This window comes from Hibiscus syriacus, unplaced genomic scaffold (genome assembly GCF_006381635.1).
Source record: "Hibiscus syriacus cultivar Baekdansim isolate YM2019G1 unplaced genomic scaffold, ASM638163v2 tig00000452_pilon, whole genome shotgun sequence".
Lineage (NCBI taxonomy): Eukaryota > Viridiplantae > Streptophyta > Magnoliopsida > Malvales > Malvaceae > Hibiscus > Hibiscus syriacus.
This window is the reverse complement of record NW_024061787.1, coordinates 172,326-233,273: the sequence shown is the minus strand read 5'-3', so window position 1 is coordinate 233,273 and position 60,948 is coordinate 172,326. Positions and strand designations below refer to the sequence as shown.

The following is a 60,948-nucleotide window of genomic DNA, read 5'->3' as shown; positions in this document are numbered from 1 at the left end:
TTATAATCATATTAAATCATTTTTTTCAATTGTTTTTTTATTTAGATATTGATTTCTTGAAAACAAGCATGATTTTGGTATTTTTTTGGGAATCCGGAAATTAGATTGAAAGAGGTTAATTTTGAGGCCTCTAGTTGGGATTAGTTGTTAATAATAGTTGTTTTGTATCAGTTTCTATCGAGGAAAAGTTGTGTCGATCGAATCGAAAGTGCTAAGGATTGTTTCGGTAGTTTTAATATTTCTACTATGTTTTAGAAATAGAAAATTTTCCTTTGTTTTGATTGAGTTCTTGATGTGTTATTTTTCTTTCCAAGATGTTTGTTGAGTTGCTTTTTGGAGAGAATTGTTGCATTATATTTTGATGGTCGTTTCCCAAGTGTTCAAAGTCATTTCCTAAGTGACTCTTATTCTTTGTGTATGAACTTGTTCAAAGGTAAAAGGATGTATAGTTTAGCGATTTCCATAGATTGAATTATGATTATAATATGTTCCATTGATGTACATAATAGTGTAAAGATATGATGCAAATTTTGGATATGCAATGTGATATGTGAATTGTGATGTGTTGCGGATGATGCATGGTATTTTAAAAAGTAAAATTGTATTTGGAAAATATATATGTATATATATATGTGTGTGTGTGTGTGAATTTGTGTGGACAAGTGCAGATATCTCACTGTTCTGATGTGTGGTTGATCATGACAACCAAAATTTACAATGTTTCAAAATGAATTTGAAAGTGTATATGTAAAATCGTGCATCATTAACAACCTTTCTTGTTGATTTGGATTAATTGGCTTGAGTTCTTAGTGGGACCTTTGGATATAAAAGGCATGCCTAGGAAAGAATACTCTATGTGTTTTGTTAAGTGTAAGTGTTATCGGGTTATACGGAGCAAGGAAGGTGGTTTGAGCGTTGCTCCGAAAAGTGTATGGGGTAAGGTAGGGCATTGAGCTTTGCTCTGTAAACACGTGGTTTTGGACGTAAGTGAGTTTACAAATAAAATTAGAGTTGTATGGAGTCCATTTAGGCAATGAGTGAGTTATGTTTGAGCAAAGGCCATTGATCATTGATTAGAAATAAAGTTCGAGAAATGTGTGTGACATTCTGAAGAGGTAATTGTGCATGAGTGTATGTGATTGCTTCAGATATTGTGATGGTAAATGGCATGTGAATATTTTAGTTTTTGTATATAATTATGCTGCATTATGGCATGTCATACAAATATGTGAATTGTGAACAAAGCATGTGAGGTATAATTGCACATAGGACTTACTTGTAGCTTTAAATTGTTCATTGCTTAATATCGGTTATTCATTGGGCTTTTCAACTCACACTCAAGGATTAGTTACTATTTAGAGGCAAGGAGCGACACTTGGTGTGATCAAGTAAGGCAATAATAAGAAATAAAGTGCAAGCGTGATTTTCTTAAAGTTGGCAATGTGGGATCCACTGGGGACTTAAACATTTGATTTGCATATGATGTAATAAGGAGACTTTGTGTTTGGAGTTTGATTTTTGGTGGTGATTGTTAAATGAATTGGATTTATGAATTTGTATAGTATTGTGTATGTTCTTGTTGCTTTGAATGTGGAAATTTGACAAATGTTGAAATATGCCTTGAGAAAGTGGTTGGTGTGTTTAAACAAGTGTCACTAAGTAAACTAAATATGTTAGTCTCATAGAATGCATGAAATGACCCAAAACTCATAATTGGATTAGGTGATTTGTGTTAAAAAAGAACTTTTGTGCAATGTCTGACTTTTGATGCCAAATTCTTGTATGTTGTGACTTAGGTTATAAAGCATGATACAAGTGTATTTTTACATGTATGATATGGTGTGTAAGTGTCCAAGCATGTATCTAGTTCCTATAATTGATTATGTGGAAGTTTAGTGACACAATTATGCATGTTCTTAAGGTTTCTGCACTTTTTCAGGAAAATGATCGATCCCTTCACAAAAGGATCGATCCTTTGGCTTAAAGAATCGATCCCCTGTGAAGAAAGATTGATCCCTTTAAAAATGGATCGATCCCTTTACTATTGAGCCCGATAGAAAAAGGTAGAATTGCTTTCATTAAAGGTCCAAAGTGTTCCTTAGTCCTAGCATGACCACAAAATGTTTATATGAGTTCAAATTGGTCTAGAATATGAAATGTTGATTAAGAATGAATTGTAACTTGAAATTTTATGAGACCTGTTTTGTCACCCTTAAATATATTTAATTCCATAACGGAATAGTCAATTGCATGTTTTTTGTTTGTACGCAGCTTTTGAATTGTTACGTTTTAGTCCCTAAAAATGTATGTTCGATTAGGTCCCAGTTGAATGTCCGATTAATCTGAAAATTTGCATGTCATTAATTCAACATTGTTAATATATAATAGTAAAATTAATTTGATAAATTGACTTGGAATTTCTAGATGTGTTAAATAACCACTATACCCTTACTTGACGGTTGGGATAATCTTGTATTTCTTTGATTTTTGAGAGATTTCAACTTATTGTTTGTTAATTGCTGCCACATGTTATGTGATGATTGAATTTTTAATTTGTATACTTCGGTATAGTGTGCATGTGTTAGGATTCTATTTGTCCGATAGGATCGAAACCTAATGTACACTTAGATATTCATATCTATCTCTTAGATTGGTATGGGGTGTTACAGTTGTTTGTATCAGAGCTAGGTTATGAAGGTTGATGGTGTTGTATGTATTGTGTGTGAGCTAGGAAATGGGGACCACATTACCACAAATGTTTTGAAAATTTTTGCAGGTCTTGCCTTGATCATCGGTGAGCTTCTTACCTTATTTCTTTAATTGTGAAGTGTTTAGCATAGTTGCAATGTTGTCACATTGAGCTATCATGGGTGCTTCCATAGGTAATTGTCCCACAGCCGGGGCTAATACAACTGAGATCAGAGGTGGAGCGAATAGACCCCCTACCAGTAGCTCCATAATCGAACCCTCATATCGACGTGTTGACTAATACGATAATCTTTGTGCTTTTCCAAGTCATCCTTAAGGTTGCACCTGCTCCAATGCTAGTGCCAGTGAGTAGAGGTTTATTGCTATAACGTTTGAGTGCTCTGGACACTAAGGGGTTTTATGGTGTTCGTTGGACTGAGCTGACAGTTGTTGAGGATTGGCTCGTGAGTGTTGTGTGGATTTTGGATCAGATGGGTTATTTTGATGGTGAGAAGTTGAAGTTTGTTGTATCCTTGCTGCAAGTTGATGCACATCGTTAATAAACGACGATATAAAGGAGTGTCACTGAGGATAGGTTAACTTTGTCATATTTCCTAGAGGTGTTTAAGCACAAGTTTTTGGGTGCGCATTATATCGATACAAGGAAAAAGGAATTTCTTAATTTGGTTCAGGGATGTTTGTCATTATTTGAGTATGAGGAAGAGTTTGTTCGTTTGAGCGACTATTCTAGGGAGATAATTTTGATAGAGCTGAAAAGGTATAAGTGATTCAAGGATGATCTAAAAAAGGAGATTTGTGCCTATTTTGTTACCAGTTCTGGTGAGTTATTCAATATTTTGGTGGATCAGGATAAAGACGTTGAGATTACTATGGGTGGTGGTTCGGTTCATGAGTTTTCTGGAAGGGACAAGGGCATGCAAGTTCTCAAATTTGTTAGGCAAAAAGGGGTCGAAGTTTTGATCTTCATGATTCTCATCATAGGCAGTCCAGTATGGGGACTACTTCAGTAGGTGGTTGGCAGCAGCATCCTCTATGCTCTGTTTGTAATAAGAGGTATCCGAGCGAGTATTGGTGTTCCACTGTGGTTGTTTCAAGTGTGTTGATTTGGGCTATCAGTTGTGAGATTGTCCGATGAGAGTTGAGGTGAGAGATAATGCTCATGTTTTGGCCAGAGAAGGTGGTCGAGCCGGTCTTAGAAGTAGAGGTCGTGGTCGTGCTATTGCAGTTGAGTCTGGTGGTCCTGGTAGAATGTACATGATTTGTGAGCCTCAAGATCATGTCCCAACTACTGTGATCACAAGTACCTTTATGTTAGAATCTTTTACATTGTTTTCCTTGATAGATTCTGGTTATATGCATTCTTATATCCTTACTCATTTGGTGAGTCGGTTAGTGTTCCTGTAAGTGTTAAGGATGTGGATTTGATAGTAACAGGTGCTTTGGGAGAGAGTGAACTTATAGATTGAGTGTACCATGGTTGTCCTTTAGTTATTCAAGTCGAGGTGTTTCTAGTGGCTCTAATAGAGTTGTCGTTCCATGGGTTCGATGTTATCTTGGTACGGATTGGGTTCATGAGCATCGTGTACATTTAGATTTTGATTTGTCTCGTGCGATATTGTAAACATTAGATGGAGTGGAGCTTGTGGTTTTCGATGAGAGGTCAAAGTTTCTTTCCAATGTGCTTTCGACTTTAGATGCTAGTAAGATGCTAGATCATGGTTGTGAGGCATTCTTGTCCTATGTTCTTAATTCGGGTGGTAAGGAGTTATGTGTGCAAGATATTCGAGTGGTTAAGGACTTTCCAGATGTATTTCCTAAAGAGCTTAATTTGCCACCAAATCATGAGATATTGTTTTTTATTGAAACTTACACTGATTTAGATTATATGTCTATTTCTCCCTATCTCATGCACCTAAGGAGTTAAAAGAGTTAAAGGTACAATTGCATGAGTTGTTGGATCAAGGGTTCATTTGTCCGAGTATCTCTCCATGGGGTGCTCTATTTTTTTTGTTAAGAAGAATGACAGTATAATGTGCATGTGTATCGATTACCGTTAGTTGAACAAGTTGACGATTAAGAATCAGTGCCCTTTACTGAGAATCGATGACTTGTTTGACCAATTTTAAGGTGCTAAGGTGTTCTCTAAGATTGACTTACGTTCAGGTTTTTATCAGTTGAAGGTTAGTAAACCGGATGATATGAAGACAACTTTCCGGATGCATTATGGCCATTATGAGTTCTTGGTGATGTCATTTGGGTTAACGAATATGCATGCTTCTTTTATGGATTTCATGAATCGTGTATTTCATCCATATCTCATTTTGTGGTGATTTTCATTGATGATATATTGGTACATTCATGTTCAGAAGAAGAGCATGATTCACATCTTAGGGTTATGTTGCAAGTGTTAAGAGAGAAGAAGTTGAATGGGAAGTTTTCCAGGTGCGAGTTTTGGTTAAGTGAAGTGACATTGTCATGTTTTTTCAATCAAGGGTATTCGAGTTGATCCGAATAAGATTAAGGCAATAGTTGAGTGGAAGCCGCCTAAGAGTGTTACTACGGTTCATAGTTTTCTTGGGTTAGCCGGATATTATCGTCGCTTAATGGAAGTTTTTTCGCTTATTGTAACTCCTCTGAAGAGGTTATTGCAAAAGAATGTTAAGTTTGTGTGGACAGAGGTGAGGCAGGATAGTTTTGAGAAGTTGAATTTGGTGTTAACAAAGGCTCTTGTTTTAATGCAGCCAGTGTTAGGAAAGGATTTTATGGTGTTTAGTGATGTGTCTATTATTGGTCTTGGGTGTGATTTTTTGGAAGACGGTAGGAGGTAGCTTATGCCTCGCGGCAGATAAAACCATATGAGCATAACTATCCTAGGCATGATTTAGAGCTAGCTGTGGTAGTGTTTGCGCTAAAGACTTGGCATCACTACGAGGTGTGCCATTTACACTAATAAAGAAAGTCTCAAGTACCTCCTTACTTAGAAGGAGTTGAATTTGAGGCAGAGGTGTTGGGTTGAGTTGTTAAAAGATTATGATTGTTTGATTGAGTATCATTCATGTAAAGCAAATGTAATTGTTGATGCTTTTAGTCGTAAGTCGATGAGTGAGCTGCGGACTTTGTTCGCAAGGCTGAGTTTTATCTGGGGATGGATCATTAATTGTTGAATTGCAAATTAGGTCTACATGGTCCCAATGTACTTGTGATTTGCAATCAAGTGACAAGAAGTTGTAAATGAAGTTGCAACTTATGAAGGATGGTTCGGGTGGTGATTTCTCATTGAATTCTGATGGTGTTTTATGTTTTCGAGGTAGGTTGTGTATGCCTAGAGATTCGAGTTTGATGAGTGATATTCTTACGGAGGCACATAGTGGGCCATTTGTGATGTACCCGAGCAGTACAAAGAGCATCAAGAATGACGAGAACTATGCTGGTGGTTGGAGTTGAATCGTGTAGTGGTTGAGTTTGTTGGTCAATGTTTGGTTTGTCATGGTGTAAAATTCGAACATCAGTGTCCTTCAGGTTTGCTTCAACAGATTAGTATTCTAGAGTGGAAGTGGAAGCATATTAAAATGGATTTTGTGATGAGTTTTCCATTGACACAGTCAAAGACGTCTCGGCGTGGTGATCACGAACGGTTCGAATTGTAACCCTCCACGAAAACACGTCTCGGCCTCTACTTAGTTCACCAGCAATTTTTTTTCCCCAAAATCGGTTTTCAGAAAAACAATTGAAGTAAAACGGCTGCTAGACCTTACCTCATTTAAATATATCAATTACCCTAACAACGTAGGGTTTTTAAAGTTATTTCAAATTAATAAATATAATATTATTTAATTAATTCAAATTAAATATACATTAAAGACTTATAATCTGAATTACAATCTTTAATGTTTATTTAAAAGCTTATTTAATTATTCCAAATTATATATCAATTAAAATAGTTGTAATCTAAATTACATTCTTTTAATCCTTACTTACTATATTCGTGATAATTAAAATCATATGTATATCAAATATATATATCTTAACTCTAGATATATTTTAGTAACATACAACAAATTGTACATCATTGCTCATTTCAATCCTAGGGTGTGACCTTGTATGTTTTTGTAACGTTAGTTGTAATTATTAGAATAATTCTAATATTACATATAATGAGTGACATCTAGCAATATATCATTTTCACTTAAGTTACAAGAAATTATGATTCGACATATCATCTTCGTGATTAAATCTTTTTTGTATTACCTCTTTGTCCTTTATATCTAGAATAGGCATAAGTCTTAGAATAGTCACACTTATATAGCGCATCTATTGTTTCTTGATATCTAGAGTAGACTATAATTAATGAATAATTTGTGATATCACATATCAACTTATTTGAGCATGGCTATGCATTTCTAGTCTCACTCAATCAAGTGGGCTATGATATATTTCCTATTATGTAAGAAGGACAAATCTTATCTTAACCATATACACCCCACTACATATATCGAGATATATTCAATAACAGTCTTTATAGTGCAACCAGTTACGGAGCAAGTTTAACTGTATCAAAACATACAACAATATATGTTTGGATGACATTGATCTCAAGTTCGAGGATCATACATATAGTCATCACCATGAGAAATGTTATGATCATTACATAATAATCCAAGGCATGCTCATGATGGGTCAATCCAATACATTGTTCTCTAACAATATAATCATGTATCAATTCTGACATCTCTATGTCCATGACAACTCCTTGTCATCAATCAATAACATGTTACTCTTAAACGTATTATTATTTTCCATGACCATAATAATACTTGATTATGGAGCTTTTAATAATGTTATTATATGAACTTTATTATCTTTCAGTTTATGTTAAACACATACATATAACTGAAAATAATATTGGCAATGCCTTTATTCAATGAAATCGGTAAATAAATGTATTATTACAATCATCATATGATTGGTCTTTAGGCATACTCTAACATGAGGTTCATGCTGATCTTTCTTATAAGGAAGAACCAGTTAATATCTTAGCTAGTAATAAGTTTGTTCTGTTAGTGAAGGTATTGTGGCGCAACCACAATACTGAGTAGGCGACGTGGGAGATAGAGGAGTCGTTGCGAACTCATTTCCCACAGTTGTTCGATTAAGGTAATTTCAAGGACAAAATTCTTTTCAGGGGAGAGAGTTGTAACATCCCAAAATTCATGTCAGTAGTTTCGGGTTGATAGTTGGGTCGATTTCCAGATTTTTGGTAAAATATTGATTTCGATATTTTTAGTAGATAAATTATTATTAAATCGGTTTAAATGATTTTTAATTAGGGATTTGTGTTTTTTTGGGAATTTATTATTTGATTTTGTAAGTGACCAAATTGAATGATTTTAAAATAGTGGTTTTAGTGACTAAATTGTAAGGATCACAAAATCGAAAATCTATGAAGCATCTTTCACCAAGGCTTGTAATAAGTTTTTTCTCTCCTAAATTAACCATATTTTAGTGTCTCTTTTTTTCCAAAATTCCATCTAGATTCATTTCCTAGCTAATCTCATGTTCATTTCTTAATTTTCAATTATCGTGTCTTTCTTTTTTCTAACCATTTTATAACTTCTCCCAAATTCTCTCAAATCCTCTCTAATGGTTGAACCTTACTCTTTCTTTTTCTTCTTTTTTGGTTTCTAAATATTGTCTCATTTAGGTTGGCTTAATCAAAATTGTTTTTCTTTTCATCTTCTTTTTCCATTTTCTTCTTGATCTTGATGGAGAGCCATTGATGATCATCTTCCTTTTTTTTATTCTTTTTCAGCAACGTAATGCTCATTCCATGGTTATTTTTGTGCTTTAATGATTAATGATCTAATGTGATTGATGTTTTTATTGAAAACAATTCTTTACGAGGCAGAAAAAGTTCTTGTTTTTGGAACCTAATTCTTTTTCATATTTTTTTATGTTTGGTATCTTATTTGGTTTGTGCTTTGTTGCTTTTCAGGGTGGTGCAAAGAACGTTATCATTTCTGCTCCCAGTAAGGATGCTCCCATGTTTGTTATTGGTGTCAATGAGAAGGAATATAAGCCTGACCTTAACATTGTTGACTAAAGCACCGAAAAGTGAATACAATTAATGCACCGAAAGGTGCACAGTGGGTTTTGTGGAAATTTGAAAAATGCTAAAATCATTTTTAGTCATTGTAATTTAGGTTATTTTAAAAATAGTCCTTAAGCTTCAACTATAAATACCCTAGCTCATTTAGCTTTAAAACCATCCCAAAGCATTCTAGCTTTCTTCCAATACTAGAGAATTTAGAGAGTTGCTTGAGAGTTGTTTTCTTCTTTTTATCAAGAGAGAATTATCATTGTTTTCTCCTTGGTAGATCGAGAGAATATGTAATTCCTATTTTCTCATAGTGAAATTCTTCTACTGTTGCCTGTGGTTATTACCCTATATTATTTAGGGGTTTTCCACGTAAATTTTGTGTCTCTTTTATCTTCATTTTTATTTTTCAAATTATCAGTTGTGATTTTGCTCTATCCGATAGCCGTCTTCCGCAACAATTGATATCCGAGCCAGATTTGAGTGTGTAATATTTGCTTATTGTCTTTGTGGTTGCCACCAAAAGGTGGATCCTCCAACATAAGAAAGTAAGAAGGTATTACCCATTCATTGAAGGTTCCAGATAACTACTCACGATAGTGAAATAGTGGAAGCTATCTGTAATAGAAGATATGACAATGAAGTTTGATATAGAAAAATTCAATGGGAGAAATTTCTCATTGTGGAAATTAAAGATGAAGGCCATCCTGAGGAAAGACGGTTGTCTAGCAGCTATTAGTGAAAGGCCGGTGGATTTCACAGATGACAACAAATGGATCGAAATAGACGGGAATGATATGGCAAACTTTCATCTAGCATTAGCAGATGAAGTATTGTCAAACATCGAGGAGAAGAAGACAGCTAAGGAGATATGAGATCATCTCACCAAATTGTACGAGGCCACATCGTTGCATAATAAAAATTTCCTTAATAGAAAATTGTACACTCTCTATATGCCAGAATATACTTCAGTGACGAAGCACTTAAATACACTGAACACTTTATTTTCTCAGCTTACATCCTTAAGCTGTAAAATAGGAGAACAAGAACGTGCTGAACTTCTACTTCAAAGTCTACCGGATTCATATAATCAACTCATCATCGACTTGACAAACAGTAATGTCACCAGTCTAGTCTTCGATGACGTTGCAGTTGATGTTCTACAAGAAGAAAATCGGCGTAAGAACAAGGAAGACAGATAAGTAAATCTGCAACAAGCAGAAGCATTGACAACGATGAGAGGGAGATCAACAGAACGTGGCCAAAGCAGTAGTCACAAACATGGTAGATCGAAGTCTAGAAGCAAAAAAAATTTAAAGTGCTACCACTGTGGAAAGAAGGGTCACTTGAAGAAGGATTGTTGGAGTCTAAATAAAAACTCCAATACACAAGGCAATACCGCAAACACTTCAGATGATGGAGATGCTCTATGCTGTGAAGCGTCAACCACCGTGGAAGGCAGAAAAAGATTTACATATATATGGCTCATTGATTCAGGAGCAACATATCACATGATCTCAAGAAGAGAATGGTTCCATCAGTATAAACATGTCTCAGGAGGATCTGTGTATAGTTGCAATGATCATGCCTTAGAGATCATTGGCGTGGGAACCATCAAATTGAAGATGTATGATGGAACAATTAAAATTGTTCGAGATATGCGGCACGTGAAAGGCCTGAAGAAAAATTTATTATCCTACGGATTGTTAGATAATAATGCAAGCAAGATTGAAACACGAAAGGAATCATGAAGGTGTTCCGTGGAGCGCTTGTGGTGCTGAAAGGTGAAAATATAGCAACAAACTTGTACATGCTGAAGGGAGAGACTTTGCTAGAAGCAGAAGCCTCTGTTGCCTTATGTAGTTCAGATTCTGCAATGCTATGGCATCAGAAACTTGTAAACATGTCAGAACAAGGAATGAAAGTCCTTGTAGAGCAAAAGCTACTTCCAGGCTTAACAAAGGTATCACTTACTTTGTGTGAGCACTACATAACAAGTAAGCAGCATCGGTTGAAATTCAAAACGTCAAATTCTAGAGGCAAAAGTTTTCTAGAATTAGTTCATTATGTCGTATGGCAAGCACCAGTTACATCCCTAGGCGGTGCAAAATATTTTTTTCTCATTTATTGATGTCTACTCCATGAGATGTTGGGTGTACCCTATTAAGAAGAAGTCACATGTGTTTTTCACTTTCAAAAACTTTAAAACACGGGTGGAACTTGATTATGGAAATAAGATCAAGTGTTTCAAAACAAATAATGGAGAATACACAAGTGAAGAATTTGATGACTTTTGCAGGAAGGGAGGCATCAAAAGGCAGTAGACATCCACAACAGAGGCATAATATGTAGTAGCTACACAAGCCAGTAAAGAAGCAATTTGGTTGAAGATGATATTGGAGGAGCTTGGGCACAATCAAGAGTATGTCTCTCTATTTTGTGACAGTCAAAACTCCTTGCATCTAACAAGGAATCCAGCATTTCATTCAAGGACAAAGCACATACGAGTTCAGTACCATTTCATTCGTGAAAAGGTGAAAGAAGGGATGGTAGATATGTAGAAGATCCATACCAAAGATAACATAGCAGATTTTATGACGAAGGCGATCAATGTTGATAAATTTACTTGGTGTCGATCCTCCTGTGGCCTATCAGAGACATAAGCAACATGAAGGTACAAGGTAGAAAGAATGGTATGAAGATATGATTATTCCACTCATGCTTTAAAGTTTTTGAAAGTGGAAAACACATGTGACTTATTCTTAATAGGGTACACCCAACATCTCCTGGAGTAGTCATCAATAAATGAGACAAAATATTTTGCTCTGCCTAGGGATGTAACTGGTGCTTGCCATACGTCAGAATGAACCAATTCTAGAACAATTTTGCTTCTAGAATTTGACGCGTTGAATTTCAACCGGTGCTGCTTACTTGTTATGCAGTGCGCATACAAAGTAAGTGATACCTTTGTTAAGTCTAGAAGTAGCTTTTGCTCCAGAAGGACTTTCATTCCTTGTTCTGACATGTGTCCAAGTTTCTGATGCCATAGCATTGCAGAATCTGAACTACATAACGCAACAGAGGCTTCTGCTTCTAGCAAAGTCTCTCCCTTCAGCATGTACAAGGTTGCTGCTATCTTTTTACCTTTCAGCACCACAAGCGCTCCACGGAACACTTTCATGATTCCTTTCTGTGTTTCAATCTTGCTTGCATTATTATCCAACAATCCGTAGGATAATAAATTTTTCTTCAGGCCTTTCACGTGCCGCATATCTCGAACAATTTTAATTGTTCCATTATACATCTTCAATTTGATGGTTCCCACGCTAATGATCTCTAAGGTATGATCATTGCAACTATACACAGATCCTCCTGAGACAGGTTCATATTGATGGAACCATTCTCTTCTTGAGGTCATGTGATATGTTTCTCCTGAATCAATGAGCCATATATATTCAAATCTTTTTCTGCCTTCCATGATGGTATTGCCTTGTGGATTGGAGTTTTTATTTAGACTCTAGCAATCCTTCTTCAAGTGACCCTTCTTTCCACAATGGTAGCACTTTAAATTCTTTTTGCTTCTAGACTTCGATCTACCATGTTTGTGACTACTGCTTTGACCACGCTCTGTTGATCTCCCTCTCATCGTTGTCAATGCTTCTGCTTGTTGTAGATTTACTTGTCTGTCTTCCTTGTTCTTGTGCCGATTTTCTTATTGTATAACAGCAGCTGCAACGTCATCGAAGATTAGACTGGTGACATTACTGTTTGTCAAGTTGATGATGAGTTGATCATACGAATCCGGTAGACTTTGAAGTAGAAGTTCAGCACGTTCTTGTTCTCCTATTTTACAGCATAAGGATGTAAGTTGAGAAAATAAAGTGTTCAGTGTATTTAAGTGCTCCGTCACTGAAGTATATTCTGGCATACGGAGAGTGTACAATTTTTTCTTAAGGAAAATTTTATTATGCAACGATGTGGCCTCATACAATTTGGTGAGATGATCCCATATCTCCTTAGCTATCTTCTTCTCCTCGATGCTTGACAATACTTCATCTGCTAATGCTAGATGAAAGTTTGCCATAGCATTCCCCTCCATTTCGATCAATTTGTTGTCATCTGTGAAATCCACCGGCCTTTCACTGATAGCTACTAGACAACCGTCTTTCCTCAGGATGGCTTTCATCTTTAATTTCCACAATGAGAAATTTCTCCCATTGAAATTTTCAATATCAAATTTCGTTGCCATAGCTTCTATTACAGATAGCTCTCACTATTTCACTATCGTGAATAGTTCTCTGGAACCTTCAAAGAATGTGTAATACCTTCTTACTTTATTATGTTGGAGGATCCACTTTTTGGTGGCAACCACAAAGACAATAAGCAGATATTACACACTCAAATCTGGCTCGGATACCAATTGTTGCGGAAGACGGCTATCGGATAGAGCAAAATCACAACTGATCATTTGAGAAAATAAAAATGAAGATAAAAGAGACATAAAATTTACGTGGAAAACCCCTAAATAATATAGGGTAAAAACCACAGGCAACGGTAGAAGAATTTCACTATGAGAAAATAGGAATTACAACTTCTCTCGATCTACCAAGGAGAAAAACAATGATAATTCTCTCTTGATAAAAAAGAGAAAACAACTCTCAAGAAACTCTCTAAATTCTCTAGTATTGGAAGAAAGCTAGAATGCTTTGGGATGGCTTTGAAGTATTTATAGTTGAAGCTTAAGGACTAATTTGTAAATACCCTAAATTACAATGACTAAAAATAATTTTACCATTTTCCAAATTTCCACAATACCCACTGTGCACCTTTCGGTGCATTAATTGTATGCACCTTTCGGTTCTTTAGTCAACAAACATTGTCTCAAATGCTAGCTGCACCACCAATTGTCTCGCCCCATTGGCTAAGGTAATAACGATTCCCTGTCTATGTGTTTTTGCATCTGGCTAATAGTTTTATCTTCTAGTTGATAACAGACTCCTAACATGGTGGCAGGTTATCCACAACAAATTTGGCATTGTTGAGGGTCTTATGACCACTGTCCATTCAATTACTGGTAAGTACTTGAGCTGTCATATTACTTGTTGTTGCAACCATGTGTATTGCCTGATGACATTTTTTTCTTCAGCTACACAAAAGACTGTTGATGGTCCGTCAATGAAGAACTGGAGAGGTGGTCAGCTGCATCCTTCAATATCATTCCTAGCAGCACTGGAGCTGCCAAGGTATGTGTTATATTAATCATTAGATTCTCAAATGTGTTGTTATATATTGTTAAGTTGATGCTGGAATCGAAGTTTGATGGTTGATTGTAATCATATAGGCTGTTGGCAAAGTTTTGCCACCATTGAATGGCAAGCTGACCGGAATGGCTTTCCGTGTTCCCACTGTTGATGTCTCTGTGGTTGACTTCATTGTGAGACTTGAGAAGAAGGCTACCTATGAAGATATTAAGGCTGCTATCATGTAAGGACTAGAATAGTTTTTAACATATGATGATTTCTTATATTGTCCATAAGATAACTCACTTTGAACTCTTTTATGGCCCCCTTTTCTGTGCATAGGTCGGAATCTGAAACCAACTTGAAAGGAATTCTTGGTTATGTGGATGAAGATTTGGTTTCAACCGACCTTGTTGGAGACAACAGGTATGCTGTTTGTTAAAGCCTTTTACAATGTTGATTTCCCATCCTGTCACACAATCTTACGTATGTCATATAAGAAAGTATGTTACAGGCTTTTCATTTATTTTAAAGTAGCTATTATCTGTAATTCTGAGTAACATAGCTAAGGGCAGGAATTGCACTGAATGACAACTTCGTTAAAGCCTTTTACAATGTAGATGAAATTGGAGCTTAAATGTTGTGTAATTTATTGTCAGGTCGAGCATTTTTTATGCCAAGGCTGGAATTGCTTTGAATGACAACTTCGTTAAGCTTGTTGCTTGGTATGACAACGAGTGGGGTTACAGGTAAAATATATACTTTGCCCTGATCTATGTTTTTCTGTAGCTCGGAAGTGCTATACTTTCAATTAGACTTGTGCATCATCCTTTATATGTGGGTTGTCTCTGATGGTGTTTTTTCTTGTGTTGCAGTTCCCGTGTTATTGACTTGATCCGACACATGGCTTCTGTTTAAGCCGAGTGAGCGGTCGGATTGTGATCCGACTTAGAAGGGAGGAGTGGTGATGAGAGAATAATCGAATTGTACGGAACGTATTTTTGTGCTAAGGGGTGTTTCAGTTTTTATTACCCCAAGTACTCTAAATGTTTTCATGTTTCACTGCAGTTGTTTTTCCCATAGTGGCACATAATATGTGGGTTGATGGGACTTCAAATTAGTTGTTTTCCCCCACAGTAGTTCATAATTTGTGGTTTATGGAACTTCTAATTACTGCCTATGGAATGGTAATGCATTCGTGTTTAATGTTTTCTTTTATTAAACTTGCTATAGATTTTTACAAAATATAAGGGTAAATTAAGCGTTTAGTACTTAAACTATTAGTCTTAGTTTGTTTTAGTACTTAAATTCTTTTTTAACAAATCATACTTAAAGTTCATTTTTTGTTTCATTTTAGTATCTTGTTTATAATTTAAAGTTAAGCTTTTAAATAAATTGAAAGTTTAGGTATTAAAACAAATTAAATTGATAATAGAAGTATTAAATGTATTAAGTTTTTAATGATAGTATAGGTATTAAATGTTTTAAGTTTTTAATGATAGTATAAATATTAAATGTATTAAGTTTTTTAATAGTGGGTATTAAAATGAAATAAAAATTAAATATAGGGCATGATTTTAAAAAAAATTGAAAGTTTAAATATTAAATGAATTAAAACTAATAATTTAGGTATTAAATGCATAATTTATCCTATAAATAAGGTAATATTGGTGAACTAAAAACTTGGTTAGTGCCTATAGATTTTGTGGTAAGTGCTATGTATAGTCTAGTCTAGGCTCCATGCCTAGGATGCCCTATAATCCGACTTCATGAAGTCACAAGTGATCAGACCGACTTTATCCTACACGGTTATGTACACGATGAAAGTTCTTTCTTTCCTTCGTATGGAATGTTTGGATCAAAGAATATGGGATTCTCATGGGAATAGAATCTACATTTCTATGCTTGGTTGGAATCCACATTCTCATGTTTGGTTGGTCAGAAATCTCATTCCCGGTAATGTTTTATTATCAATAGTTGATTTTTTAGGGTATATTATTAGGAATGTCATTATCTCCCTTTCTTTAGGTATTGTCGGATTACCAGCGCTTTGGACTAGAATGCCCTTAAATTTTTATTTTTTTCAAAAATATCATTCTTCTGTTATTGAATAATAAAAATTCTACGAAAGTTAAATTACAAATTTATCCTTAAACTATTTTATATTTACAAATTTACTCTTTCATTAAACCTTTTTATATTTTTAATTTTGTAATATATATATATATATATATATATATATATATATATAAATTTTATGAATTTAAATTTTTTAAAGAAAATATACAAATATTTTCCAACTTTTTAAAAAAACAAATATATAATAAGGACAATTTGGTCAAATATACATTCCAATAATCTTTTATTCCTTTAACCAAACACGGTAATCTTACATTCATGCTAAACCAACCAAACACAAAATACAACATTCCCAGTAATCTTATTCTCTGGTAATCTTATATTCCCACTGGTAATCTTACATTCCGTGAACAAAACACATTAGAGTAATCTTTTAAGTATACGAGATATTTATCACATCAGTCATTTATATAAGTGACGTGTTATATTTTCAGTTATATACAAGTGGTATATAATATATTATCACTTTGGACACATGACTTATCACATCAAGAGTGTAGACACCTATTTTCATCTGGGGTTTAGTTTTTGGAAAACGGTTTTTGAAAACATATAATATATGCTTTAAAATCGATTTTTGAAAATATATATTATATATAGTTTTAAAAACGGTTTTCTAAAAATATATTTATTATATATATTTGAAAAATTTTGAAAACATATATATAGTGCATAGTTTTTGAAAACATTTTTGAAAATATATATAATGTATAGCTTTTGAAAACATTTTGAAAAAATATATATAATATATAGTTTTTTAAAAATATTTTGAAAGTATATATAATATATAGTTTTGAAAATATTTTTAAAAAATATATATAATATATAGTTTTGAAAATATATATTATATAGTTTTAAAAAATAATTTTTGAAAATATATTATTATATGGTTTTGAAAACAATTTTCAAAAACGTATATAATAGTTTTAAAAATGATTTTTACTTTTATTATATATTATATTAATATTATTTATTTTTATTTATTATTTTATTAATATTTATTTTTCTTATTTTATTTTTTGGTCCAAAGTCCATTAAGTCCAACTCCAGGTCCAACAATGGTGTGGGCTGCCCAACCGAGTAGGCAGGCATGACCCAGCAAGCTCACCCGGATTAGAGTTTCAACATTTGTCAAAGCGTCGCAAGCATGGCAGCCGTTGGATCAGATCAATTGATCAAACGACCCATAATAGATAAGGAGATTAGGGTTTGCTAAATCCTAAGATATCACTTGCACAGCCAGATCTGGACCGTTGGATCTGACCCAATCCAACGGTCAGAAAACGATCTCAGCAGGAATAATGAGCTACCAACCGGTCGAGATCTCCGGAACTGAACCATCTCGGGGTGTTCGATCAACCCACGACCGCGAAACAGTCGACTAACATCCTGTAATAACCGGGAACGATCCCGAGATCACCGGAAACGAACCACCAGTGGTGGGGTATAAATACCCCACCAAGTCTGTCACGGAACACATCATCAAACCACAGAATCAACAGAACCATAACCAACAGATAACACAGCAAAAAAAGGGATCGAAATACAATAGAAAATATCAAAGCAAACACAAGAACAAATCATACAAAAATCATCCCAAATACTAGCAAAAACAGAAAAAGCCGAGGCCTTTTCTCATCAAAAGGAGCGAGGGTTGTGAAGGAACGGCATCAGAGGAAAAGCACCAGAAAACGAAACGTTTTCCTCAAAAAAAGGTGAAAACCCGAGACTTGCTTGTTAGATATACGTCGTGTAAGGTGTTTTTGGGGGTTTGAGGGTCGGTTTTGGGTTCACGGGGTTGAGAGGGACATTTGGGGAGAGTTTTGGTTTTTTAGCCACAGAGGCAGTGGTCGTAGCGGCGGTCGGCGCGATGTGTGGTCACAGGAGGCGGTGGCCGGATCTCTGTCGGTTAGGGGAGTTGAGAGGATTCGGAGAGGTTGGGGAGATGATATTTAAGGGAAATGTTTAAAATGAGTTGAAATGGGTATTTTGGGTATTTATATACCAGGGACCTCTATGTAATTAGAGGATTTTTAAATTCTTTCCGCCGTCCCCTAACTTTTGAAGTGTAATTCATTTCGGTCACTGTGTTCAATTTAGCCTCTAAATCTTCAATTTATTCAATTCAGTCCCTATTTATAATTTACATTTTTTGCAATTTAACCCCTCCAACTCTTTATTTTCTCTTGCAGCTCATTGTTTAGTACCTATTTGATCCATCAATTTCACTTTATTTCATTTTGGTCCTTTAAATTTTTAGTTATTCAATTTTTTCCTTTTTAATTTTAGCATTTTTTATTTTAGTTATTCATTTTTTTCTTTTTAATTTTAGTATGTTATTTATTTATTTATTTATTTATTTATTTGTTTTATTTTATTATTTTTTACTTCTTATTTTTATTTTGTTACTTTTAAAATTTAACATTTTTTATTTTTATTTTTTATTTTATTTTTCCCCTTTGATTTATTTAATATTTTTTCTTTTTCTTCCTTTGATTTATTTTTTTATTTTTTTATTTTATTTTATTTTTGATTTATTTAATATTTATTTATTATTTCTTATTTAACATTGTCGACTTTTTAGGGATACTTTCCACCGATCAAAGGTAAGGAATTTGAATCGGGTTTTTAAATTTAAATTTAATTTTTTTTTAATTTTCATACTTAAGACAATCGACAAATTAAAACGGTATCGAAAGGGCGGTTCAAGGGTACTAATCCTTCATTGACTGTAACCGACTCCCGAATCTGACATATTTCTAGTAAGACACAGATCATGTAAAATGGTGTCCGATCAACCTAAATAATATTTTTAAATGATCGGTGGCAGCTCTAATGTTTTATTCAAGTCGAAGCCCAATTCTGGGCCCACCCGATAGACGGCAGCGACAAGGGGAAAATATTGATCGTTAATCAACTAACAATTTTATCTAATCAAATATTATTTTATCCTAAAAATAAAAAGAATTAGAGGTCTCGTTAAAAATTTCTTTATATCTACCAGGTATATCAACAAGAAAAAAAGGAAAAAAGTACCTCATTTATTAATAATATTAGTCTCAAAATTATAAGAATTAGACAGTTGAACCTATCCATTACAACGTCACAAAATGCACAATAGGAAACAACCCAAACCAAAATATATTCAACCACTAGGAGCTTTGTCAATTCCTTGTTTTGCTAATTCGTCAGCCCTTGCATTGCTTCATCTATTTATGAATCATAAAATAACACCTCGATCTATCACTAATGACTTTGTTTTCCGAACAATTGGAATATAAATCGAGGGGCATAAAGAATTATCTGGGATCCAATCTAGTGCGACTTTGCAGTCGCATTCAACAATCAAATGATACTTTTCAAAACCTGTCATAGAGTAGAATAAGGATGGCCCGAATTTAATTGCAAGTAATTCCACTAAAATAGGAGTGCCTGAACCCGATTTTGCGATAAGTTGTTTGAAGTTTGTTCAACTAGGTTAATTAATGTTAACCATAAGGTTCGTGTTTTTATTTGGTGCGTTGGCAAATATAAAGGAATCAATATCTTTGCAACTGTTAAATGGTAGATTTGGATGGGTTGTAAGATTGGTTTGACTAAAGGAATCAGCATCTTTGGATAGACTTGGATGGGTTGCAATATTGGTTTGATTAAAGGGAAAACTCAGGTTGAATCTGCTGTGTGTTGTGTGGCATTTAATATACGGCTGAAAAATATGAAATCGTATCTATCGCATATCAATTATCAATTTAGAATGTTATATGTATCGGTGACCTTTTAGGTTATTGTAATCTTTCTGGTTTTCTATCATATAACATTTTAAGTTGTAAATGGAAATGTTATAAAAAATATAACATTTTAAGTTGGATCATTGGTTTGGTTATTAGGGTGGATGAAGAACAAGTTGAATTTTAATTATTTAAGATTGGATTTTGATTTAGTAGATGTTGTTGAGTTGTTTCCAAGCATGTATGATGAATAAAATCAATTGGAAATACATGTATAAGGTTTTGGCTAAGGCTAGGGTTTAACGGAAAGATTAATTTTGGATTGAATATGATATGGAAATAATTGAGATTGCATGGGAATGATGTTTAGAAGATGATTTCATGTTTGAATCAAGTTGAAAATCAAGCTAGATACACTTTATTATATTCGGTCATGAAGAAAAAATTAGAGAAAAATATTGACAAATTTCCCTAAGCTTAGAAATGGTATTAGAATAATTCTACATGTTTTGAAATGTTATCTAGAGAAAACTGGAAAATTGTGAAAATATAGGGACATACTCATATATTTTGGGAAACTTGATAATTAAAGTAAAATTGTTTAAATTGATGTACTAAGTTGGAATTGAATGTTAGAATGTTTAAGTTGGAATTGAATGTTAGAATGTTTATTTTGATGTTAGAAGGTTAATTTGGACCATTTTGAAAGTTGAAAAAGTTTGGGGACCAAATTACAAATATTAGAAAATTGAAGAATTATTTGGTAATTATGAAAATGTTGAGGTACTAGTTTGAATACATTGCTGGAATATTGAATTTGGTGATTAGTAATGAATTTAAAGTTAAATGGCAAAAGGGACCATTTTGAATAAATTGGAAAATTTAGGGTGAATTCTAAAATAATTAATTTTATTGATCAAGAATATGAGAATTAGTGTATGGATACGGATACGGATACTAGGAGGATTAAGTTTGTATTTTTAACTGTTAAAGTAAGTATGGAAATTGTGAAATAGAGTTTATATTGAATATGCATTAATTGCATAATTAGCAAGTTTTATGTTAATATATGCCTATTATGTTAGTGTAGATACTAACATATGCTTTGAATTTCACATGTTGGTAAATTATATTTGAGTAGATTGTAGTTGAGATTTTATATGAATAAGCTTAAAGTTAAGGTACGAGAATAAGACTTATACCGAAAATAGAGGTTCACTAGTGAGGCATTCCAGGTGAGTGCATTATTGTTTTTATACTATCGTGTATGATATGAGGACTGTTGGGATTTTCGGAAGCTCAATTCGACAACCGGAACGATTTGCAAAGAGGGGTCAGAACGGTTTTGTGTTTAGGGAGTAAGGAGATTGAAAGATAGAGAATTGCACAATGATTTATAGTGGTTCGACTTTCTCAACCAAAGTCTACGTCCACTACCTTAGCTCCTCACCAAGGTTTCCAACAAATTCACTAATTTATTCTTTCTTTTGAGGATAAAGAGTAACCTTACAAACTCCCTAGTTTTTCCGGGCTAAACTAGAACCTTTCCCTAGCTTTTACATGGGATTAGCTAAAACATTTCCCCTTTACAAAAGGATAAGAAATGTAAACAAGAAAACCTCTCTAAGGTAGGTGTTTACAAGAATTAAGCTCACAAGAACAAAATATTTACAAGAGAAAGATGAAATAAGAATGAAAAACTCTTCTCTTGCGTTGATTGCTTGGATGGTTGTTCTCTTACTTCTTCAAGTGTCCTTAGCTTGTATTTATAACTTGGAATGTGTTTGATGTCGTATATAACTGTTGGGGATGTTTTGGAGCCATTTGGGGATGATTTTTCTACTAAAAAAGGCTGCCCATAACATGGTGCATCGGTGCACTATCATGGTGCATCGATACCCCTTCCTTAAATTCAAATAAACTAGTTGTTACTAGCTGTTGCAGCCTTCGTGCATGGATGCATAGAAGGATGCATCGATGCACAACCTTAATGCATCGATGCACTAATTACATTCGGTGTTTGAGTGCATGGATGCACTGCATGGTGCATCGATGCACTAGTTCAGGTGCATGGATGCACTACAGGGATGCATGGATGCACTGCAGGGGTGCATGGATGCACTGCAGGGGTGCATGGATGCACTTTGACACCCTTTAGCATTTTGGCTCAAATCCAAATTTAATGGACTTTGAATTATTTTTGAAACCTTTTAAAACTTTGAATAAATTCAATTAAGTCCAAACACATTTTGTAAATTCAATTCAAGTCCAAAAACCATTTTGCCTTAAATTGTTATATCAAAACATAGTTCAACAATCTCCCCCTTTTTGATATAACAAAACATTTGAAAAATTATTTTTGGTAAAACTCTCCCTTAATAAATTGTTTAATGAAAAAGATATCAATTGTTAACAATTTTTGGAAAATATATGAAAATGTTAACCTCCCCCTTTTTCATTTAGAAATTGAATTTTTCAAACCAAACTTCTCCCCCCTTTTTGTTATATAAAAAATAATTCAATCTTTGAATTTCAAAATAACTTTGGAGAGTAAGTGGTAAATTTGACATTTAAAAATCATTTGAAAAATCAAAGCTCCCCCTCAATAAATGCATTCCAATCAAAATTTAACTTTAAGAACTTGACACTTAAAAAGAAATTGAATTTCTACAAAGAATAACAAATGTGTTAGTAGCACATGAAATTCAATATATCCAAGACTAAAATACTTTATTCAATACCAATTGTTGAAATTTGATATCAATACCATTTGTTAAAATTAAGTGCATATGCATAAAGTTTTCCAAAAATGTTACGCATTTCAAAAATTTTGATATCAATTGTTAGAGAGATATCATTTTTCATTTAAACCACATGCATAAACATTCAAGTTTAGGTAAAAAAATTTAAAATTTGTAAAATTAAAGTATTTAAAAATTTGATATCAATTGTTAGAGAGATATCATTTGCATTAAAACCAATTTTGACCAAAATTTTATTATGATGAACTAAAAATTCTTAAAAATTAATATAACTTTAAAATGTTCATCATAACCATCTTTTCAACATACATGAGATTAAAACAATGATGCATAATCATTTAAAACCAAAAAACATGCATGCTTAAAATCAAATGAGCAACCAAATAACCAAAATTAAAATCATTAAGCTTAGAGGTTACCCATTCCTTTTTCAAGCGTGGCTAGAGTATCTTGAATATCATCATTTGCATCACCATTGCTCCCACACACCTACAAGAGACATTTATTTTAATTTTGGTATCTAAATTTCTTTGGATCCTTGAACGTTAGTTTCAATGCCCCTTGTTCCTTTCGGATTCCATACTTGTCTAATTTTAAAACGTTTTCATTTCTTCAAAGGACAAGTATGTTTCTTATGACCATGATAATGACAATGTGAGCATATTGTCATTATTCAACTAAATGAATTATTTAAAATGATTTCTTTTTCTTTTATTAAGCATTCAAGCTTACCTTTTAAATCAAAATTTTCTTTTTCAAAACTTTCAATTTTTATTTTTGAAAGCTCTAAATCTTTTTTTAAAATTTCATTTTGGCTTTCAAAATATATTTTTGTTTTCAAAAGAAAATAGTTTTTAATTTTAAATTTTGAAATTATTTTCTTATATTTGGAGTTCATGGTCTCAAACTCTGAATATAACCTATTAAAAGCATCTTGTAACTCATCAAACGTATATGAATTAAATTTATTTGAGTTAGAAGATACCTCTGGCTCTTCACGAGCCATTAGAGACACCACCTTTGTTGGTTCTTCTTTCTTGTTTCCATGTATTTCCTCAAGCTTATTCCAAAGCTTCTTGGCACTTGAACATGAAGAAACTCCTTAATAGATTTCAGGACCAAATGCACACAATATCACGTGCATTGCCTTGGCATTAAGTTGAGCTTTCTTCCATTCTTTGTCACTCCATTTCTCCTTCTTTGGAGAAGAGTAGTCGTTCTCGATTATCTCTCATGCATCAAGATCATTGGATTGGATGAATACCTTCATTAATTTCTTCCAATGTGATAGTTGCCTCCATTGAAGTATGGAGGCTTGTCGTTTGGTAGGGAGTCTTCCATGTGGAACGAGCCGGAGGTGGAAGCCATCTTCTCGGTTGTGTCTGGAATTGGTAGAGCTTCTTCTAGGATCGTCTCAAGGTGGTTAAACCTTCTTAATGAGTAAGGCTCTGATGCCAATTGTTGGGATTTTCGGAAGCTCAAATCGACAACCTGAACGATTTGCAAAGAGGGGTCAAAACGGTTTTGTGTTTAGGGAGTAAAGAGATTGAAAGATAGAGAACTGCACAACGATTTATAGTGGTTCGAATTTCTCAACCAAAGTCTACGTCCATTACCTTAGCTCTTCACCAAGGATTTTCCAACAAATTCACTAATTTATTCTTTCTTTTGAGGATAAAGAGTAACCTTACAAACTCCCTAGTTTTTCCGGGCTAAACTAGAACCTTTATCTAGCTTTTACACGGGATTAGCTAGAACCTTTCCCCTTTACAAAAGGATAAGAAATGTAAACAAGAAAACCTCTCTAAGGTAGGTGTTTACAAGAATTAAGCTCACAAGAACAAAATATTTACAAGAGGAAGATGAAATAAGAATGAAAAACTCTTCTCTTGTGTTTGATTGCTTGGATAGTTGTTCTCTTACTTCTTCAAGTGTCCTTATCTTGTATTTATAGCTTGGAATTTGTTTGATGTCGTATATAACCATTGGGGATGTTTTGGAGCCGTTTGGGGATGATTTTTCTACTCAAAAAGTATGCCCATAACATGGTGCATCGGTGCACTATCATGGTGCATCGATACCCCTTCATTAAATCCAAATAAATTAGCCGTTACTAGCCGTTGCAGCCTTCGTTCATGGATGCACAGTATGATGCATCGATGCACAACCTTGATGGATCGATGCACTAATTGCATTCGGTGTTTGAGTGCATGGATGCACTGCATGGTGCATCGATGCACTAGTGCAGGTGCATGGATGCACTGCAGGGATGCATGGATGCACTATAGGGGTGCATTGATGCACTTTGACACCCTTTATCATTTTGGCTCATATCCGAATTTAATGGACTTTGAATTATTTTTGAAACCTTTTAAAACTTTGAATAAATTCAATTAAGTCCAAAAACATTTTGTAAATTCAATTCAAGTCCAAAAACCATTTTGCCTTAAATTGTTATATTAAAACATAATTGAACAATTTATAGTGGTTCGAAAGATAGAGAATTGCAAAATGATTTATAGTGGTTCGACTTTCTCAACCAAAGTCTACGTCCACTACCTTAGCTCCTCACCAAGGATTTTCCAACAAATTCACTAATTTGTTCTTTCTTTTGAGGATAAAGAGTAACCTTACAAACTCCCTAGTTTTTCCGGGCTAAACTAGAACATTTCCCTAGCTTTTACATAGGATTAGCTAGAACCTTTCCCCTTTACAAAAGGATAAGAAATGTAAACAAGAAAACCTCTCTAAGGTAGGTGTTTACAAGAATTAAGCTCACAAGAACAAAATATTTCCAAGAGAAAGATGAAATAAGAATGAAAAACTCTTCTCTTATGTTTGATTGCTTGGATGGTTGTTCTCTTACTTCTTCAAGTGTCCTTAGCTTGTATTTATAGCTTGAAATTTGTTTGATGTAGTATATAACCGTTGGGGATGTTTTGGAGCCGTTTGGGGATGAATTTTCTACTCAAAAAGTCTGCCCATAACATGGTGCATCGGTGCACTATCATGGTGCATCGATACCCCTTCATTAAATTCAAATAAACTAGTCGTTACTAGTTGTTGCAGCCTTCGTGCATGGATACACAACAGGATGCATCGATGCACAACCTTGATGCATCGATGCACTAATTGCATTCGGTGTTTGAGTGCATGGATGCACTGCATGGTGCATCGATGCACTAGTGCAGGTGCATTGATGCACTGCAGGGATGCATGGATGCACTGCAGGGATGCATGGATGCACTGCAGGGGTGCATTGATGCACTTTGACACCCTTTAGCATTTTGGCTCAAATCCGAATTTAATGGACTTTGAATTATTTTTGAAACCTTTTAAAACTTTAAATAAATTCAATTAAGTCCAAAAACATTTTGTAAATTCAATTCAAGTCCAAAAACCATTTTGCCTTAAATTGTTATATCAAAACATAGTTCAACAAAGACAACTTGTGATAAGTCAACCTCAAATGATTTGGAAATAAAAGTATTTAAATTATATTATGATTTATTTTTATATTGTTTACAAAACGATATTCAGATGATTTGAGTATGGATTACTCTATACATTTTTATATGATATTTTATTTAATAATATTTGAATAGTTTCTGAAATTGGTTTCGAAATGATTATATGGTATGAACTATTCAAAGTATTTTATATGATTTCTGATATATGGTTATAGACGATTCCGGGTATTATCTGCCCAACACACTTTTATATGATATTTGGACATGTTAGTATATATGAATATATTGGATATATGAATGAGATATGATTATGACGTAAAAGTCCATTGGATGTACATTGAAAGTCGTAGGTACAATTGGCATCCATGAGGTGGAGTGATTATTGATTACTGAACTGGGTACTAGAAGATATGAATTTTTGATTGATAATAGGTCAGAAAACTGGATAACAGATTCAGCTCAAAACAGATTTTGTAAGTTGGATTAGAAAATTAACCATAAATTTTACAAGTAGAATTAGAAAGATTGCTTTATATGTTAGATTCGTATTTGAGTCTAGTTTATAATGGTATAGACAGAATAAATTTTAAGTGTGTAATTTAATACATAATATTAATTCTTTATGGGTAGTGCTAACTGATAGAATATGAATCATGCATTTTATGTTATATGCTAATTTTAATGTTTGAACTAAGCTTATTCTATTATATTTCTATGATGATTATGATGCTAATCATATGATGGATATAATGCTTATACGTCGAAAATAAAAAAGATTAATGATGTTTTCATAATATATTCATGTTATGTGAAAATGAAATATTTCAATTATGAACTGCCTAATATATTGTTATATGATAATTGATATGTGTAATACCCCAAATTTTGATTAGTGACCAAAATGTATCTTTTGAAAGTTTGATGCTCAAAGTATAAACTTGGAAATTTAGAGAATTAAGTGATAAAGTTCCTAAAAAGAATTTTATTCCATAAATAGATAGTTTACTCTTGAGAGTGGGGTTTTATGGAAATCATATTTTTGGATTTGGAATTTTAGTAAAGAAAAATACGAAAGGGTTAAAGTTCGGTAAGAAATCGGTAATTCAGATTGAATTGGAATTTTACAAAAATTTTGAGGATGTTATAAAATGGTGGGAAATATTATTTTAATATTTTAGATAAGAGAAATTTGGTTTGGAATTGTGCAATTTTTCAGATTTAACTGAAACAGGGGAATTTAGTGACTAAAACATAATTTTTGAAAATTCATGGGAATTTTCGTAAATCAAAGTCAAAATAATTCATCTTTGACTTTGAAAGATGATAAGGATGAGTTGTCATGATTTTATGGTGAATAAGAAGATTCATTAAGGGTGTTTTGGTCTTATCCTAATTAAATGAATATTTTATTCATTTAAGTGGAATATAATGTAAACAAAGATGAAATGCACCCAACATTTCAACCAAATTGCTCATCTTCTTCATCCAAGTTGCGTGGGTTTTTTCCAAAGATGAGATAAAGCTTCAACTCAATTTTCAAGCAATTTCCTTAGGATTTTGAGTATGATGTAAATAGAAAATTGTTATATGAGAAAAACGCTATCATTTGGTACTAATACTGCATGATAATCTTGTTGGTGTGCAAAGATCCCAAATTCTATAGTTTGTGTTCATAAAAGGGATCATGAAATTGATGATGGATCTTGAAGTTTATGAGGTAGTAGATTCATATTCAAGCATGTATGATGATTAGAACATGTTTAATCTTTATAGAACTTGTTCTTTAAGTTTCAGCCATGGATGGTTTAAGTGAGAAAATTATGGAAAAAATATATATGGGTTGGAAATGATGAAGGAAGTATTCTACAAACCTTAGAAAATTTTAAGACCATTTTGAAAATTTTGAAAAGTTGGGGATCAATTTGGTAACTTTGGAAAATTGATGGGTTGTTGTGTAAGTCTTATATAATTGATGTATTATGCTGGAAATTGTTTGGGGGAATTGAAATGAGTGTTTAGATGTGAAATATGACTATTTTGGATGTTTGAAAATATTAGTGATTTAAGTACAATATTTGCATAGTTGGGGTACTTAAATGTAATTATGCTTTTGTGAAAGTATTTGAATGGTAATAATTTTAATGCTGGAATTTTTGGTATTAAGAATCTAAGTGATAAAATGGTGAAGGACCATTTTGTGTAAATTGGAAAAGTTGGTGCTCATGTTAAAAGGAATTATTAAGTGTTAAATATTTTGGTCGAAAATTAGTTTCAAGTATATTATGAAATGTGTTTATGTTAGTATAATACTAACATATATATCGTATGAATTTGTGATTTATTCAGATCGTGATTGATTTGTGATCGAAGCAAGTTAAATAGAAAAAGGGTTTATTGTGGACAATAGTGAGACACATATTTTGAAAGATATAAAGTGTCAAGGTGAGTGCAATACATGCATGACATTATACATGGATGATGTATACATCAGTAGGAAGACTTGCAATAAGTCGACCTTGTTTATATCAACATGATATTATGTCATTTTATTACTTTGACATGACATTGAAATGTCATGGTATGAAATTAAAATGCATTGATCATGAAAAATGTGATATTTTACTATGAATGTTTTTGGCTATGAATTTCCAATGTTAAATATTGATAATATACTTTGCCATGGATGGATCAAATAAAATAGACTATATGCCCAAGTAAGTCATTGAGGGACAGGGTGTAGCTGGCATGCCATAGAGTATGGTAGCTACATGTTTAAATTTTACTATAGTGTGTAAGGACACTAAGTGTATATGATGGACACGACCTTATGTGATACATTTTGGTGTATATGGTGGGAACGACCTTATGTGTGATACACTTCGGTGTATATGGTGGGCACGACTTTATGTGTAATACACTTCAGTGTATATGGTGGGCACGACCTTATGTGTAATACACTTCAGTGTATATGGTGGGTACGACCTTATGTGTAGCACTACGGCGCAAATATTACTCGAATACCCAGGGTCCTCAGGGTTATATATTGGGCTATTGTCTATGGTTTATAGATTTTGGGTTAATAAATGGTAAGCATGAAAATAAGCTTATGAGCTTATGGAATAAATGGCAAGTATATTGGTAAGAAATTTTATATTCAATTATATTATTTTGATCATGGTAAAATACTGGATAAGCTATTAACATGATTTTATGGCATTTGATTTAGACATTGTAATTCATGCATGAATTGTATTGCACTGTTTATTGTGTTAATTGCCTCACTAAGTTTATACTTAGCGTGTGATGATTTTCACGCGTAGGTAAAATGCCAGTAGTGGAATAAAGAGGTCAAAGTGACATCAAGCATCAAGAAGTATACTTCAATATTAGTAAGACATCCTATGATGTAATGTTGACTTTATTAGTGGCATGTATTTATTAATATTCTATTCGTTTTGTTGAACAAATTTGGAAACAAAATGGAAATTTTATAGTGATGATAGATTAAGCTTTTTTGAGTTTTATATTTGTATTTTGCTAAAATTACTGTAGCATTTACTGTATCAGTGAATAGTAACTATAGCATTTACTGTAGCAGTGAACAGTACCAACGTTTAAAAAATTTCCAAAATGCTTCAGGGGTACCGATACCCGTACCGATACCCACACTGTTCATTGTTCACTGTTCACTTTTCACGATACTATTCATAATTAAAAAAACTTTTGAATTAAATTTGTTAAAATGAAGCATAATTCATATGATATAATATTTTTATAATATCAGTTACCAATTTAAGAAAATAAATTTTAAATCACTTTTAAAATGATAAAATGGTTTTAGAAATTCGGGTTACATCTATAATCCGTGTACGGGTTATGGGTGTTACAATATGAGTATCCATGGATACTTAGGTTAATTGAATTATATATGATTTTTGATAAAAGTATCCATTGTATGTACATTGAGAGTGTTTGGTATAGTTGGCTGGCCATAGAGGTGGAGTATAGTAGGTGATTTTGTACGCAATTACATTTATTACATAGTCGTCTGATTTTGGGCTATTGTACTTCTGAGAATGGGATACATGATGTGTTTGATTTTGACATTATGGTATTCTTGATTTGTGGTACAATGATATTGTGTTTTATAGTATGTGTACATGTTTGTCTGTCACTAAATGTGCAATATGGATTACATGATGCGTATGACTTTGGCATTATGATAATCCTGATCTATGGTACAGTGATGTTGTGTTCTACAGTACTTGTACGTTTGTTTAGCAGTAAAAGTGCAATATGTTTATACTAGTTTACTCGCATACCATGTATTCTCATTCGATATACATTGGACATATGATTTAAATGAAATTGAAAAAAATGAAGATTTAAATGATTTAATTGACTCTGGTATGACATAAAGTGATTTATATCCGAACTATGATTTCCAGGTTATATTATGAGAATGTGAATTTCATAAGTCAGTTTATATTATTAACTGCAATTATATGATGTTTTCAGAACTTTAGTATATGTGATGCTTTATATGGTAATTCATGTGTACGTGTGATGATTTTCACGCGTAGAAAAAGAAGATCGAGTGAAGTAAGGAGTTTAGCTTGACATCATTTATCGAGGACTACCTATTGGCATGAGTAATGACATCCTACTATTATTTTGTTTTTCTAGTTGGCATGTATACGTGTAATAAGTGTTTGTAATATTTTAATATGGCTAGATTAAAATGGATTAGAAATGCTTTGATATGTCTATGAAGATTAAATGGTTTGTAATAATTTATATGTGTAGAATTCAGTAAGTAATATATGGTTATGAACATGGATTTTGGTTTTATATTTTGATAAAGTTATATTTTATTAGTATAAAGATGAATTTTTTATTTAGATGATTTTAGGCAGTTTCACTCCTTATGTGAAATAGTATTGAACTACCATGTTGCTGCCTGAAAACGAATATGAAAAATATTTTTAAATATTACTTTTCGGTTTTATGCGATTAAATCAATTTTTAGTTATTAATGTTAAATTGGATGATTTTTAAAGAAACAAAATTTTTACCGATTTTTGAATAAGGGGCTATTTTAAGAGTTCATGTGACATCTCTGACATGTATTCAGTAACGAATACGTGAAAGGGGTGCTACGAAGCTATACCTAGGTTAGAAACAATATATTCTCATGATCAGTGATTTTTTTAAAAAACTTTACGCCTAAAGATGGGTAAAGCCATATCTAAATTTATATTATATAATTACTTCCTTTTCAATTAGCAAGATCTTTATGGTTGTATAACTTAATTCAAGTGTCAATAGAATTTGAACAGTGTAAAGCTTACAACACCTTATAATGTTTAAAATGTGTAGAGGAGTTAGACTATCAACGAGTTTGTGATTGGATAAATAGACTAAAAACTTATTGAAAAGAATTGAGTGCAACTTTAATGTGTGATGGTTAGACCAATGGTCTAATCAAAAGCACATCATTAATTTTTAAATGTTAAGCGTGTATGGTTGAAAATATTATTTTTTATGAGCACGTATATACACATAATACTTTTTTTTTAGATGTAAAACAAGAATAAATCGAGGAGAATTTATCTTATCTTAGATGTTAAACAAGCCGAATTTTCTTGATTTTATTTTGTTCACATTAAATTTCAACCATTATTTTTATTATAAAAATAAATATATTCATGGAGAATCTTTTTGTTCTAGATGTTGGGTAATTTAGAATCTTTCGAATTATTTATTTTTGTTAGAAATTAATTATTATTTTAAAGAAAATTCGGGATATTCGAGGAGAGCCCTTCTTGCCCTGGATGTTGAATAAGTTGAAATCTTTCGAATTAGTCTTGTTTGATTTTTTTTCTTTAATTTATTCATTCGCTTTATCATTTTTATTTTGGACTTAGTTACAAAATTTAACACTCAACGTCAGGATTAGAGACTATTAGTTTTTTAGAATCTAGTATGGTTAGTGAATACTTTTTTGTGTTTACATTCTTCGTATCTAGATTACAGGAATATGCCATACATTTTCAATACTTTCTTCACATTATTTCAAACTGGGATGGCCTCAAATTAATTGAACGTTTGATATATTTTTAGATGTTAGAAGATTTCGAGGTTATTTAACGAGATAACATATCTTTAATTTTTATATAAAAATAATATCATAACCATGAGATTTTTTGAACTTTGGGAATATTTCTAAATTTTCTTAGACTTTAGAAAATTTCAATGTGTTCTAAAGAGTTGTAAATTCCGAGTTTTTAGCATGATTCATGAAAATTGGGGTGTCTTCTTGACTGAAATTAAAATTCAAATATTCCTCTAGACGTTGAGGAATGTCCGAGAAACATTTCGCCCTCGAAATTTTATACATATTAATTTATGAATTTTTGGGACTTTCGAGTATAATTTTTATTCTTTTATATGTTAAAAAATTCTAAATTATTCTTGAGAATTTAAAATTTCTTTCTTAATCTAAAAATACATTAATTGCATACATTAGTCATGATAAAAACATTTGTGGCCAAGTAAGCGTTGTTTTACGGGTGTTGTGAGGATGTTAACCCTTTCTCATTTGTAACCGTGCCCCCGAGCCTAATTTTGATTTTCGTAGACTTAAACATTTATATTGGTGACCCAATCACACGTAAACATATTAATAATTATGTTACATCAATCTTCATATTTTCAATCTTCACATGATTATCCACAACCATATTATTATTATACATCATTTTTTAATTATGGTGTGTTAATCAACTTCAAAAGTATACTCCGCCATCAATGTATCTCCTACCTACATCTCTTATATATTATCATCCTCAAATATATCCTTCATATCAATTATATGGATATATATATTTTTTGATATATTTTTGGATAAAGACCATGAAAACCAAGTCAAGAACGCTCTAAAAATGAAGGTGAACAATCTGAGTCTCCTCGTCATTCCACTAACTGGTGAAAAGTAAAATTTTTCTTCAACCACATTTTTTAAGGTATATTTTTTAAAATAACATTTTTGTTAATATTTTAAATTTTAATGATACAAAGTATTTATATTTTCTTTTTTAATTTTAATATTTGACTGAATATTATAATTGTTGGAGTGAATTGAATTTTTGCATTTGTTTTCAAATTATTATGTTCAGTGAGTATAAAGTCGAGTTGATTCTACGTATTTTATTGAGCTTATGTCACCTAACTTTTTAAATGCACCCAATTACATGTAAATAATTTTTTTTGTAGTTTTAAGATTTTAAAAAATAAATTTTTTAGTTACATCCAATTGTTATATTGAGAACTTTTTTCAACTTCCGCTTCATGTTAAACCCAGTTTTACAAATTATGTGTCTCAAACAACATTCAAATTGCTCACCTCATTTCTTTGACCCATGTTCAATCATTTTTCAACATAGAATGTTAAAACTGTTAAAAATATTGATGACCTTTCTTATGTATGGTTTTTAATTACTTTATTGATAGAAATTACAAACTTATTAAATACGATGAATGTTTAATATTTTTTATTGTTATGAGTTAATGTAATATTCTCAAGAAATTTGTAAATAAATACAAGAATAATTAATGATTGTAAAATTTGTGTTCTCATATTAATAAAAAGTTTATATGTGTTATAAAGCACTTTAAAAATCATTAAAAATATTTTTTATAATTATAATTATTATATTGTACAATAGGTTGTGTGGAATTTAAAAAAATTCATGTTCGTGATACCCACAAGGACTGTAATAACGCCATTTACATTTGTAATCGCGATAAATGTAATGCGATCAAAAAACACGACCGCGGTCGTAATTTGAATAACTGGTCGTGAGTACTCAACTCAAGATCATATCCTGTAAAGGCGTGTCCTCTTTGTGATATTGGATTACAAACAAAGTTGAGAAGAATGAAATCAAGGAATGAAAGATCGGACCCAACATTAAAGCCTAATTGGAAATTCAATTGAAATGCGGCCGTATAAAGAAAAAGAGGACATGCCGTATTAAAGGCGAGCCCTCTTACTGGTTTGACACTCCTTGTTAAGAAATTCTTGAAGGTGAAAAAAATAGAAATTGTCAATGCTGTTTTTACACTAGAATTGGAGGGAAAACACAATGAAATCGTATTTCATGTAGTTTCCCTTTTTGATAGAAAACTTATTAAATTTCATAAAGATATTTTATGGACAATATTGAACTTAGAAATTCAAGGAAGTATTCCATTAGTTTGTGCTAATATTTTTGTTGGTATAGAGGAATGTTGGATGGGTCTTATTTCCACTGATATTGGCATTGCTGTTGTTAATGTTGTTAAAGCCATGAGAACCAACATTGAAGCTGTCATGTTTAAAGCAATGTTTCTTGATTGCTTCAGTTCGATTATTCAAACGACTCTAGAGGCAAGAAATGAGGTTAGAAAGGCCCTTATTAATGCATTTAGATTTAGTTATGTCGCACAAACCAAGCGATCTCGGTTGTAAATAAATTAATGTTTTTTCTTGAGGTTCCGGATTTAAGCACCAGGAATCTCAAGAGTGTGAGCTTTCAATGTCAAATAGTTGAAAGTTATATTTAAACAAATAATGTCTTACACTTAGTATAGATTAATAAAAAATTAATTATTCCTTTTTTTCAAAAAAAAAAATTAACTATGTCCGGAGATTTTCCTTGTGGTCAATAGCTAACTAATATTTTATGTTGCCATGTGCTCTACTATGACAAAGATGGGGAAACGTTTTGAGAATATATTCATTGTTTTTATTATTGGGTTGTCAAAATCGAATGGAAAAGAGGTTATCATAGTTAGAGTGTTACAAAGGAGAGATGAATTGTTAAAGGAATTAAAGAAGATTGAGTCTCAAGTGCAAATGAAGAACCAAACAAATAAAAAGAGAAGGGAATTAGCATTGGAAGAAGATAGATGGACTTTTTTACATCCACAAAAGTTGTCTCAAATGAGTGTAACAGATTTGGGGATTCTAATTTTCTTAATCAGAATATTTCTCTTCTCTTCTTATTCTTTTCTCTCTTTATTTCTTCTTCAATTCTCTTAGTTAATTTGTGCAGGAAAGTTCATGACAATTTCCTTCCATAGGTCTTAAATTACTCTTTTCGCCGCTACTAAACTCTTCAAGATCCTGTGTTGTTTAATATTTTGACTTTGCTTTTTTATTAAATCAATTTGTAAGCATGAATTGTGTAAAAGTGAAAAGAAATGTGTAATATATTAAAAAAAAATGCAATCACAAATTGTTTTTTTTTTGTTAAAAATAAATATGTAATGCAGTGGAATACGCTGATGGCCTTCCTTTAGAAGTCGGAGTTGTTGGTTGTTTTCTTTCTTGGCATATCTAATGCAGCTCAATGGTGGTATAGAAATACTTAAAATGGAATTATTATCCAATCCATGGAGGTAAGTGACGGAACTCAACATTATCTTATGAAGAGGCCATTTAAAAAAATTGTTTATATTAATTATTATATTTTAATACTTTTTTCAATATAAATTATATATCAAAATATCACATTAATAAAAAAAATATAAATTCTTAAAATTCATATATTCACATAAAAAAATTAAAGAAATGTAATTCATCTATCTAGTCTTTTCTATGTACCCATAATTTTACACAACTTGCATATATATCAATTTAATTTTATAATAAATTTACATAACATACAAATTTAATCAATAAATTTTAAAATTATATCTCTAATTATATAATCAAGATATTTAGAGGCATTTTAAAATATTTTCACATATATAAAAATTTGTGTCTATATTTTTATTTTTAGAAATAAAAATTCATGAATCCGCATAATAAATATAAATATTTAAAATAAAATAATAAATATAAATTGAATTAAAAATACTTAAAAATTATTTTTTAACTAAAATAAAAAAAAATTTGATCAATTTGATTGAAGGCTCAACTTAAAGAGGATAAACAACTCAAAAAGAATGAACAATCAAACATGAAAAAATATAAAGAAATTGTCTTATATATTGGACTCATAAATAGCAACTGAAAATAAATTTAATTCGTTTAAAAACAAAACAATAATGCATAAAATGGATGTTAACTATTTTCAATAAGTGATATTTAAGTAATTTTTAAATTTTAAAATAATATACATAATTTTTAGAGCAACCAAATTTAATAATTCATTATAAATATTTTTTAAAGGATCAAATTTTATAATTTAATATATAAATAAATATGTATATAAAAGTATTTTCTATTATTTAATATTTTTTGGGTGGGGGGCCATTACCCCCTCTAGTCCTCAGGGCGTTCCGCCATTGATGGAGGCCCACGCTTAACATTGGCATTCTCTCGTCCTGTCCAGAGTGCCTTTCCTTGGAGATGGAGCTGGTTTAGCTTCGATGAACTGATAGGAAAATGAAACGAAATAGATAAGCTTCTTGTCTCTGCCTCTGCTCCACTGATTGCGACCGCTTGATATCCGATGGAGTCGGTCGAAACATACGACGACAGGCACCGCTTGGCATTAAGCATGAAAGCGTGGACAAATAACGAAAGGTGACTTCATGGAACATCTGTCGGCAGGGAGCAATAGAATTGCGTTGCCGGAAGGCAATAAAGGAGGCTGTGACGGGTTTTGGTTTTGGACGTTCCGCCAGATTCGTTTCCAACATGTTTAGGGCCACTTAAAAATAGGTCCGATAAAATAGAAGTATATTTTATTATTTTAAATAATTAATTTGATATTATTTTAATAAATTATAAAAAAATATTAAAATTTATCAAATGACTTATTTTTATTGTTTTGTTAAGAAAACATCTTAAATACAAGTAAGAAAATAAAAAAATTGAATGTGAGTATGATATGAAGTTTGATTTTGAATAATAAATAAAAAATGAAGAATAATATATTATTTTACAGTTAGATTAAGATTAGGAAAGACCAAGAAAAGGATATCTAATAAATTGAAGAATGAGATTTAAAAAAATAAAAAAAATAATTAAGTTTAATTCAAAGTTGGATGAATTAATTGAAGAAGAGATTTGAAAAATAAAAAAATAATTAAGTTTAATTCAAAGTTGAATGAACTAATGAGAGAGATAAAGAAAGGGATGAAAATTTAAGAATTTTATAGAATTGAAAAAATTAAGAGTCCTCCGTTGTAAAGGTAGAAAGTAGTGTCATTTTATAAAATTTAAAAAATGTAAGAAAGTGATGATTATTTTATAAAATAGAAAAAAGTAGAGACCTATAATAATTAAGGTACAAAATGGGGACAATTTTATAAAATTTAAAAATAATAGGGACTCTTAATAATAAGTTAATGAGTGAAGACAATTTTACAAAATTAAAAGAAAATATGGGCCTTTAAAGAAAGTGGAGCCCTGAGCTGTTGCTCAAGCTTCTCGCCGTATAACAAGCTCTGTGCATGGATGTGCTCCTCCGCTACATTGTTTGGGGTTTATCGCTACAGACACTATAGTTATTATTGTCATACGCACAAACAGTGGCGGATGTATATATATATATATATGCTTGAGGGTGGGCACTTAATTAAAATTCATTTATTACATATTCAATTTTTCTATTCAGACTCACCCTAAAATCTGTGTGTGTCCACCTGATTAATTTATACTCGCTTTAATTCTCGTTTGTGCCCACCCTAATTTATTTGTGCCCAAAAAAAAAACTTAAAACTAAAAACTATTCTTTATAAATAAACTTTTATTTTAGTCCAAAATTTTATTCATTAGGCCCAAACCAGTTAAACTTAAAATTCTTATTGAATCTAAAGGGTTTGCCCCATACTTACCTATCCTCGACCGATTAATCCAGAAAAACTCAAGCGGCAAAACTTATAGAGAAAGATTTAGATTAATTTTAAAATTATTATTGAATGTAAAAAAACTGGAAAAAATGACAGATTTGGATGAAAATAAAGCAAAAAAAACATAAAACAAAGCAAATTCAAACAACAACAACAACAAAACCCAATTCCCATATGCAATGGGGTAAGGGGGAGGTAGGGTAGTAGGCTGCCCCCAACGCCAGGTTGAGAGTAGCTTCCGTGGAAGACCTCCGGCAGTCAGAAAATCAAAAATATAGATAAAATGCAATGCATATATAAATAAATACATAAATACATAGTTGAACAGTAGTCATTAATATCCTATGCGCGTCTTTAATGGGAAGTAATCCCTGCAAATAAAACTCTGCGAAAAAATCTCTGCATATAGACAGTAACGTTAGACCCAGCTAAATTTAAAAGAGGAAACATGAAGAGAATGATACACAGAAGCCAACGATAGCAAGCCCAGTTCTAAGCCTTCATAAATACCAATAACAGAAACGTATAAAAAGTAGAAGTCATAGAAATTACTACAAAGGCATTAAAAGAAGACAGAGATGATACACCCTATAGATGTGACCCACACTACTCGACTACCCTAGTCTTAAGTCTCCATATTTTCCTATCAGATGTCATGTCCTTGGTAAGAGCTAAATCCATCAAATCATATCTCACGCAGTCTTCCCACATCCGCCTAGGTCGTCATCTCCTTCTGGCACCATCGACTGTAATCGACTCTACCCTCCTAACCGCATCCGACGGTAGTCGCCTAAGGACATGCCCAAACCACCGTAGTCTTCCCTCCCTCAATTTTTTGGAAACAGGCACCACCCCCAAGGACATCCTAATAGCAGAGTTTGTTGTCATATCCCACAGAGTCCTACCACATGTCCATCGAAGCATTCTCATTTCTGCGGCCTCTATCCTCCTTACGTGATCCTTCTTGATTGCCCAACATTCTGATCCATACAACAGCGCTGGTCTTATTGCCATTCTATGAAATTTTCCCTTGAGTTTTAGAGGCACCTTCTTGTCACACAAAACTCCAGTAGCGGCCCTCCACTTTAGCCATCCTGCCTTTATACGGTGTGTAATGTCATCTTCTACACCCCCATCTTTATGTATCATAGACCCTAGGTACTTGAAACAATCCTTTGAGGGGAGAACGTGTCCTTCTATGCATACTTCTACATCTTCATCGTTTTGGTTCCCACTGAAGTTTGAACATAAATACTCTGTCTTTTCAATATTGATCCTTAGACCTTTTTCTTCCAAAGTAGTCTTCCAGGTAGCCAGTCTACTATTCAACTCAGATTTTGTTTCAGCAACTAGGACAATGTCGTCAGCGAAAAGCATACACCATGGTACACCGGCTGGTGTCGCACAAACGATGTCGTCCATAGTCAAGGCGGAGATGTAAGGGCTAAGGGCCGACCCCTGGTGGAGTCCGATTTCCACCGGGAATGCCTCGGTGTCGCCAACTGTAGTCCTGACGAATGTAGTAGATCTACAGTACATATCACGAATCGTCCGGATATAAGCAGTTGGGATCAGTCTCGTTTCCAAAGTCTTCCAGATCGTATCGCGGGGAACACTATCATAAGCCTTCTCAAGGTCAATGAACGCCATGTGAAGATCTCTAGAATTTTCCCTATATTTCTCCATAAGCCGTCGAAGTAGATGAATCGCCTCCATGGTAGACCTGTCTGGCATAAAGCCAAATTGGTTTTTCGAAACCCTAGTAACTTGTCTCAACCTTGCCTCTATCACCCTTTCCCATAGCTTCATGGTATGGCTGAGTAGTTTAATACCTCTGTAGTTACCACAATGTTGGGGATCTTCTTTATTCTTATAGATTTGTATCACCGTAGACTCTCTCCACTCCTCTGGCATCTTAGAAGTCTCTAAAATAATATTAAAGATGTTGGTCAACCACTTAACTCCCTCTTCTCCAAGGGACAACCACACAGTAATAGGAATTTGATCAGGACCGACAGCTTTGTCCCTTCCCATCTTTCTAAGAGCCATTTTGACTTCCTTAAACCCAATCCTACTTGGAGGGCAGTCATTGGCCGTAGTATGATGGTCGGCTGACCCATCCACGGTACTATCTCTACAGGGAGAGGCACCGTCATTAAATAAGCCAAAGAAGTAACTACCCTAAACCCTCTTAATATCATGATCTTTCGCTAAAAGAACACCATTATTGTCCTTAATAAATCTAATGCTACCTAGATCCTTTTTCCTATTCTCCCTAGATTTTGTAAGCCTGAAGATGTCGTTTTGTCCTTCCTTGGTGTCTAATCTCTTGTACATTTCCTCGTATGCCTTATCCTTTGCTTTAGCCACCATTTTCTTGGCTTCCCGCTTTGCCTCCTTGTATCTTTGTTTAGCTGTCGACCTTTCAGCGTCCTCATTGCATTGTAGAAACTCCTTGAAGCAAGTTTGCTTTGTCTTTACCTTAGTTTGGACTTCGACGTTCCACCACCATGATTCTTTATGTTCCTTAGGCTTCCCTGTCGACAACCCCAGGGTGTTTTTGCCCACCTCTCTGATGGAATTTGCCATATTTTTCCATAACAAATCTGCATTATTTGAGTTTGTAGTTCCAAAACCTGTATTAGACAAAACCTTACTACTAAATTCATCAGCTGTCGCTTCATGTAAGTTCTTCCAAAGGATCCTAGGTTTACCAAGTTTAGCTCTCCTATGAGTGCTCCGCCCGTGGGGTACGCAGAACACCAAAACCAACAATTTGTGTTGTGATGCACATGCCTCTTCAGGGAACACCTTACAGTCAATGCAAGCCCATCGATCCCGATTTCGAACCAGGATGTAGTCGATTTGGGTACAATGTCCCCCGCTATGAAACATAATCAAGTTCGCATCTCTCTTATTAAAGAAGGAGTTAGTGACCACCAAATCGTGTGCAACAACAAATTTAAGCAACGTACGCCCTTCATCGTTCCTGCTACCATAACCGAAACCCCCATGAACACCGTCATACCCATCGATTGCACTACCTATATGGCCATTGAAGTCTCCCCCTATGAAAACTCTTTGGTCCTCCGGAATGCTCCTAAGTACATCATCTAACTGATCCCAGAAGCAACGTTTCTCCCCCTCCCCTAGGCCAACGTGTGGGGAGTACACTGAAAGGACATTCACCACTTCCGCTTCTATAATAACCTTAATCATCATGATCTTATCCCGGTATCTACAAACTTCAATTACATTTTCCTTGAGCCTAGAGGATACCAAGATACCCACCCCATTTCTAGCGTTATCTACGCCTGAATACCACAACTTGTACCCATTACACTCTCTGGCGCGAGCCCCTTTCCACCTAGTCTCCTGTATACACGCAAAATCTATTTTTCTATTATTAAGTACGTCAGTCAGCTCCAGCAGCCTAGTATTTAATGAGCCAACATTCAACGAGCAAACTCTAAGTCTAGTCTCATTGTCACCACTCTGTCGAGCCCTCCCCCTATATGCCCCATGTGATCTAAGAGAAGGACATGACCTCAAGTGATCATCTATAACCGAAGCTATTGGGAACTATGAAAAAGGAATCCAAAAAAGACTGAAGATGCACAAATAAAACGCTAGAGAATTGAGGAGTACTAAAAAGCCTATTTGGTTACTTAATAGGATTTTTAGACAAAATTAACACTATCTTACTTAAACTTTTGGCCAACAGCTAGAAATCAATTATTTGATTTAAATCTAACAGAAAATCTATCATACAAGAATTTAACTTTTAAGTAAATATTACTAGAAGAGAACATATCAGAAGTTCAAAAAGAGCTCAGGATTCAATTTCATATAAAATAAAAGTAATTTTCACACTCTTTTTCCAGTAATATTCGCAACTAAAACCAACTCAACTCAATTTAAGCAGAAAAATTTGTCGATTTTCACAAATTAACAGCTTCACAAAATCAAATATAGTTCAGATCGAACAAATATCCCTACAGAACTAGATCATAAAACTAAAAACAGGCCCTAAAATAAATACATTTAAAAAGAGACTAAGGAGAAGAGAAAGCTCTACTCCAAAAAAGAAGCTAAAATGGAAAATCTGAGTTTTGGAAATTGGGTTTCTTTAACACTATTTCTGCAAACAATAAGCTCGCCCAAAGAGAAACAGAAGCAAAAAATAGGAGGAGATGAGTAGCAAAATTCTTGTTTTCTGGGAACCGACAGTGGAGGGTTGTTTGTGAAGCTAAGGTTTCAAGCTAAAGCTTAAGTGAGATCAGCAGAACAAGGAGAAGATAAACTCCAAGGATAAACCAGACAAGAAAAACATAAAAGATTCGAATCAGAAAATTTGAACTGTTATTTCAACAATTTTCGAAAATTGATAACTAAAAATGAAACTGAAAAATCAGATGATAGAGAAAGAGAAAATTATGATCTACCAACCAACAGAAAATATAAAGAAAAGGAAAGGGTTTGTAAATAGATCTGAAACACACAAAAGATGAAATTTATAACAAAATCCCAAACACAGATTAGTACTTCCCAAAACAGAAAACCCAGTGAAAAGAATAATGAAACGAAGAAGCAGGCAGCGAATCAAGCAAACTATTAAAGGGAAAACAAATAAAGAGGAACGAAGAGATTAAACTTTTTAAAATTACACTAAAATCATATACATTTATCACTGTGATGGAGTGAATATAGTGTTCTCCTTAAAAGAAAAAATGGACGAAAGTTGTGAGTAACTTGCAAGAAGCAGGTGAGAGGAGAGAGAAAGCCTGAGGTGTGATTATACCACTAATTACAAAGAAAATTCAAACGAAAATACCAAACCCATTTTTGAGATTTCAGGCGAACGATACTTACCTCCATCAGACGCAGTGGGAAATGATATCCCGGGACCACCTCCGTCCTCCATCAGACGACCGACAGATCCCCGAGCTTCAGATCGATATTGACTAATGCCCACGAAATTTTAATTTAGATCAACACAATTCTAAATGGATTTTTTTTAAACTAACATCCAGTTAGAGTGCATCTTAAAAGAAAGTGTATAAAAGGGGTGCCTTTTTTATTTTCTGGCAGTCTCCAATCTAAAGGTTTGTGAATTGTGTGAATTGTAAATAATCCTATGATCTTATTTAAAATTAAAATATTAAAATTATAGGGATTAAATTATAAAATATCAAAATTAATGGTAAAAAATCAAAATATCATGAAATCTAGATATTAACAGTGTAATTTATCCTATTTACTATTCAGATTAAAATATAAATTATCAAAATCTAGAGGATTAAATCTTATATTTATCCTAAATATATATATGCATGATTAGGTGACTAAAACATAATAAAACAAAATCTGAAAACCAAATTAGAATGCATAGAAACATGATTTCAGTGACCAAATTATAACGAGTACAACATACAGAGACCACATATGTAATTTACCCATGCATAAATTATACACCGAAATGCCCCACTTTTATCCTAAAATTGAATCCGACCTTTATTCTTCCTAAAAACCCACAATACGCAGTAAATCTAGGCTTTTACCTTCGACGTTTCGACTTTCTGATAGCGCGTGGAGACTCCGACGGTTGTGGGTAAGTCTTCTCTCCATTCTTTTTACTTTCGGTTTCCTACTGGTTGGTGTGGATTGCTTTTTTTTTGTTAGCTTTCTATCTATTTTTGTATCTCTCTCTCTCTATGTCCTATGTTCGTTTGTGTCTCTCTCCATTTTTTTCTTGCAAGATCAGTGGCCTTTTATAGGCCTCGGTGTACAGTTCACAATGATGAACTCTCAGTGAGTCACCGGAGCTATGGTGGTGACTAACCCTAGGGTCGATGAAGTGTGTGGTGTTTTAGATGGGTGCATTAAATGTACCCAAACCTTCTGGATCTGGCTAGTGAGGTGGTGGTTGCTAGTTGGAGCACCTGGAGGCGGCGACGGCGAGCTCATTATTAAGCTAAGGTGGCGGTCGGAATAGCCCTAGGGTTGTAATGAAACCCTAGGGTTTCTGCTGGATGAAACTAGGCCCTTGGATCTCCATCTTGATCTGACGACTAAGACTATTGGCGGCTGGAGATGTGTGAGAAAACCTAGCAAAAAACCCTAAACAGGTCTTAGGCCTACTGGGTTATCTAGACCTGGATCGGTTCTAGGCCTGGCTCGGGTTGAACTTGTAAAACGGGATCCGGGTTTTGTTATTAATTGGGCCTCCAGACTTGTTGTATTATTTTTAATAATAATAATAATATTATTATTATAATATTATTATATATACGTAAACTCGAATGAAAATGACTGTCGTCAGCTGCCTCTTTTTGCTCTTTTTTATGTTAACAATAATAGAGAAAAGACAAAAAGAAAAGGAATTTTCGTCTATTTGACTTCATGCTTTGATGGAAAATATGCTCCTCTCTTCATTCAAGGGAGATTAGACTTGATTTTTGATAAGAGGGATTTGCTTCACTCTTCTTTCAGGGAGATAAAATCTAAAGGAAGATGTATCTGCTCCACTATTCTTTCAGGGGGATAAGACTCGAGAAATCTTTGTAAACAGATATGCTTTACGCTTCTTTCAGGGAGATAAATCCAAGGGAATACGAATATACTCCACTCTTCTTTCAGGGAGATAAGACTCTAGGTTGATTTGATTCGCTACTTTGTCAGGAAGACCAAATCTGGAATATTGACTTCTCTTCACGAGGAAGTCAAGAATTGACTATACTAGGGAGTCAAAAAAAAAGATGGGTTGACTTCTCTTCACGAGGAAGTCAAGAATTGACTATACTAGGGAGTCAAAAAAAAAGATGGGTTGACTTCTCTTCACGAGGAAGTCAAAGATTGACTCTGTTGGGGAGAGAGTCGGAAATAAAAAATGTTGATTTCTCTTCACGAGGAAGTCAAAGATCGACTCTGCTGGGGAGTCATGAATAATAATGGTTAACTTCTTTTCACAAGGAAGTCAAGGGTTAATCCAATTGGGGAATCAAAATATAAAAATGAATTTTCTTTACGATGATGTCAAAATTGACTCTAGGAAATAAAATTGAGTTTCCTAGAAAACAATTTCCATAAAGTTATGATCGAAGTTTCTAAGGAAATTATCTTAAGGGAAACACAATCTTAAAATAAGTTTTACATACATTAATATGAGAAAAATATCAAAATGAATGTATGAAATATTGTATGATGCAATGACATGTATCTATGTATCATGTATAAATGCATATTTTCTTAATTCGTGAAGGGATGAATGCAACAACAATCCTCATTCTTTCCCAACTTTTTGTTTTCATCAGCATGGACTCTTACAAGTCTCGAGATGTGACACTTTCTTCTTATCTCCAACAAATTCTTGCCCATGGTAAGATTGGTTGAACTTGTATAAAAAAAAACTCTTATCTTTGAAATGAAGATCTAACCTCGTGGGGAAAGCAACATCTTTTCTTATTTGACTCTTGAAACACATTTATGATAGAATCTATCCTAATTCCTTTGATGTCTCCATATCTAATCAGATCTCGAACAAGGTTATTTGTACCATATAATGTCAAAACATTTTATAACACATCATCATTCAATCTTTGTTTGTTCCACTAGTTTCTTGTTGTTAAAATTCCAACTCCCTTTCCATAGAAAGAAATCTTCATCATTTCTCACTTTTGTAAAAGACAGCTTTCATCTTGGGAAACAGATGAAAACACTATATGATCGCAACATTGGTTCAACACCCTAATCATTGGTTCATAAAACATTCAATAACATATTTATCCTTTCATGTGGCTTCTGCCTAGATTTTCAAGCAAAGAGACTCTTTGCATGATGTTTAGATCTTTTGTATGGTATTACAAGGACACCAAAGAACAAAGATTAGTGGGAATACAAGTGGGATGATTTGGTTTGCTAAAATCAAGTCACCAGAATAACATAAATGTATGATCGACAAAATAATTATGTATGGTCAGATCCTCTGTCACTATTTCACCATTTTCATTCTTCATACCTTTCTATCTCATTGGAATTATTTTCTCAAATCAATGATACTATATTCTCATATGATATGGGCCTTTAAAATGCTCCAACATTTTCTTAATCGAACGTTCAAAATACCCCAACATTATTTTTTGATGATATGAACTTTAAAAAATGCCCCAAATGGATGATATGAGTCTTCAAAAATACCCCCAACATTACAAGTTGTAAGGTTCACTCTCAATGTCCATTGGATTTGAATCTCATGATCCCCACGAGGTCTAACTTTGGTAATACCCCATTGTGGGTACTCATGTCTCTCTTCCAAGCTTATAAGATATCTTCATAACACATGTACTTTTCAAAACTCTTTGTACAATAATACACCATAGTTTTATGTACTTTAAGTTAAACTACATGTTTTTTAATTTTCCAAAGTAAGATGGTTGCAAAAGAGGATTTAACAAGAAAATATATCTTTTTATTGATATAAATATAAAGAGTTTTTAAATAACTACATGGCAAACTTTTACTGAAAAATGTAAAAGAAAAAAAGAAACATACATCTTCACATATCAATAGCACCAATGTTTTTGAACTGACGTGCCGCAAAGTGAAGTTTCTTCTTATACAATCCAAATATCTGGATATTGAGTACTATCAACCAGTATTGAGTCTCATATTTTCCCAAAAACATCTCTCTCAATGCAATGAATCTTGGATCTTTACCAAGTATAAGTCCTGAGTTGGAATGACACTCAAACCGCTCTTTAAGGGTTTTTACTTGAGATCCCTTTTTATTTTAGGAAAAATACCTTTTAATAGCATCAAATTTTACTGGGTAGGGTAATTCTGGCCTATCCATTTCAGCGAGGACTAAAGCTTCTCTAGAAAAGGCTTTCTTCACAACATAAGGTCATTCCCAGTTTGGCATCCATTTTCCTCGGAAATCCTTTTGAATAGGTAAAATCCTTCTTAGTACAAGATCTCTATCATGAAACTCTCAGAGACAAACTTTTTTGTCGTGTTCTCGTATCATACGCTTTTAGTACATATAACCATGAAAAATATCTTTCAATCTATTTTCTTCAATTAAATTTGATTGGTCATATCTGGATTGTACCCATTCTGTCTCATCTAGTTTTACCTCTGATAAAACTTGAAGTGAGGGAATTTCTACTTCAATGGGTAGAACAACTTCCATCCCATATGCTAAAGAAAATGGAGTTGCCCCAGTCGATGTCCGTACTGAAGTTCGATAAGCCAACAGAGTAAATGGTAATTTTTCATGCCAGTCCCTATAAGTTTCAATCATCTTTTCTACAAGTCTCTTGATGTTCTTATTGGCAGCCTCTACTGCCCCATTCATCTTCGGGCAATAAGTAGTGGAATTATGATGTTTTATCTTGAACTGCTCACAAACAGATTTCATCATCTTGTTGTTTAGATTTAAAGAATTTTCGGTAATAATCCTCTCTGATAGACCATATGGACAAATAATATCCTTTTTCAAGAATTTACACACTATGGACTGAGTGAAACTTGCATAAGAAGTTGCTTCTACCCATTTGGTAAAATAGTTTATTGCTACCAAAATGAAGTGGTGACCATTTGAAGCTTTGGGAAAAATTTGTCCAATAACATTTATGCCCCACAGAGAGAATGTCCAGAGAGCTGTCATCACGTGCAATGGATGAGGAGGTGTATGCATCCTGTCTCCATAAACCTGACACTTGTGACATTTTCGGGCATAATTAATACAATCAGTTTCAATAGTCGACCAATAGTATCCAAATCTCATAATTTGCCTAGCCATTGCATGCCCATTGGCATGAGTACCACATATTCCTTAATGTATTTCTTAAAGAATTGTTTTAGCCTTTTTAGTGTCCACACACCTTAATAGGACCTGATCCAAGCTTTTATTGTATAAGATTTCACCATCAAGTATATACCATAATACCATTCTTCTGATAGTTCTTTTGTCATTCTCGGTTGACTGTTAAGGATAACTCTGATATTCGATGTATTGCAAAATATCATAGTACTAGGGGTTTCCATCTTCTTCTTCCTCAATATTAAAAATGTGATAAGTATTCATAAGCTTGTATTTCGATGGGCATCATGTTCGAATGCTCATCGACCTTAAATGCAGCTCACAAAGTGGCCAAGGCATTTTCCATTTGGTTTCTTCTCTGGGGAAGTGATTGAAAGTTATCTCTTCAAATTATTTAATAAGTTCCAAAACCAATTTACGGTATTCTACAAGCTTGGGATCTTTTGTCTCTCATTCCCCTCTGAGTTGGTAAATTACTAGAGTTGAATCTTCATATACCTTGAGCATTTTTACCTTCCGTTCAATGGCAGCTCTAAGACCTAAAACACAAACCTCATATTCAACCATATTATTTGTGCAATCAATATTAAGTCTACTGGTAAAAGGATATTGATTTCCATTTGGTGAGAACAAAATTACCCCAATTCCACATCCTAAAGCATTTGAAGCACCATCAAAGTTCATCTTCCAATATTTATTTGTAGACTTAACTAATTCTTCCAATGAAATTTCCATTAAATCTTCATCTGGGAAATCAAAACTTAATGGCTCATATTCTTGAGAAGATCTACTTACAATAAATTCAGCTATAACACTTCCTTCAACCGCTTTCTGACTTATATACTGGATATCAAATTCTGATAACAGGATCTTCCAATGAGATAACCTTCAAGATAATGCACGTACATCCATCATATATTTCAAAGGATCAAGTCTGGATATAAACCAAGTGGTGTGATATAACATATACTGCCTAAGCCTTCGAGTAGTCTATACTAAAGCACATCAAAAATTTTCAATTAGTGAGTAACGGGATTCACATTCAGTAAATTTCTTACTAAGATAGTAAATAGCTCTTTCTTTTTTCTTAATTTGATCATGTTGTCCTAATACAGATTCGAATTTTCATACACCGATAAATAAAGAATTAAGGGCTTGCCTGGAATAGGTGGCACTAAGATTGGGGTATCTGATAAATATCGCTTTAATGTTTCAAAAGCTTCTTGGCAATCGTTATTCCATGTCCCAGAGTTGTTTTTACGGAGGAGGCAAAAAATAAGATCACATTTCTCAGTCAATTGTGAAATAAATCGAGCTATATAATTGAGTCTTCCTAAGAATCCTAGAATCTCTTTTTTTGTTATTGGAGATGGTAAATCTTGAATAGCTTTGACTTTATATGGATCTGTTTAAATTCTTTTTTACTCACAACAAACCCCAAGAGCTTTCCAGATGTTACCCCAAAGGTGCGCTTTTTGGGTTAAGCTTCAATTGGCATTTCCTTAATCTTTGAAAGAGTTTTCTCAAATTCTCAACATGTTCTTCCTTATTCTTTGGTTTTAACAACCATATCATCGATATAAACTTCTATTTCTTTATGAATCATGTCATGAAATAATGTTATCATAGCCACTTGATATTTTGCTCCAGCATTCTTTAGCCCAAATGACATTACTTTATAACAAAATGTTCCCCATATGGTTACAAACATTACTTTTTCCATATCATCAGGGTGCATTTTAATTTGATTGTAGCCAAAGAAACCATCCATGAATGAGAACAAAGAATTTTTAGTAGTGTTATCCACCAAGGTGTCTATATGTGGTAGAGGAAAATTATCCTTCAGACTAGCTCTATTGAGATCTCAGTAGTTAACACACTTATGAACTTTCCCATATTTCTTTGGTACTGGGACAATATTTTCTACCCATTTAGGATACTTGGCCACCTTGAGAAACCCGACATCAAATTGCTTTTTAACTTCTTCTTTGACTTTTAGCAGCATTTCGAGTTTCATTCTTCTTAACTTTTGTTGTACATGCTTACATTCAGGCTTTATCAGTAACTTGTGCACCAACAATTTCGTATCCAAACTTGGCATGTCTTCATATGACCAAGTAAATAAATCCTTGTATTCTTGAAGTAATTTGATCAAACTTCGTCGTCTTACCTCAGATAAAGTAATGTCAATTTTCACTTTTTTCTTATCCTCATCTGACCCCAAATTTAAGATCTCTGTATATTCCTCATAAGGCAGAATCTGCTTAACCTCTTTTTCCACCAGTTTTAACAACTCATAGGGTAAGCCATATCCCTCATCATTATCACAACCTTTGACTTCCCCTTGACATATAAGTTGTTTGAAATTAATTTCCGGGTCAGTGTCATCAACATTCATGTTATTGATATGTGAGGTCATGAAAAAGAAATAAACTAGAGTATACATACATATAATCATTTACATATAACAAAATGAAAAGAATGCATGGGAAAATGTTTGCAATTTAATTTGGAATGCATCTTTCATTATAAGTAAAAAAACACATAGTTTAACCCTTTACAAAAAAATTAATTATTTCCTCAGGGTATAACCAATAGGGAAAGTTCTAGCATATTACTCTTACAAAAGACCTGAAAACTATAGGTAATTCTTCCTCAGTCCAATTTTTCAACTTAAAGCTTGGTGGTGCGGGTATATGCCTTTAGTTTCCTTTTTTCAGATTCATCATCTGATATAACATTGATACTTAGCTAATTCAAGGTATTTACAATAATCAGCTCTTTGTCTTGCTGACTCTCTTGGAACATATGTCCTCCAGACAAAAAATTGTTACATTATGGCGGGAAAGTCATTCGGTCCCAAATGAGATATTTTTTAGCTAACCTTGCATTTCTTATCTCTTGGTTGTTTTTAATGCCTCTCTATTTCTCCCTTTCAGTCGGCTGATATCATAAAGCGAAACGCTCTTTCTTAGTGATAAGTAAAACTGGATTAACTTGTCCCTACAAGTAACTTCCTAACCCTTTTTCGGCTTTTGCTCCTTTCCTTAGAGTTAATTTGAGCTCCATCCTTGTACAATTTGAAAATCGAGGCTTGGGTATCTTTTTGCCTTCGGTAACAAATGTGGCATTAACAAACTCTAATGATCTAAAAGAGCATTCAGTAGTTTCTTTATCCAATTCAACATATGGAGCAGTGGTAGAGACAGAAGAAATGATATCTTCTTCAGCATTAAGGCATACTAGTCTCCCATCTATTACAAATTTTAGCTTTTAGTGCAGTGTGGAGGGAACTGCCCCTTCCTGATGAATCCAAGGTCTCCCATTAAATAATTGTAAGTGGGTATAATATCCATTACAAGGAATTACACCTCATATTTTGTTAGGCCGATAGTTACAGGAATGTCAATCTTTCCTAATACCTCCCTTTTGGTTCCATCAAAAGCTCGGACAATGCTTTGACTATTTCTCATGAGTGTGCTGTCGATTGGTAATTTCTTCAAAGTCACTAATGGAATTACATTTAAAGCAGAGCCATTATCAACTAACACTCGAGATAGAATATGTCCTTTATATTTAACCGTGATGTGCAGGGCTTTAGGGCTACCATTCATCCTAGAGGTGATTTCATCTTCAGAAAAAGAAATGAAATTGTCAGCCTGTATGTTTGCGACTAACCTATCCAGCTTATTTACCAACAAATCTTTTGGTACAAAAGTTTGATTTAACATCTTCAGTAAGGTATAATAGAAGTGCCAAGACTGATATACGAGCAGGTAGCTTATGCAACTATTTAACAATATTATATTCGTTGTGTTTGAGGAATTTCACAAATTCTGCAACTTTACTCTTAGTTATTGGCTCATTGATGATAGGTTCATCTTCTCTCAACTGCAGGTCAACCTTCTTCCCTTTGTCAATGGTAGCGTGTTTCTCGGGTTCTTTGAAATAACATCTTCCACTTCGAGTAAAATTCCCAATCTCGTCTACTTCCTCATTTTCTTTTTCTATTTCCTCCATTTTATAGTCATATTTCCATGGCACCTGCTTTTCATCTTTATATGGGAATGGAGATGGAGGTGTGATAACTACCTTTGTGGCTATGTTCTCTGATACCCGAGTTCTTGGCGTAATAATTAGAGGATAACTAGAGCTATAAATTCCCCAGATGAACCCTCAGAGGCACAAATTTCTATTTCCTCTTCTTCTGGTATTTCTTTGAAAAACTCCATTTCTTTTTCATCCATCATTTTCAAACCAATGCTAGGAAGTCTGGGCAATGTTGTATAATGTGTCCTTCACAGTTGTGGTAAAGGCATACATTGCAACTGTTTAATTTTTTAGAGGACAAACTAGGCATCAATAGACCCACTTGGATCATTTAACCCCACACCCAGCACATAGGTGATTCGACCTTGCTAACTTTTATTACAATTTTCTTTCTTTTTTCTTTAATGACCGTATTGGTTCTTGTATCTGCGTGGTTTGGCAATGGGTTTTAGGCCACATTAGGTTGCTCTCATTGTCACCAAAATTGATGACATTCCTTTTTCTAAGGCTTTGAACAACTTTCTTAAACGCAATGCAGTTTTCAATAGAGTGTCCACGAACTCCTACATGATATTCACATTGCAAGCTAGCATCGTACCACTTAGGGTATGGAGGTTGTGAAGGTAATACATGATAAAGTGACACTAAATGTGTATCATATAATATCTTAAATAACTCATTGTATGTCATAGGAGTTGGATCAAACTGGATCTTTTCTCTTTCTTGTCTCGATTCTCTTGCCCCTTGCTTGGTAGGGTTTTGCGTAGATGATCCTATATTTTGAGGTTGAGACACCATGATGTTATTGGATTCATATTTTCTCACGTTATTTACCTCACTCTCATTCTTTTTCATTGGTGGTTTCTTGATAGGTTCACCACTATCAATTTTTCTATTCATAATTGTCATTTCAATCATCTCACTAACTGTGACTATGTCGACGAAGCTCTTAGAGGAATTCCCTATGAGGTGAGAAAAGAAAGGAGTTCTTAAAGTGTTTACAAATAGCATAATTGTCTCATATTCTTCAATGGGCGGATGTACTTGTACAAATATGTCCCTCCATCTCTAGGTATATTGTTTGAAATTCTCATTAGATTTCTTTTCCATGCTCTACAGCATCAGTCGGTTGGGTCTTACATCTTTTACAAGCTTATATTATTCAAGAAAAGATTTTTTTCAAATCTTTCCAAGATTTAATATGAGCTCTACTTAATTGGTTGTACCATCGAATGTCTGAACCTATTAAGCTTTCTTGGAAACAATGAATCAATAGTTGATCATCCCCTATATAACCCATCTTTTTTCTGCAGAACATTGTGATATGAGCATAAGAGCATTTCGTGCCATCAAATTTTCAAAATCTGGAACTTTGAACTTAGGTGGTAACACCAAATTAGGCACCAAACTCAATTATTTATCCATAATTCCATACATGCTAGGGTCCTCCTCTATAGCCCTAATTTCATCTTTTAGTTGTTTTCATTTTTCATCATCTTGTTTGTTTATCTCTTTCTTGCCTTCCTGATCAAAATCCGGGACATCTTTAGCTTGTTGTTGGCTTATAGAGGCACTGGGTAAATTTATGTTTACTTTTCCTGACTATGCAACTGTTCCTTACTAGGATCTAATTGTAAAACCTGGTGGGTATATCGGTTTTTTAGCAATACTGATAACTGGAGATTTTTCACAATCTACTCGTTGTGTAAAACTAGGAGGATACAAAGGTTCTTCAGTGGTAGTGCCAATAGCTGGAGTATTTTCTCGGTCTATACCTCTTTCTCGTAATATACTTGCAAATTTTTCCATCATATCATTATGTGCTTTCAACATTTGTTCATACATATCTTCCTGAGCCTTCTTGAAGTTTTCTTGTATTTCAAGCTGAGTCCTTTCGATTTGGGCAATTTTATCATCCATTACCTTTTTTCTGGTACTGTACGGATGCTTAGAGGTGTCCAGTATTATTTGAAAAAACAAAAAAAAAACATTTTTTAATTAATATGAATGTTTTATTAATGAATATGAGAAATATGACTAAAATGAAATGTGAAAAGTAATATGCATATACAAAATGTAAGGTGTTGATGCTGAAGTGATTCCTTAGAACAACTCTTATATCATAAACGAAGTTTTATTACAAAACTTAAACATATTACAGATACATCTGAGCAATTTCCCCTAACTGTTGTACATGCTCAAGTAAGTAAAACATCTTATGAGCTTTTTCAGTTTCAGGCTCTAATCCTTCATTTAAAGTAGTAGCTTCATATGCCAAGTTAATCAAATGTTGAGCCACTCCTTGAGCCTGTTCTAGATATTTTACAATCAGATCATCCCTCTGTTTGACTCTCAATTGAGTATGTTCCCAACGATAGCTCCATTGCAAAATTCCCTCGTAAGGGATAATAGGGAGTTCATTTACCGTCCTCTAAAAATCTTGGACCCTAGTCTCAAGTTCATTTACTCGTTTTATCAGGCTTTTAACTTCCTCTGACTAGAGTTACCTTCTTGGCTTTTATATTGTTGTAATGTTGTTTCTAGCCTTAGGATCTTGCCTTTTAGTTTCTGATTTTGGGCTTGATTCTCTACCAGCCGTTGCTCTAATGCATCATTTTCTTTGGAAAGTATCTTGGTCTGATGTCTACTTTTTTGAGTTCTTTTTTACTTTCTCCAACTCTTCTTTTTAGACTCACTGTTTATTGTTTCCATTTAGTAGGTAATTTGCTTGAACCTTCTGTAATCTGAGTCTTTACCATTTGCTGATAGGATAACTGCAGATTATTAAAGTCTAATCTGAGCTGCTTTTCAACCTTGTCAACTTGATCTGCCCGTCCTTTATGGATGTCTATTTCTATTACTTTATGATATACTTCATCCTTTAATATTTGCAGAGTTTTTCTCCATTGTTTCCTTTCAACTTCGAAGTCTTGTCTTGCCAACTCTAAAGGAGACGGTATAACTCTCAAATGTTCTTTAATAGGTTAAATATTCTCAAGATTACCCATCGGGAGGTTGTCGTTGGCTCGGCTAATTCTCCATTGCTAGTATTCATGTGAAAGCTTTTGACTGAAAGTGAGCAAATTTACTTGATGAGTCTGTTTCCAAGCATCATCGACCATTCTAACTTTATTCTTGTACTGCTCACCTCTGAATGCAAATTCTGACTCTGATAAACCCCATATTACAGGAATAAACTACCTTGATCCATACTATCTAGAAGACAACAAAGGTGCATATCCTACGAAACCCCAAATACCTAGTAAAGGAACCCAATCATGCTCTCCATATCTATACAATATATTTGAAGAAGTATTCCATGAGGTAAGCCATAATACATCACCGTCTTTGAAATTTTTGAAGATATTCATCCATTTTTCTTCAGTGTAACCTTCGAGCCATTTTCGGGAAAGGAAGTCCTGTAAGGGTGAAAAATATTCCAGAAATACTCAGCCAGGTGTTCTTTCCTCATGCTTGAAATGATTAAGAATCCATACTAACAACAAAGGTGCACAACCTATAAAACGTCTCTCTCCTTCACGTCTACAAGAATTCAAAGAACAAAATGTTTTAGCTAAAATAGCTGGAACAAGGTCTATATTCCTATCCAATCTTTCAAAGAAATCCATGATTGATATATCCATATGCCCCAGGGTCTTTGAAAAAATGATCAACCCATAAATTCCTAAAGTAAACATATCAATCTTCTTCTTTTTTGTCTGAATGATGGTAAATCACTTCTCTAAGAGCAGTCCAAGTGATACATTCACTATCACCCTTCTTTTTTATGTTTCTAGTGACCTATTCTTCACTCAGTCCAGTCATTAGGAGTACTTTCTTCTTAAAAGAATTAATATTAGGTGGTTTGGTATACACCCTATCTTCCTAGGATCTCGGACAACGGATAAAAGCTTAATATTCCTCTATAGTAGGCGTTAGATCTACTCTGCCAAAGGTGAAGCAACCATTGGCAGTATTCCAAAATTGTGATAGAGCTCTAAACAAATGTCGATCAATAGGGATGTCTAAGAGATAGGTAATGTCACCTTATAACTGATAGAACAACTACTTGTCGGTCATTTCCCATTTTCCCCATATTTCTTTAAGCTCACTCAAATTGTTTTGACGGACATTGATATGAGTATAACCAATCAGATCTGACATATATCCCGGTGATAAGCTATCTCCCTTGATAAGTTGAGAATGCTCATACCATCTTAGAACATATGTATTATCTTCTACTTCATGCTGGACTCTTCGTTTCATATTTCTAGCCTTCTATATAGACATCAATCATGAATCAACACCATGGTATGAAAAATGTAATAAAAATGATAGAAAAATGAATCAAGGAACTAATCATAAAAATCCTAACTTCATGCAATCTAGTTCACATGCTTGTTTGGAAAATAAACCTAACCGCATGATTTCTAGTTCACATACATTTTATTCGGAAAATAAAGTAATACTACGTAAATTAAAAGACTCAACAAGTTTTTCTTTGTGTGCTAACCTTACGAGACTCTTTTTGGGTTAGGCTCTACCTAGACTTAAGTTCTAGGTTTATTATATGTTGGGTTTAGCTCTAAGGTAAAAAGGGTCATCGAATTATCCTTGTTGATGCCCCCTTGGGCTGCCAAACCCTCAATTCTAGCCCATCACAGGCTTTCGGATCGAGTTCAATTCGAATGAACACACCTCCTTATGTCCATACGGAGGTGAAAACCATACGAGGAACATAAGGTGTGAGCACAAATAATAGTCCATTATCCCATACGGAGGTGAAAACCACACGAGGAACATAAGGTGTGAGCTCAAATAATAGTCCATTATCCCATACGGAGGTGAAAACCACACGAAGGAGTAGTTTCTCATTCATACTAAATAGGATAGAGCGGGGTTTTAGCTCATGCCATGATAATGCAGTGCACAGTGTGTGAGGAAAAGCAAAAAGAAAAAAAAACAATGTACAACACACAAATTTATTCTTTAAATCTAAAGACACATAATTAAATCTGAAAACATTAACAAACAAGTTAGTACAACTATTTATACAAATAATGGTTATTAAAATAATCAAGGGATCAAAAAACTAAATTAAAACAAATTTATAATTTTATTGCAAAGATAATTAATTAATAAATTGGTGGCTTCACTCTCTTAAAAAACCAGAGTCCGCAGTAGAGTCGCCAAGCTGTCGGAACGAGTATTTCAGGCGAAAATAAGTGTTGTTATTTTCTAAATCTTGTCTCAAAAAATTTAGTGTTTTTCTTTTTTGCATAAGATAAAATACAATTTAAGGAGTCGCCACCAATCATTGATCAAGGTGTGATTGGTCACCAAAACACTGGGTTATTTTAATAAAATTTATAAAAATATTATTAAAACAACACAAAAGGGGTCTGCTTACCAGAAAATGAGTTCGAGAGTTGGTTACATATGAGAAAGGATTAGCACCCCACAACACCCAAAATTGGTAAATTTGTTCATTAATTAAATGTCTTTGCAGTAAAAATTTACAAATCTAAATTTAATTTAATTTATTATCCATCCAACAAATATCATGTATTATTTTATACCAATAATCATTTAAAATACATTTCTAATAAGTTAAGGAAAAAAAATTCTGATTCATTGAATAAAATAATTTAACCCGAATACATATAATAAATTTAATGATTAAATCATAAAAATATCAAATTTATAGGTTATTATTGAAAATACTTCATATTTTAAACACTTCAATTATAAATAATACTATAATCTTATTTAAAAGTAAAATATTAAAATAATAGGGATTAAATTATAAAATATCAAAATCAATGGTCACAAATCGAAATATCATGAAATCTAGTTATTAACATTGTAATTTATCCTATTTACTATTCAGATTAAAATATAAATTATCAAAATCTAGAGGATTAAATCTGATATTTATCCTAAATATATATATGCATGATTAGGTGACTACAACATAATAAAATAAAATCTAAAAACCAAATTAGAATGCACAAAAACAAGATTTCAGTGACCAAATTATAAATAGTACAACATAAAGGGACCACATATGTAATTTACCCATGCACAAATTATACAGAAATCTCTCCCTTGAACTACTTCGTTTCAGGGAGGGTATAAATACCTCTTAAACCAACCTTTAAGGCCATTTCTCTCATTTTCACTCTTCTGTTTCTCTCCTTTAGAGAGAGAAGCTATCCCTTCTCCTAGATTTCCCTCACCAGAGGGAAATTGAGCACCGACTGCCACCGTACTCCGTCGTCGATAGCCACCACTTGCCACCATTCACGGTGGTCAGAGTTCACAAAAATACACTGAAATGACCCCCTTTTTATCCTAAAACCGAATTCGGCCTCTATTCTTCCTAAAAACCCACAATACACAGTAAATCTAGACTTTTTACCTTTGACGTTTTGACTTTCTGATAGCGCTTGGAGACTCTGACGGTTGTGGGTAAGTCTTCTCTCCTTTCTTTTTACTTTCGATTTGCTACTGGTTATTGTGGATTGCATTTTTATTCGTAGCTTTCTCTCTGTTTTTGTATCTCTCTCTTTGTCCTCTGTTCGTTCGTGTCTCTCTCTATTTTTTTTCTTGCAGGATAGGTGGCCTTTTATAGGCCTCGTAGTACCGTTCACAATGATGAACTCTCGATGAGTCACCGGAGCTATGTTGGTGACTCACCCTAGGGTCGATGAAGTGTGCGGTGGTTTAACTGGGTGCATAAGTGCACCCAGATCTTTCTGGATTCAGCTGGTGAGGTGGTGGCTGCTGGTTGGATCACCTGGAGGCGGAGACGGTGAGGTTATCGTCAAGCTAAGGCGGCGGCCGGAATAGCCCTATGGTTGTAATGAAACCCTAGGGTTTCTGCTAGACGAATCTGGGCCCTTATATTTCTATCTTGTTCTGATGGCTAAGATTGCTGGCATCTGGAGATGTGTGAGAAAACTAGCAGAAAACCCTAAATGGGTCTTGGGCCTGATGGGTTATCTGTACCTAAATCGATTTTGGGCCTATCTCGGGTCAAACTTGTAAAACGGGTTCCAGGTTTTGTTATTAATTGAGCCTACAGACTTGTTGTATTATTTGTAATAATAATAATAATAATAATATTATTATTATTATATTATAGATACGTAAACTCGGACGAAAATGACTGTCGACACTTAGATTGCTCGATTGTCAGCTTGAGAATTATGTTGTTGATATTTGTTCAGATAAAAGATTTTGTGATCGAAAAAGACTTTGTGATTTATTAGAAAATATGGTTGATGCAATGAAGCGTGTTGCATACCCACTTGTGTACTTACTTTTGAAGTTAGCTTTGGTTTTTCCGGCTTAAACCGCAACAGTAGAAAGAACATTCTCTATGATGCACTTTATGAAGAATCGACTACGCAATTGTATGAGAGATGAATGGTTGAATAATTGCTTAATTACTTTTATTGAGAAAGATATATTTGATAATGTAAACAATGAAAAGATTATACAATGATATCATAAAATGAGGTCGAGAAGGTAACAAGTGTAAAATTTATGTTTAGTTGTACTTTTTTGTAAACTTTTTATTATAATTAAAATATTATTAGCGTTTTTATCTTCAAAAATTTTATTATTAATATATGAGTACCCAAATTGAAAAAAATTCTTAGATCCGTCATAGCACACAAAATTGAATTCACAAAATCTTAGTGAATCATAAATTCACTCACTCCAAAACTTAATAAACCCTCATCAAAATATCACGTCCAAAACAACAAGAAAATTAGAGTTCAAAGTTAATTAAAAAAATCACGTTTTAAAAGAGTTTTGCATTTAGGTTGTAGATGAAAATTTTATAGAGGAAAAAATAAAGAAACATAAACACTAAAAGATTGTTACTTGCTCACGAGAACCAAGTGTTTTGTAACATGACAGTCAATAGCGGAGCTAAGTAAAGACATGTGGGGGACATTACCCCAAAAAAATATTCATTAATAAATAATATAATATAATATATATTTTTTTTGCATTAAGCCTCCTCAAAATTTGAAAGTAAAGCCAATATTAGTTGGCTCTGAATCACCCGCCTCTAAACTCCTTCTACAGCTTTGATCAACTGAATCTAGGTAGTAGTTGGCACCAAATCACCTGCCTCTAAACTCCTCAAATCACCCGCCAATATTATTTGGCGCCAATATTAGTTGCCTGCCTGGATTCAATAATGGACTTACCATTGGTATAAAAAGGTAATATTGCAAATATAAATAATTAAAGGGTAAAATAATTAAATGATTACTAATGTTTGGGAAAGTTTTCATTTTTACCACTGATGTATCAACAGTCATAAATTAGCCACTAATGTTATCGTTTGTTACAAATTGGTCAGTCGACATTAACAGCTGTTGACAGGCGTGACAAAAATCAAACGTGGGTCGTTAGATGCTTACTTGGACGGTATAATTATAAACATAGTCCATGCTATTTATATATTCTTTCAATTTGATCCTAATTTTAATAAATTAAAATAAATTTATCTACGAATCAGGATAAAAATATATATATTTAAAGTATATATTTTATTATAAATATACCTAAGGTTATTGCTACTATTTATTGAATTAATTTTGTATAATTATATAAATTAGGTCACTAATTTTTAGTTCAATTAACCAAATTGTCATAAGTTATACAATTATACAAAATTGATTCAGTAAATAACAATAATAATCTTATGGATTATTATTATTTTTAATTAATATATATTTTTTAAAATTTGGCTTAATACACATTTTGTTGTTGTAGTCAACTAGAATCAACAATATTATTTTTTATTTTTAGTTTTATCAATTTATCATTCGTACCCATTAGTGTTATCTTTGATCTATGAAACATGACATTGATTATTACGGTATCGACGTAACAATTAACTGTGATGACATGATAGTCTATGGTGTTGTTGTGTTAAATCACTTTAATTGATTTTTTTAAAAAAGTTTAAAGGAGTTATTATGTTTAAATATTTATTTAATTTTTAAACAACAAAATAAGAAATTCTTAAAATTCTTAAATGTAACGAATACAATAAGATG

General features: G+C 33.3%; 1 pseudogene; it reads left to right on the top strand.

The window, feature by feature from the left end:
- The first annotated feature begins 8,644 nt into the window (after positions 1 to 8,644).
- Positions 8,645 to 15,123, top strand: LOC120205632 (annotated as a pseudogene).
- Positions 15,124 to 60,948: the final 45,825 nt, after the last annotated feature.